The 54654-nt window shown below is 37.1% G+C and overlaps 2 protein-coding genes across 4 annotated transcripts; both read right to left on the bottom strand.

Annotated features, from left to right (window-relative positions):
• Positions 1–1858: 1858 nt before the first annotated feature.
• npdc1b (neural proliferation, differentiation and control, 1b) lies at positions 1859–25700 on the bottom strand. 3 transcript variants are annotated; one of them, XM_016244352.1, is made up of 9 exons: positions 25402–25700; positions 12177–12323; positions 6869–6961; positions 5255–5479; positions 5057–5123; positions 4870–4954; positions 4677–4753; positions 3625–3724; positions 1859–3416 (listed from the first exon to the last, which is right to left on the bottom strand). In XM_016244352.1, exons 1-9 carry the CDS (start codon positions 25484–25486, stop codon positions 3339–3341), a joined length of 957 nt encoding a protein of 318 aa, XP_016099838.1. In that variant the 5' UTR covers positions 25487–25700; the 3' UTR covers positions 1859–3338. The 3 variants fall into 3 exon arrangements, with proteins under 3 accessions (XP_016099838.1, XP_016099837.1, XP_016099839.1); XM_016244351.1 differs by having other exon boundaries at positions 6869–6964; XM_016244353.1 differs by lacking the exon at positions 6869–6961 and adding an exon at positions 7127–7222.
• Positions 25701–27505: 1805 nt separating this feature from the next.
• Positions 27506–53867, bottom strand: niban2b (niban apoptosis regulator 2b). The gene is made up of 14 exons (XM_016244354.1): positions 53439–53867; positions 44037–44167; positions 43517–43645; positions 43208–43313; positions 42504–42671; positions 33399–33514; positions 31946–32050; positions 31604–31766; positions 30710–30897; positions 30450–30605; positions 29538–29651; positions 29323–29430; positions 29126–29237; positions 27506–28683 (listed from the first exon to the last, which is right to left on the bottom strand). The coding sequence occupies exons 1-14, from the start codon at positions 53491–53493 to the stop codon at positions 27761–27763; spliced, it is 2574 nt and encodes an 857-aa protein (XP_016099840.1). The 5' UTR covers positions 53494–53867; the 3' UTR covers positions 27506–27760.
• Positions 53868–54654: the final 787 nt, after the last annotated feature.

Below are 54654 nucleotides of genomic sequence, written 5' to 3' on the forward strand. Positions count from 1 at the left end.
GACATCTTGGAATATCTGTCCATGTGCTACTGGTGTGCACCTGAATGTAATGAATTTTGTTTCTAGGTAATCATGAGAAAAGTTGCACATATACGTCACAAAAGTGTACATTTCTGCATTTTTTCATTCAGCAAAATCGGTTTACTTACCATTGTTTTCCAGATTGAGTTTGATAAATCATGGCCTGAATATGCATTGCGCATGCGTATAGAGCTCCGGATCTAAACTCCACCATTTTGGCAGGCAATCAGGAGAGCGCTAGAGCATTGGTATCGACAGTTGTACAACAATAATTTAAAACCACTTTTTAGACCTTACAAACCTTACTATTTCAACATGGTGGACAGCTGCTGTGCGCCAGGATGCCAGAACAGGCAGGGGAAAGCTAGGGTTGCCAACCGTCCTGTATTAGCCGGGACGTCCTGTATATTGGGCTTAATTTATGTGTCCCTTGGCCCGTTTCTTGCCCCCTCACACAGTATTTGTTAAGTAAATCAGAAAATCCTGAACATAACTGTTTGAGGAAGGCTGCAGAATCCTCTGCTGGCTGATCACTCCCGCTTTACAATTAACCGGCGCTCGAGCTAATGCCAATAGGCCCTTTTCACAATGACGTCAGCTAACTTCCGCTTTCCCGCAAAGCAGTGTATCTGTACTTCCGTTATACCTTTACACTGGAGACTTCTCGGGAAAATGTAGGAAAAACTTGAAATATGACAGGCGTTATTTAAGAGTTAAGACTAATAATGTTAATGTACTTACAGTCGGGTTCTTTTGCGAACGTTTTCTGCATCTGCTTTAGATGGGTGGCTTGCTTGCCGCAACTGCTTGCTTTCAGATTTGTATGACAACGATTATGTGTTCACAAAATACATACTTGAAATTCAACAATTTCTTCTCTTCCATGTCAGTTTTCTTCACGCATTCACGAGAGTACCACAACGCATGACGAAGACTGACACAGAAGAGAAGAAATTGTTGAATAAAGTCATTATTTTTGTTTTCTTTGCACACAAAATGTATTCTCGTAGCTTCATAAAATTACGATTGAACCACTGATGGCACATGGACTATTTTAATGATGTCCTTACTACAATTCTGGGAACATTTCAGTTGCATTGTTATTTATGCAGGATCAGAAATCTCTTCAGATTTCATCAAAAATATCTTAATTTGTGTTCCGAAGATGAACGAAGGTCTTATGGGTTTGGAACGACATGAGGGTGAATAATTAATGACAGAATTTAAATTTTTGGGTGAACTATCCCTTTAAATTTAATGTAAAATTCATAGAGCATATTCTACATTCACTTTGATTTGAAGTGAACTCTGTGATTTTCTTTCAGGTTAAACATCAAGCTGCTTTTGATGTAGATGAGGAAGGAATAGAAAGAGCAGACTTTGGGATAGATTTATCCAGGACAAAACTACCAGTTTACAGATTTGATCGTCCATTCATTATTTTTATTGTCGAACCGATGAATGACAACATACTTTTCATGGGAAAAATGGTCAATTCAATGGAAAAGCAGTGACGTGACATTCAAGATATCATAACTGACATTAAACGGCCATGATTTTGTATAAATGCAGTACATTTATACAGCTATTTCTTTAAACATTTTAAAGAAATGTTAGCATGTTACTGTCCACAAACGCATAGTCAGCATGTGTTATTAAATCATTTAATAAAGTCTCCTGCATCTGTGTGTACAGGTTGAACTTTATTATACTTAAATACCCTTTGGAAAAGGCACATAAAAAGACTCAAGTAAGCGTCTCATGTTGTTTAAATGTCTTCACACAAAACACCTGGTAGGTTTAATATCAAAGAAAACAGGACACTATTATTTGAGCTGATATAAATATTTATTCCCTCTTTTATATATTCCATCTTTACATGCATGTCAGGCAATCTCAGTAGCTGAAAAAGGTTTATTGGGCTCAACTAAAGACCATCGTGACTTATTTTGAAAAGTGCAGGGCATATCAGAGGTACCATCCCCACAATGACTGTCAAACAGAACAGAACAACTAGAGGATGTTTAAGGAGGCACATTTCAAATTTTAAGGGCTTCCCTTTGCCCCAATGCAACATCGAAAGACTGACGTCACTGTCACGGCTTTTGACTAAAAGATTCAAAGGTATAAGATCCAGAGGAACTTGAACAGATCCCCTGCAGGAATTACAGAAAATGCAGGAAATGCTGCACAGAAACCGGCTACTGTTGGCAGATTTCCTGAGAAACAGCAGTGAGCCACACTCGCTCCGGAATCAAACTATATCACGTTACCATTAGTGATCTAGCATAGAAGTCAACGCACATAGATCGGAGAATCCTGGCCTGTACACAATAGCTGCTATATACATGTTACGCTGCAAATCAGGTCTTTTTGATTTGACTGGGTTTGATACAAAAACTCCAATTTCATGTGTTTTTGCTCTATAAATGAACCAGAAATGCACACTGACTTTCTTCATTACACAGCTTCAAATCATGCATAGTAGGACCATTCTGATTATACAGAGGCTACATAATATCATTTAGGGGTATTTATGTGAGCACAATTATAAAAAAATATTAAAATCACCATTGGTATTTTAAAAAATACAGTCACAGACGAATTTGGTAAAAGAAACCATAAAATATGCTAATCGTATAATTTACGTTGCTCCTCAAGGGGAGTCAACTTCCACGTCCATTCTAAAGATGACTAGCGTTTGCAGGCAAGATATGTTCAAACAGATAATGCTATAAATAAGTTTCCTTTTCATTGCACAGTACTCACAATATACTACAGGAGACGTCATAACAGAACTCAGCAATGACCTGAAATTAAATGAGTCTTGAGCTGGTATCAAGAGCAGATCATGTTCAAGCTTTTCGAGGATGCCCAGTCTCTTACGTACAGTATGTTTATAACGGACATTACTATCAAACGGGTCCAGAAGACGAAAGGAAAGAGACAGGAACTCTGCGTGATTATACAGGATGTGTGCAATTCTTAGTCAGAAATCCATGCAATGTTTTTACACATCTGCCGTTAAACTGAAAGGTACTACAGCGCAGGGTCCTGGTCCGAAGGGGCTGGTCTTTAGAAAGGATGCTTGTGCATGTGTGAATCAACATGTTAACGAGGTGAATTATTTCTGTCTGTGTTGCAGTGCATTTAGTTTTCTGTTCATGGATGGAAGCTGCAACACCAGTGTCAACTTGTATTTAACAGCACAAAAGAAAAATGCTCTCAAATGCCCCCATGATGACCTTTGTGACCTTGCCTGAATGGATCAGATGAGGAAAGCACACCATTGTGATGCGTCCTCTGAGTACTCGTGTTTAGTTGTAACTTCTCTGCAGGGGAAGATGAAAGGTGGAGTCATCGAACAGTGGGTTCTTCACTTCCATTTCCCCGGTCTGGAAAGAGAATGATACTTTCAAACACAGCGGCACTACAGGAGACTTCAAACTGTAGCACAGTGGGTGACATATAATACCATCGATTACACCTGCAGGAGTCGTGATTTATGACAGCGATAAGTGAGATCTCTCTCATACGTGAACACAAAGACACAGACGTGATCCGCCACACTCAGAATTATGTATATAAACATATTGCTCTTACTGGGGCAAGTCCTGGGCACTCATACACAGTGAAGTCTCCGTCTTCATTTTCCTCATCCGAAGTGGCTCCCGACTCAGGAATCTTGGAATCATTTTGTTGCCTGCATAATAACAAAACACAGAAGGCATGCCACCGAGTTTTGAATAATAATGTAAATAATGTCAATGCATGAGTCAGTTTTGGTCAGAAAATAGGCTGATGTATTTAACCTGATGAATTATAGCCAAATGTTCACGGGACATCACATTATTTCATTTTAACCTACATATTTTAAAATATACACAAAAAAGAACAAATAAAATAAGACTTAGAGCTGTTTTATTAATGGTGTGCATACATTTTGTTTCTCTATTACCTAAGTTATATAAGTTGCTCATGAATAATTTCTAATATTCCAGTGTTCCATTATTCATTATAGGCCTACATGTTAAATTGTTAAATGACTGTGGGATAAGAAATATTGTTATCTGTTTTTAAAATTAAATGGAGTAGATGACATATTCAATACTATTCCAGAGTTTGGGATCTTTTTTTATTTATTTTTTATAAAGTCTCTTGCTAAGGCAGCAATTACGAGCTCAAAAATATAATAATAAATAAATAAATGTTATTACTATTTAAAATAACAATTTCTATTTGATTATTTAAAAAATAATAATTTATTCCTGTGATTGCAACACTGAATTTTCAGCAACCATTACTCTAGTCTTCAGTGTCACATGATCCATCAGAACCAAACCATTTTTGAACAAATTTGAAGAAACATTTCTCGTCAACATTATTAAATGGAAATTTCATTGGAAAAAATTGAGTAGAAATATAATATAAATAGAAAGTCCAAAAGAACAGCATTTAAATGATTTATTCTTTACTGTTATGTTTGACCAATTTCACACATTTTCTAAAAAAAAATTAAATCTTTCAAAAAATAAAACGAAGCATATCTAATATACTCTAATTATTCAAAATCCAGGCATGCAGGATAAGGGTTGCTGGGAAATGCGTTATATCCATGAAAGGCAGTTCATTCATTCTATTGGCCAATTACGTACTTGAGTGACATCATTTGCTGCTTCTGGAGCTGAAAGTGGTACATCTGGGCACTCTGTGCAAGTGTTTTATCACCAGTCTAATAACAGAGTAACAGACAAGTGCATCAGCACATCCAACATACAAGAACATACAAGCATCACGACACATGCAGGAATGATGCTTTGCTTTTTTATGTATGTATGCTCTACTCACCTTGCCACTATCATAAGAACTGGAACCTATTAACCCAAAAGCAGGATAATCAACCTTCTGAGCCAGACGACTGTCTCTCTGCATCCTGAGAAGAAAGCATCATCTTCAGCTTCAGTATCATTCATGTCTACTTATTCATGCAGGTATTTGAACCAACAAGGTTTGTCAAGATTATATAACATCTCACCTGACCCAACACACTCCAGTCAAGACCATGGCAACTGAGCCCACCATGAGAAACACACCCAAAAATACTAACAAAAGAAGATAAAAAAGATTGTCATGAAAAAGCTGAAGAAGCAAGAAGGAAAAGCACTGCAGTGACACAGTCCGCAAACTCATATACAATTATAAACATCAGCAAACAATACACAGTATAACGAACTGATGAAAGAGTGGTCCTCAGAGGGGTACTGGATGATAAAGGGGGCGCTGTGCAGAGCAGAGATAAAGGGAGTGTGTGAGGCTGGGCTGGTGCTAGAGGCGGTGGTGGTCAGGGCACTTGTCAGAGGCTGTTCTGATGTAGCAGCAGTAGGAGATGCCTCTGCTCTGTGCTGACTGCTTGGCCAGGATCCATCCTCAGGGACTTTGGAAGCAGCTGGAGAGGGGGCTGAAGAACATAAGAGATTGAAAAAAGAGTGAGAGAGACTGTCTTCTGAATAGAAAACACTGAATTTATAATGTTTTTTGGTTACACTTTACTTGAAGGGGTGTGCATAAGACTGACATGACGCCTTCATAATCATGACATGACACCTACATATGAAGGTTTTGTATGCATGTTTATGACAACACTCATTAAGTGTAATTTGCTCAGTTATGTAATTTTTAATGCAAAGATGACATTGTTTGAGATGTCTTTGTTATGGGCTATGGTTAGGGGTAAGGGTAGGGGTAGGGTTAGGTTAGGTCAAATAATGTCATATTTGCATTAAAAATGACATAACTGAGCGAATGACACTTAATGACAGTTGTCATAAACATGCATAAAACCTCCTTCATATTCATGACATGTGTCACACCCCTTCAAGTAAAGTGTTACCTGTTTTTTTATTTTATTAATTTTTTTAACAATGTGGAGTGGGTGGCAAATTATGGTAGCATAATTCATAAAAAACAAAACAAAAAAACAACAACTAATGCCTCATGTTCTTCTAAACTGTATGCTGTTACAAAAGGTGAAATAGTATGCACTCTTTTCCATTCAACTTTATAATTTCATTGTGTCCGAAGCTATCAATTGACTCTGCGCAGGGAGTTTGATTGACAGGCAATCTGACCAATTATAACGCTGAATCTGCCAATTTTCTCAAACAAACAAACCAGACAGGTTAGCAGATTAACTTTGGTGAACTCTAAAAAACGGCGTGCTGCATTGACGTCTTTCAGTGGTTGAAACAAGACCTTCTGATGTTCATTTATGTTTATTTTTCACGACACATCAAAGAGCCACAAAACGGTATTTATTGTTTGAAATAGTTAAAAAATGACAACAATTGAAAGTTAAGACTTTGTTTCATATCTAAAGTAACCTGCTCTGTCTTGTCTGTTGGTGTGTTGTCAGTTTTCGCGATATATTTTTGACTGTGTGAAAACAAGATATGAAGCGTGAGAGCGCCATGAGTTGTCGGGAATAGCTACAGTAACGAAGGGTTAATTGCTTTTTGTAGGAACACAGCTAAACTGAAGTCATTATCTACTCATAATCTTCCCCTGCTAGCTCACAAACCACATTCTCGCTCACGTTCAATTCAAATAGTGTCAGCCCTGTCATCAAACACTTCTCACATGAACAGTGTCAGTTTGAATATAAATATCGTATGGCTTCAGAAACCCTGAGTAGACTGCAGTGCACATTTAGTATGTACTTGATATGTTCACTGTTATTATATGGAAAACAGGAGCACAAAGACTTTATCCTTTTATGTCTTACAAAAGAAAGAAAGTTATAAAGGTTTGGAATGACATAAGGGTGAGCAGGCTTCCCATGCTACCTTACCTGAGTGTTTCAGCTCTGATTCTCTGTGTTTGCTGATGATGGAGGAGAGAATGTCTATCTCTTCATCCAGCTCTGCGAGATGGGTGACCTTGACTGCTAGGGCAAGAAAGTGGGACAGAGAAATAAAAGGAAAGAAAGGAAGGCATTATATGGAAAACAGGAGCACAAAGACTTTATCCTTTTATGTCTTACAAAAGAAAGAAAGTTATAAAGGTTTGGAATGACATAAGGGTGAGCAGGCTTCCCATGCTACCTTACCTGAGTGTTTCAGCTCTGATTCTCTGTGTTTGCTGATGATGGAGGAGAGAATGTCTATCTCATCATCCAGCTCTGCGAGATGGCTGACCTTGACTGCTAGGGCAAGAAAGTGGGACAGAGAAATAAAAGGAAAGAAAGGAAGGAGGAAGAGAGAGAATAAGTCAAAATCTGCAGTACTTACATTACTGTTCAAAAGTCTGGGGTCAATTTTTTTAAATTATTTGGCCGAGATACAACTATTTGAATATCTGGAATCTGAGGGTGCAAAAAAATCTAAATTTGGAAAAGTTGTCCAAATGAAGTTCTTAGCAATGCATATTACTAATCGAAAGAAAGGAAGGAGGAAGAGAGAGAATAAGTCAAAATCTGCAGTACTTACATTACTGTTCAAAAGTCTGGGGTCAATTTTTTTAAATTATTTGGCCGAGATACAACTATTTGAATATCTGGAATCTGAGGGTGCAAAAAAATCTAAATTTGGAAAAGTTGTCCAAATGAAGTTCTTAGCAATGCATATTACTAATCAAAAATTACGTTTTGATATATTTACTGTAGGAAATTTACAAAATATCTTCATGGAACATGATCTTTACTTAATATCCTTATGATTTTTGGAATTAAAGAAAAATCTATCATTTTGACCCATACAATGTATTTTTGGCTATTGCTACAAATATACCCGGGAGACTTATGACTGATTTTATGGTCCAGGGTCACATATTTGAAAGAAGTCCTTTATGCTCACCAAGGCTGATTTATTTCATTAAAATCACAGTAAAAACTGTACTACTGTGAAATATTATTACAATTTAAAAGATGTGTTTTCTGTTAGCGCCGATAGCCTTGTGTGAATGGTGCTGACATAACGCCATTGTGTTATAGGCATCCCGAGTTCGAATCCCAGCTCGAGGACCTTTCCTGGTCCTGCCCCCTCCCCCCCCCCCCCCCTTCCTTTCCCGCCTTTCCTCCCCCCCCCCACTTCGCTTCCTGTCTTCTCTACACTGTTCTGTTGTAATAAAGGCAAAATGCCAAAAAAATTATATATAAAAAAAATCAGTTTTATTATATATAAAAAAAATCAGTTTTCTTTTTATAATAAATTTTAAAATGAAGACAGGACATTCAGCTTTGTCATCATATAAATTACAGTGTCACATGATCCTTCAGAAATAATTCTAATATGTTGATGTGGTTCTCAAGAAACCTTTATGATTATTATCAATGTTTAAAACAAAATAGAAAGTTAAAAAGAACAGCATTTATTACCAACATCCCTTTACTGTCACTTTTGACCAATTTAATGCAAATTTGCTGAATAAAAGTGTTAGTTTCTTTCAAAAACAAACAAAAATCTTACTGACCCTGAATGTTTGACTGGTAGTGTATTTGCAAATCGTACTATATATGCACATGGAACTGCATCTTATCTTAGAGTTAAAGCTGTCACTGTCACAGGTCAGTTATTGAACTATGTTAAATAATAATGCACCAAGGAATATGACATATATCTTGGCATAGTTTGTATTGCATTGGGTAAAATGTGCATGCCATACTGCTATATTTATGAACATTTAAAATTATTAATCATGACATGCACCAAAAATTTGCGTGCTGAAGTTTTATGAGCTTATGCACTGCGGAATCCGTGAGTGTGTGTACTGCAGTGAGTGTAGGCGGATTTGGTCAGTCGGTTTGTTGTGTGGTGCTGCTATGCGTATGTGGGCAGTGGGGCAGGAAGAGGACGGGGGAGGGGCCTCTACAGATTCATGAATGAAACCCGTCACCACTGAGTAAGTGCCAAGAGCAAAAACTTCACGAGAGATAAGAAAAAAAGATGGAATGTTTGAGAGAGATAGACAGAAAGAAAGCGAGAGAAAGAGGGTGTGTGTATGTGTGTGTGAGAGAAACAGATGCTTCAGCCATTCAACCATGAAAGTTCTATTTTTACCAGCGTGAGCTCAATTTATTTAAAAGTGTCAGATTATTTATTTTCCACTCCAAATAATGTGGAAAACAGCTTTTGTTTGCTGTGGACTACACAGCTAAGGGATACAATTTTGTCTAGTGATCTAAACGTGTACAGACGTATTTGTGTGTAAAACCTGTTTGCTGACGATTTTACACAGGAATCATGATTCCTCAATAATTGCATAACTTATGAGAGTCCAAATGGGTCTCATTCACTAATAGTGTACAAGTGTTCTTGTGTGAAAAGGTTTTTCATGTCAAAATTTATGCCATGCTTTATTGTAATGCTGATGAATCCAGACTATTCTACTGTAAGTGAAGGAGCAATAACCCACAGTTAAGAATTTACATAATGCATGCCCTAGCCATCTCTAAATAAGGGCTTTCCACACAACCTCTCTCGTACAGCCATTCATCCCTCTCTGAAACACATTCTTGCACTCTTGCTCGAGATCAAAATCTTTAAAGCCAAGTGTGTCAATGTCAAAACTGGCTGTAACTGGCTATAAGCATCTTTTAAATAGGCCTTTACTGCATCAATCCCAGATCAAGCTACAATAGACATTATTTTGTTATTCTGAAATGAGAATCATCAATTACAGTAGCTATTCAATTTCTCATAAATCATAATAATATTTCTAAAAATTCACACAGACAATAATAAAAAATACATATTGCAAAAAAAACGTGCAGTTAGTAAATGAGAGCCAATAGATTTGGCACAAGCCAGAGAGCAACAAAATAGTAGGCAGGTTAAATTAGCCACCATAAACAACATACATACATGTCCAACTTTATATCAGTCTAACAAAAAGGCTGTGTGAAAAATGTGTGAGGCCTCTAAGGTCTCCTAAATGAACTGTAGAAAAGAAAGTGAGAGTTAAAAGAGGAAGAAGAAAAGGGCGCTGTTCATACTCCTGCCTGTTGAATAGTATCGATTAGATGTCGACAAAAGCACTGCCCTCCTAAGGCAGCACTGGAAAATTACCGAGCAATAATCTTCAAGGTTGTAGTCAAGATGAACATTTTTTTGGCTGAAAACAAAAATGAAATGCTTGAGGATATTTACATCTAACTGCTGCTTGCTTGTATGGTTAAAGCTAAGGCAGCATTAGTCAATCCCTACCACTGCAGTGTAGAAAGAGACCGCCTGAATTATTTCATTAGCCCCCCTCCTTCCTTTTGCATCTGCAGCAATGTGTGGGTGGAAGAGGGGGAGAGGGAAGCCAGACTGGAAGGTTGCGAGGAGTGAGAGGTCTTCCACTGCAGTCCAATGCATATGATGGGGAACCCTGAAAATGCTTCCTTACATTTTGAAATGCTATGTTTCAGATTAACGTGAAATTATCTGACAAAATCACTGTAAACTGTTTTCATTGCTGCTACAAAGACATTTGCCAAAACAAACCTGTAAAATGTGTGCACGACCAAAGATGGTACACCAAGATGGTTTCATAATATTACTATGAATGTGGAAAAAGTCCACTTTCTAATTAAAAGAGCTAATCACCAATTGGTAAAGCCATCGTGCCAATGCATTAGAAGCTCCAGTTCTCACAGAAAGTCAGCTTCCTGAGATGCATGCTTGGGATTATGAATGCGCATGGTTTTATTTTTTTCCAATTTCTATTTTGATTTTTCTGGATTCCATTTTCTTTTTTTTCTTTTTTTCCCCCAGACTCTGTTTTAATGGTTAAATTACATTTTTATTAATAAAAAAGCATGTCTAATGAATGAAATTGAAATCATGGAACAAACAATTTAACAGCAATTTATTGGAAGTATAACAAAAATTGGCCCTATGAAATATGTTTTGTTTTTTTCTCAAATTCAGTTTATTATTTTACCAAATGTGACCCTGGATGGTCATAAGGGTCCATTTTTCGAAATTGAGATTTATACATCACCTGAAAGCTGAATAAATAAGCGATGTATGGTTTGTTATGATAGGAAAATATTTGGCTGAGATCCAACTATTTGAAATCTGGAATCTGAGGGCGCAAAAAAATCAGAATATTGAGAAAATCGCCTTTAAAGTTGTTCAAATGAAGTTCTTAGCAATGCATATTACTAATCAAAAATTTAATTATATTTACAGTAGGACATTTACAAAATATCTTCATGGAACATGATCTTTACTTAATATCTTAATGATTTTTGGCATAAAAGAAAAATCAATCATTTTGACCCATACTATTTTTTTTTTGGCTATTGCTACAAATATAGCCCAGTGACTTAAGACCGGTTTTGTGGTCCAGGGTCACAAATACAGTTTTCTATTATTTTTCTGGCTTCCATTTTAATGGTTTCATTAAACTTTAATAATCAAAATCATCTCTAATTTATTTATTTTATAAATAAAAAATATAATTATTTTCTTTCTTTTTATTTGGAAATACTGTGTTGTGCTAAATACATTCTAGTAAATATTTCTTTCTGGTAAATCCTTAAAAATATATATTTTTTAATAATAATCATTATTAGTAGTAATACTATCATTACATTAAGTAATATATTTTCAGTTTCTGTCAAGACCTTTAAGTTTCTGATTGTATATGATATGGCTACAGTTTTTCTCAAAAGAAACCGTAAAATGCTCATGAAGTGACTCTCAAGAGTAGTTCTAGAAATGATGTTTATGTGTTCATGTACACATATATTGAGGCGGCAGAGGCTGAAAACATCGCGAATCACACATCTTCAGTACTGATAAATGAAACCGTGCATCTACGCCATTCATTTACACAGAGACATGCAGAACTTGCAGGATTCATATTTACATTTTGCGATCTGTTTTTGCGATATTAATATTCTATTAATTTTTAATGTTCACAGACACTAGTCCATATCGCGTTTTGATTTAACTGTACCAACCTACTCTTGATTTATCATGCTGCTGATTTGAAATATGAAATTGAGAAATGACTTGAAATAATAAGTTTTTCAGATTTCAGTTTTTCCCTATTCAATTAGATAGAAGTTGGTTTTGCATGTCTGAAATAGCTGCCCAGAGCTGTTGAAAATATGCCCGTCAAGTGACCAGACATTTCTGAAAGGCACTTTTGTAGGACTCAGTACTCACCAGGGTGATTTCGTCTCCTGATCACACACTTCCCTCGTTTGTTCTCCACAAATGGGTCTAGGCATGGGCCGCAGTGTGAAGAGCCAGGCTGGCAGAAGTGCCGTCGCTCCCGGGCACAGTCCAGACTCGGAGGACAATGTCCCACAACTAACAGAAAAGACAAAGACACTGATAATTGACCCACTTACACACTTTTCACTGAGGTTGTCTCATGTTAATGACCAATATTTTTCCAATTGTCAAAATGACCTGACTGCTGATATCTGAATCCGTGAATGCAAAATATAAATAACTCAAATAAATGAATTATTTCACCCTAAAATTATATTAAAAAGATGCAAGTGGATTAACAAAATTCTCTTGGTTCTCTCAGTCTAACTTGAGATGCCTCAGAGTGAGCGAGCTGCAGCTTGAGTGATCCTCACATAGTATTGTTTAGCTTCCACTTGTACAACAAGAACATGTCAGAATCATTCTAACCAACATTGTTGGTGGAGATTGTAAAGCTTATTGGTATTCAATAGGGAGATCTGAATAATAAATAATTATTATATACATCTTTACAAGATAAACTTCTTTTAATTTGAGTGCCTTGTGGCTGTTTTACACTTGAGGCGAAAGATGGAATGCAAAAATGTGTTCTATGTGAAAACAGGTTTCATGTGAAATAGAAAACTGGTTGAAAATATATACAGGGAAACATATCTTTTTCACAAGGTGGCAATTTCATATGAATTTATTTAATTTGAATTATACAAAAATGTTGTAGAAAAGAAAAGGGTTGTAGAAATTAGTAAGCATTAAGGTTCTTCCCCACCCCTAAACATACTGTAATTGTCACTGGGGGTTGAGAAAGTCGTAGGAAAACGTACAAAAGATATTGCATCTTAATTATCGTAATTTTGCCAAAATGCAAAAAGGTGACGAATTAAAAAACAGCTGAATATTGCTATCCTAACTATGCATGATTGCATGGTGATATGCATTTTTATTAGCATCTGAGAACTGGGGGTGGGCAATATACCGGTAGACATGATTGACTAGTAGAAATTTGTCAACTGGTAGAGATTATGGACTGTCGTCTCTCTTGCCGTTACACGGTCATGTGATGCTGCTGTGCTATGTTGTCATGAAAACATATTGTTTGCACACATTTTTAAGCATTGCGGTTTAGAAACAAATGTTTTTAAGCCGTTGAAATGCAATTAGCAGCGAAAAAGAAACTCATTTTACACATGCACATGAAGACGGTGCTCATAGAGCGCAGGAATATTGAGTTATTTTTGCCGCTTTATAGGCCTTGAACTGTTTCTTTGCAAGTATTCTCATAAACACAGTAGGTCTTAAGTGAAAGCCAACAGCTGAGCAAGAAAACACATGTGTAACAGTATATTGGATCCGGGTAGCTCTTAAAGTGACAGCAGTTAATATTCCTGCTGTCTGTCATTCATGTTACTCAGACTACAAAACAGAGAAAATCTCTCACTGCTCTTGAATAAATCTCTTTTGTAACTTTAATAATAAGAAACATATATTTAATTTACACACAGTGAAGAATATGCATTTTTATACATTTGATTACTTTATACAATATATATAGCATGTCTTATTTATTTGTTCTACTGTAGTAGTATTGCTTGTAATTAGTTTCTTATCCTTATTTAATCGCTGACTGTTGTCTTCAGTGTTTTTTTTTTTGTTTTTTTTTTTAAATTTAGGCTAGTATTCTGTGATATTGACACAGGTGACAAGAATTGTGAAATGTATATGGTCTCAAAAATGTTGATATCAAAAAGACCATATTTACAGAAAAAATTAAATTACTCGTATCGTGATATAAGATTTTGATCATATCGCCCACCCCTACTGAGAACTATATATCTTGTAAGAAGAATTGTTGTTCATAAATATATATATATAAAATATTATATTTTATATATTTTTATATTAATATATATAAGTGTCTTTGATCTTATTCCTTTTTCTTACCATTTTATAAATGCAATAATCCATTCAAAGCCATGTACTACAATGATTCTGACAAGCCTATGGGGTATTTTGGCACCTCATTGCACATTGTGCCTATAAGAACACCTCTTATGTATGGTAAAATAATCGTAATGCAAAGCCTTGAGTTCTACTTCTGAAAGACTCAGCCATTGAAACCTTGGCTCCTGTTTCCATAACAACTGCTATGGCAACTGAGTAGGTGTGACATCACCAGGTGTGAGTCACTGCCAATGCAGCAGCTGAAAAGGGGGCGGGGGATGAACTCTTCTGAACTACAGCCAGTCATGGGAGACAGTGAAGGAAATAAAACGCAACTGACAATATGTAATAAAAAATGGAATCGTTTCAAAAATAATTTATTGCAATGTGTGCAATATAAAAGAACTGTGCATCATGCCTAAATGTATTCATCCCATTTGTACCACATTGCCGTACAGATCTGTGTCACCTTATTAATTGCTATTGATTTCAATGCTCAAACCAACAATCATTGCCTTGCAATTTGCTTTTTACTGGAACTGCCCATCAAGTGCACAAATGTGAAGAAGTGACTCATTGAACCTACAATGCATCAGCAGTGATGGTTTTTACCAGAATCTCTCACTGTCACTGCACTGGAGGTGACTTTAAAGCACACGACGCTTTAAAGCCGAGCTGTTCTCCGTTGTCCATCAGTTTCAGATCTTAATTTCATTAAGAGAGGAACATTAGCCTTTTCTATGTGAAAGTCTCTCAATCACACATATAGGCACAATTATGTACACTGCTGCACAAACACACATTCATTTCCTGCCCTTTATCACTCTTAAAACACAACAATGTAAGAATCTCTTTCTACATCACTTCCTCACCACATATGGTGATGGCTATCACAAATGCATCTGCATGTGACCATCTTAATCAAACCATGTGAATGTAGATAATGTCAAGATACATAAAGATGTGTCAAGATAAATGTAATTTTTCTATTCCGTTTCATTTCATCCAGCTATGTTTGAACACACAACAAAAAAATGCTTTAAACCAGACAACTCAAATTCTACAGGGCTTTCGTAAGACCAATTAGCCGACTAGTCCTTCAGACATCCAGATGATTAGTTGATATTTTCAAATATGTAGATTTGCACATACTTAACCCAGACAAGAAGTTCTGTTGCAGTTTTGTAAGGCTTTGTAGTTAGAAGTGCAGGGAAATAGATCCACCGTAATCCGTGCTACATAGCAAATCTAATACCTACTTCCAAGCACATCACACACACACATCTCTGCTATGGAGCACCACTATCATCTCTCACTCCATCCTGCTCCTGCAAACTACCAACAAAGGCCAAAGCGGCTCTGCTGAGGGTGGAAAGTGTCGGCGTCTGGCCACGGTTCAGACATGCCTCAAGGTGACCCAGTCATGCTGTGCAGAGTAAAGATGACACTCATCTATGACAGACTGAAACAGGCCCCAAAACATTGCTGACAGAAGGACAATTTCTAGATTTGGCTAAAAGCAGAGCTGTTTTTTGGCATATTGTACTTTAAACACAGCAGGGATTTGTATAATTTACCATCACTCTAAAACAGGGATTCTTTGTCAGCTAAAATCATATAAACTAATGTATTGACTGTAATAAATAACAGCCTGGGATTTTAAGTTAATATTTCAATAATTTAACAGCACATTTGCATGTTCACAGTTCACTGATGATGGTTAATGGTCACATGACATGCAGGTAAAATATTTTGTTCATTAAATATAATATATATATACACACATATATATATATACCCAACCACAATTTTGGGAAAAGAGGTATATGTACTTTGAGAATGTCGGATAAAGGTCTGTCAAAAATGAACAATATATAATATAACAATATAAATACTACAATTAGGGCTGCACAATAAATCCAATTATATTGTGATTACGTTTAATTTTTATTTGGTATTTGCATTATCTTGCATTAGTAACAAGCCTTCACAAGCTTTCATGGTGGCAGTTGCCATATGTGTATACCAGAGAATTTTCTGTTCAGTGGTTTACTTAATCTTCCTAACCTGGCAACCATGCCCACATGCTCTCACTGCATTATGGAAAACACACTGATCATATGAAAACACTGCATCTCCACTGCAGTATTTTGTGTAATATAGTCACAGACCTGTGAGCAAATAATGCAAGTTGATGTGTACTTAAAAGTGCAAAGCTTCTGACAGAATGTAAAATAAATAAATAAATAACATACCAGACAAAAATCATGGTTAATAATCATCGTTATATTTCTTGAACAAAATAATTGTGATTAACTGTTTAAAGGGATAGCTCACCCAAAAATAAAAATTCTGTCATTAATTACTCACCCTCATGTCGTTCCAAACCCATAAGACCTCGTTCATCTTCGGAACACAAATTAAGATATTTTTGATGGAATCTGAGAGCTCTCTGACCCTGCATAGACAGCAAGGATATTACCACGATCAACGCACAGAAACATAGCAAGGACATCGGTAAAATAGTTCATGTGACATCAGGGGTCCAACTGTAATTTTATCGAGTTACTGTCTTCCAGCATTTTGGAGAGTACCCCAGAACGTAATCAATGTAATCAGCATTGTTTACGTTCAGCATGCGTGCGCTGTCCACTGAACGTAAACAACGCTAATTACATTGATTACGTACTGGGGTACTCTCCAAAATGGTAACTCGAGGAGAAGAATTGCTGAATAAATTGTTATTATTGTTTTCTTTGCGCACAAAAAGTGTTCTCATAGCTTCGTAAAATTACGGTTGAACCCCTAATGTCACATGGACTATTTTACCTTGCTACATTTCTGTGCGTTGATCGTGGTAATATCCTTGCTGTCCATGGGAGGGTGAGAGAGCTCTCAGATGCCATCAAAAATATCGTCATTTGTGTTCCGAAGATTAACGAAGGTCTTGCGGGTTTGGAACGAATTTTCATTTTTGGGTGAACTAATCCTTTAACCATTATTGTCAGCCCTAATTACAATATGCACAAATAAAATAAAATATTAAATCCTGTGATGGGCTGGCCTGCTTTGGCATTAGATGCAGGCACAGGCTCCAGCATCTCCACAACCCTACAGAGGATAAATGGTTTGGAGAATGGAAAATAAAATAAAATAATGAATAATAGCAGAGTGTTTTGTCAGCCTCTGCCAGTCACTTGTTATGTATATAGAACTCACTCTCTCTCTGGCTTCACAGAATAAATGGACATGCTGAATGAAGTTGCCATCAACCAGTGTTTTAGGGTAGGTTTGTTTTTTGACAAAGCCATGAAAGTTTATACAGGTGCAACATATCTACACCTCTTTTATATTGTCACTATGTTTCGCATGAACTTCAATTGGATGTCCTGTAACACTATTCAGTGAACACAACAGAAAAAGGAATGATGTTGTTATTCTTTGCTCCAGACTATGGCAGTCTTTCAGAACTCCCTGTACACTTGCTTCTCAATACCAAGTTTGAAAAACGCACTGAAGTAGTGTGGACTGCATGTTGTCACTCTCAAGGACTTTGTGCTCTATGTGACATGACAGGCTGACTGAGGAGGGCACAGAGCAGAGCACAGAGCTGCGGGTTTTTTCTTGTCTTTTGGAGGTGTTGAGCGCCTTGAATTCTCTCACTGTGAAATGTCAAAAAATATTATTTTTGAAATGTTAAAAATAACATTGCAGCAAGTCAATACAAATCCCCATTTAAAGCTGACTCATACTGTAAGAGCACAGAGCAAAATAAATGGCTAAAGTTTTGTCGCTTCTCATCATTGAAGTATGTTCCCTGTTTCCAGAGGTTTTATGCCAATCCTTTCCTTGTAAACTGCTAAAAAGTTTAATAGCATATTTTGCAGCTATGGGAAAAGTACCTTCAGAAAATATTTTAACATGCTAATATGGCGCTCTTCTTATTATCAATGTTGAAATCTTTGCTGTTTTGAATTTTTGTGGAAACCGTGATGCTTTTTAAAGCATACTCTTTTGTAATATTAAATGTCTTTATTATCACTTTTGATCAGTTTAATGCATCCTTGTTGATTAGACATTAATAAAAAATGAATAAAATACCGACCCCAAATAGTGTTAATTTTGGCAGCAATTTTTAATTTAGTCTTGGTCTTAGTCCTGTCTCAGATGTAAGTTTTAGTTATCATATTTAGTCAACCTTGTCCTGTTTTTGTTTAGTCAAGTTTGTCGACAAAATGCCTGAGCATTTTAGTCTAGTTTTAGTAAATGAAAACTTTCACATTTTCATCATGCTGTATAATGGTTAAACAAATTTAAAAAAACATTTCTGCTCAATTATAATCGTAATGATTGTTGTCATTTAAGAAATTTACTTTTGCATTTGCAATGTTGTTTTTATACTCAAAAAGCATAAAAAAAGCGTATTTTTCTCTTATTTTTCCACCGCAGTGACGCAATGACTTTACCAATCAGCGATTGGCTCTTTCATTTAGAAGGCAGGACTATTCAGCCATATTGCGTGTAGCAGTTTCTCCCATTCATAAGTACAAGAGTGAACTGTCTTTTTATTTCTATAGTCTTTGTTTGAACTTTTGATATCTGGCAACCACACACATGAAAGCTTGCGTAGTAGAGGCGTATACAGCAGCCTGCAATAATATTTTATCTCCTTTTTTTTGACGAAAATAAAGAATGATTTTGGTAAAGTTTTTATTTTTTTTAATACATTTTTGTCTCGTCTTTTATCGTCAATGAAATTGCATGTTGATGTAGTCATCATAGTTATCGTTTACTGACCTTGTTGTGGTTTTAATTAGGGATGCACGATATATCGGCCACCATATCGGTATCGGCCCATATCGGCTCATTTTTTCTGTTATCGGTATCGGCCAGATAAGAAAATTTGGCCGATATCTTAAAGCCGATAAATAATGCATTATTTCCTTCAGAGACACTTCAGATGCGCGCTGTTCGGAAATAAGCTCGTCAACGAACATTTTCGTCATAGTTTTTCGTTAACGAAATTAACACAAACCCCAAAATATTAAACAGTAGTGTATGTCCTCATAACCTTGATATAAAATGTTATGGTAAAATTTGAATGTTGACTGAATGATAAAAACAGAACAACAAAACTAAATACTGATTCAAATACATTTCAATGCTTCTAAAACAGGTAGCCATGCACATATTAACGTCATTGGTTGATCCAATGTTCTTAAGTCCGGCCCACTGTGATTGTTAAAAAAAAAACAGACTGCATTTCTATTTGGTGCTGCTAATGGCACAGAAATGACACCATCTTTAGTTTAACAGCTTTTTATTTAAAGGACTAGCAATATAATTTTAAAAGATAACCTCTTAAAGCAGTCACTTTACAATCTTAGCATCTTCCTGAAACATCACAGTTTGGTCAATACACATGTGGACAGAGAAACACATCCTCTGCTATAAATATATAACATTGATGCGATTAACATTATTATTGACCAACTCTGAACTCAATGAAACAGCCCATTTAGTGAGAGTGGAGTCCAGAAATAGTATTCTTTCATCAGCTGCTGTCACGATGAACTGTGAATAACATAAAAAATTAAACATCATCTTTTTTTAGCTACTTCACACTCTTACATGACGTCTATTTCCTGACCTCAGACTGGTGCTCATGTGTGAATACATTTTTCTTATTCAGGGCCAGTCTTCTTTCTAAATTAGTAATGAGCTGAAATCCATTGTGTCACTTAGAGGGGAAATGTAATTATCCAGTTAATCAACAATGTGCAGTAAAAACATGACATGCATCTATAATTGTCTCAATCTGACAATATGAGCACCAATATAACACTTAAAATATGAACATTTATGTGCAATGCAAAACAACTTCCTCTCTCACATATTCTGTCCTTGACTAAGCTTATCACAGAATATGCCACTTCAGGATAACACCTCTACCTCTAGATCTAAAAGCAATATGGACTGCAGAGAGATTGCTGGGCCACCATACTGTAGTTCAAACAAGGAGTGAGAGTATTCTCAGGTGAGCATGACCTTATCCGACACATGTGCAGCACTCCAGCCACTCTGCAGACACTGTATTGATCCTTCAAAAAGGAGCCAGAGAGATTTCACACATGCACTATATCAGTGTCAGGATATAAGAACATTTCTAAGGGTGTCAGATGGGTCTCATGTCACGGAGAACACCTTAGTTAAGCACAGAGAGAAAGATGCTTTTAATCCTGGCAATTTCAAAATGCAATAGAACTACATACACATGGGAAATTATTTTAATACATAATTAAACCTACATTAATCTGTGTTGATAACAATTTTCCTGGATGATTGATTACCACATTATGAGATGGAGAGTAAAGGATATATTTTATATAAGTAATAATTTTTTTGCCCTTAAAAGTGATTTAGCAATACAAAGGTTATAAAAATACTGTTACAGAAGATTTCTATTTAAAATAAATATACAGGTGCATCTCAATAAATTAGAATGTCGTGGAAAAGTTCATTTATTTCAGTAATTCAACTCAAATTGTGAAATTGTGTATTAAATAAATTCACTGCACACAGACTGAAGTAGTTTAAGTCTTTGGTTCTTTTAATTGGGATGATTTTGGCTCACATTTAACAAAAACCCACCAATTCACTATCTCAATGAAATGATTGTCTTCTGGACAACTGTCAGATCAGCAGTCTTCCCCATGATTGAGTAGCCTAGTGAACCAAACTGAGAGACCATTTTGAAGGCTCAGGAAACCTTTGCAGGTGTTTTGAGTTGATTAGCTGATTGGCATGTCACCATATTCTAATTTGTTGAGATAGTGAATTGGTGGGTTTTTGTTAAATGTGAGCCAAAATCATCAATTAAAAGAACCAAAGACTTAAACTACTTCAGTCTGTGTGCATTGAATTTATTTAATACACGAGTTTCACAATTTGAGTTGAATTACTGAAATAAATGAACTTTTCCACGACATTCTAATTTATTGAGATACACCTGTAGTTATTCTGAACTTTATATTCATCAAAGAATCCTGAAAAAAATACATCATGGTTTCCACAAAAATATTGTGGATTTCAATTTTCAGTTGAGATAATATTAATAATAAAATGTCTTGAGCAGTAAATCAGCAAATTAGACTGATTTCCGAAAGATCCTGTGACACTGAAGACTAGAGTAATGAAAATATAGCTTTGCCATCACAGGAACAAAATTCACAAATTAGGAATAGTAGATATATTTTAAAATATATTAAAATAAAAAAAGATATTTTAAATCGCAATATAATTTTACACAACATTGCTGTCTTGTGTTTTGATGCATGAAGAAACTTATTTTAAAAAATATTTAAAAATATTAAAAATCTTTTGAACAGTAGTGTATACAGGTATTTCGACTTTTTTGCCTTTTCCTTTCATAAGACAGACTTTTCAGTTGATACTTGTTTATGTTCATCTCATACTCCCTAACATTTCATGATCCTGAGATCATTTCCCTTTAAAAGACTTCCCTTTAAATGACCTCAGAATCCATATTTAGAGGTCTATAGCACAGGTGTTCTGAGCTGTACTTCTCTAAATTGCATTATGCTCTGCTGAAAATGGTTTGGAATATTTATCTTTGATCTATTAAATGTTGCATTTTTCTCTTATTTAATTTTTGCAACGTTGCCATTTTTTCAACTAATATATTTTAATAATAAAACAAATAATTAAGATTGTTCAATTTTATTCAATTGTGTCAATAGACAGTGACCATGTTGTGTGAATTTGGCATGCTGGGAGATTCCGACTGCAAATATTTTCCTGTCAAACATGTTGCTATGATACATGTCAATGTGTGAGCTGCTGTTAACACATATTTAGCGAAGAACCGGTGTTTAATTACTTAAACATGAAGCAATTTTTGCTGCAGTGGGTTTCTGAGGGTTAAAAGAGAGAGAACATGAAAAATGGAAAACAGATAAGCAAAAACAAATAATACAGAAAGCAGAATGCAAAAAATTAAGGCGAGAGGGGAAAGAACAGAGAAAGAAAAAAAGAGAATAATAGCTTAGAGTGAAAGAAAGCAGCATAAGAGACAGTTTGAGAACATTCATGATGAATGATTTCTATGGTGCCACTCTTGAGTGGCAGCTTTAACCTTTGTGTCTCAGTAACACATTTCTCTATTGTGTCCCATTCTTACAGCAAAAGAAAGCAGCAAAACTGAAACAACGAAGAGTGACAGAACAACTGAATTATACTTATTATACCAGACATCTCTCCTGCTGTTAAAATATACACAAAGATTATAGAGCATGAGAGAAAAACACTCAACTTGTCGGCAGATCTCTTCACTCTCAAAGTGGTGCGGTGCAAATTTTTGATTTAGGCTTCTACTTTGAAGCGAGATTAAAATGACAGAACAATCTAAAGTCTCACATGCACGAGCGCACGAGGATTACAGTCAACCCGACGGGCTGCTTAAAACATCTCACCCTCTTTCACGCCAGCTTAAGTCTGACGTGACTTCATGAAGTCACACAAACTCATGCACACATGCGAGATCACAACTCAAACACACAGGGAGCAGTTAGACACAGAGAAAAGGTGATAAAGAGACAGAGACAAACTGGAAATGAGAAAGACTTCCTGCACTCCAGGCATTAAATCAGAGCATCTCGTACAGGAGGCAACATCAGCAAAAGGCAAGCACCAGAAAGACAGACTCAGACAGATATTAACTGCATTAATCTCTTTAGATACACGAGCGCTTAAATAAAGGCCTTGAGCCACGTGCCTGGCATAATTCTAAACACATTTCATACACTGCAAAAAAATCTGTCTTTTTGTCAATTTGTTCTAATAATATATTTTATATATAAATAATTTTGACGCTTAAGAAAAACTATGTTAGTGGGGTAGGAAAAATAAACTTAGTTTATTGCAATTAATTCTCTACAACAGGTCTATCTTACGCAGCTTTTGCTTCACAAGATGTTAATTGATAGACTGGAGTTATGTGGATTGCTTGTGAATGAATGCAATATTTTTATCAGCTGTTTGGATTCTCAATGGTAGGATGAGGAGAATCCGCTGGTGAACAAACAAACTCATCTACATTTTGGGTAGCCTGAGGGTGAGTTTTTGGCTGAAGTGTTCCTTTAAGGATATTTTGTATGCATTTATCAGACGCTTTCATCCAAAGCGACTTACAGTGCATTCAGGCTATACATTTTTTATCAGTATGTGTGTTCCCTGCGAATTGAACCCACAACCTTTGCGGTGCTAATGCAATGCTCTACCACTGAGCCACAGGAACATATTTAGCTTAAATATTTACACTGGCAAAACAAGATAAACTGATTAAGACCTTTTATCCAGTGAATTATTCAGCTTATACTCTTTGGTGTAGACCTTGAAATCCTTATCCAGAACTGCCATTCACTTATTTCTGCCATGGTTTCTTCTTTTCATTCTGACAATAGCAACAACACCTACCTCTTCCCTCTGCATCTAAATTATCTATATTATATCTCTGTGGTTGCATAACTGCTTCTATACAAGTTCTCTGAAAGAAGAACCATTTAGAGCGCTCATTTTTGAAGGTTACTTAAATTGTCTTCTTTCTCATTAGATGGTCAATTATCAAGTTCACAGCTCCTCTACAGTGTGAGCAAAGCCCTGGCAACTCACAAGAGCCTAAATAAAATGTCTTTGCTTCTGGTTAAATATCATCTACCACGGTCACGGTCACTTCATGCAGCTTCAACTCATCTGTTTTTTTAAACTACTACAGCACAAAAATGATACGGTTATGACCGATAACGGCAAATAATACAATTCTGTACTATTTTTACTGTTTAAAGAAATTAAAGAATCCGTTTTTAAGAATTTTTTTAAACCATTTTTTTTGTATTGTTACAATGTTGATAGTGTAAAAAAAAAAGATCAATGTGTATTAATTTACCTTGTCATCCGCACCAAGATATGCCTGTTTATTTGTCACCAAAAAGTTTTGACCGCTCCAGGGCTTTTGTAAAAACTACATATAGCATTTTTGTAGCCCTACTCATGGAGAGTCAAATCAAACCCTGTGCATTATGGGTGTTGAGGTTTCCTATTTTTTCGACACAACCCTTTTTCTGTTTTCTCTAGTTGTGTAGCACCGACTAAAAAAATATAATAAAAAACTTCTTGTTGGCAGTGAATTACCTCTTAAAAAAATTTATCATTTCAAAATGTTACAAGGGGATTTATACACCCATATTAGTTCAAAACTATTCGGTAATACAGTGGTAGCCTACTTTGTGTATTCTGTAATAATTTATCCTTTCAGCTGCTGAAAATATACAACAAGAATTAAATAAATATCCTAGTAAGCATCAGATGTGAGTGCAAGGTCTTGCACAATAATAATAATTAAAAAAAAGTCCTTTGTGGTTCAGCTGTTCCCCTTGAGTTTCCAGACTGTCTTTGGTCTTGTGGTTTGAGGGACTCTAGTGGCCGTGGTGTTCTACATTCTTATTGTTCTTATTTATAGCCCAGACCTGAGTGGCAGGCGGAACGTGTCAGGGTCTGGAGTCCTCATTCCTGTCTGCTGATTGCCTGTTTCCATTACACAACACTGAGGGGTTAAAGAATAGGTGTGCTTGTTAATAATTGCTATGACGTTACCAGGACATTAACCGCATATCTTAAGTGCATAGTGGGAAACTCATGATGACATCAAAACAATGTGAATGCACCCATGAGTGCGCACATTTCCCAAAATGGACAAACATGTGGATAACAGGGGGTCCACATCTCTCCCACCTGCGTCACAGAGCATCTCTTCTCCCTGTACCAGAACATTTGATTACATCTCATATTGAGTTCAAATTGTATTTGTTTTTCAACAGCAGAATAACTGATTTAAATCAAAGACAATTCGAAGAATCCTGAATTCATTTAAAATAAAGAACCTTCAGTCATTGACTGTAAGCAAAACCATTCTACTACTATTAATTATTTAAAATAAGTCTGATATAAAGATACTTGAATAGTCTAATTATGATTTCTACACTTTCACACTTGCAGTGCACATGTGTACAGAGAACAAGCAAAATATACAAAACACATCCTCACTATGTGGCTGCACAAGATGTTTTAGGCTATATAAATAGCCAGACACTGTTTATTTAACCCCAGATACCAGTCTGGCATCACGTTACCCATAGATAAGTTTAATTAAGCGTCTTACCTGCCATTGCAGCGCTGACGGCGACTGTTGTGATGAGGAAAGCCTCGGTGAGTAGCGAGGCCCACGGTGGGCTCAGTGATCGCATCCTTACGAACAGTACAACGGCCCGGGGGATATCATTCCCCCGTCCCACAGTTGTTAAAAACCTTTGACTGTAATCTCTGTGCAATGACACTCAAGTGTGGAGTCGGTAAGATGTGATCAGATCACTCAGTGCGCGTCCACCGCCGATGCTGCTGCCGATACCTGTGCGCTGCTTGAGATGAGGATCTCTCTCGCTCTCGCTCTCTCTCTCTCTCTCTCTCTCTGAGAACGCGGGGAAAATACCCGAGGTGAGCTGGGCGCTCAGGCTACGTAAAACGATGTCGTCATCACGTCAGGATATTTTCGGTCCCTTCTAAAGTAAAGAAATATTATTTTAACAGGTGCATGTTGGGGATAATAATGCTGTGGGAGGATGACGCCAAATGCGGAGGTTAGAGTTGAAATATGTCGAACAATTAATGAGCAAAATGTTAAATTGTCACGTATATTGTATAATATATACAGTGTTGGGGGTAACGCATTACAAGTAACGCGAGTTACGTAATCAGATTACTTTTTCAAGTAACGCATTACAATTTTCTCAATATTTTGATTTATTTGCACCCTCAGATTTCAGATTCTCAAATAGTTGGATCTCAACCCAATATTATCCTATCCTAACAAACCATACATCATCTGAAAGCTGAATAAATAAGCTTTCTATTGATGTTATTATTCATATAACATTTTTCATATATACATATAAAATAAATCTCAACAATGGTGAACGAATTCAAAAGATTAGACTCACTGAATCAAAATCTGTGGTGACAGAACAAGCGTGAGGAACGTTTGCACTGCCGCCTGCTGGTGTGACAGATACACCAAGCCACGTTTTAGTTGTACTGTATCAAATACATCAGCTTAAATATGCAGTCTCTCAGTGATATTGATTTATTGTTCCAAAACATAATACAATAATAACACAAAAGGATTTGGGCAGGATACAATTAAAAAGATTAATGTATAGTACCAAGTGCTGTAACTAATAAATAAAAATATCCAATTACGTTAATTAAAAGTTGAAGTCGTTGTCATTTCATTGATAAAACTACTTTTAAAAAGTCAGAATAGAAGAAATTAGGAAGCTGTTGTGGTCATATACACGAGTTAGACTCTATTGATAACATTTTACACATTGATAATTTGCTTGTAATTTCAATTTGAGCAGTGGCGCTGTATTAATACGAATACCAATTGAATGACTCTCATCTGCTGGATTCCCCTTTACAAAAGCCACCTGCACTTAAATCAAAGCATCATAAGATGACACTTATTTCCACTAGGACCCACAACCGATAGAGCAGTATCCTCTGCATTAACTAAACCATACAGTGCATGTGCATCCCAGAAGATACTGATATCATAATGCAATTACCAAATGCAATAAAAAAAAATCCACAGATTGAACACTGAATAAGGAGGGAAAAAGCACCATATGAAAATGGCTTGCAGTCAGTTACACTTGTTTGACCTGGTCAACGAAAAATCTATGCAAGTCAATTCCGTAATCACAACAAGTGACGGCAGTGTTTAAGAAAATAATGCTTACTCAACCAGCTGCAGCAATGCAAGCAACACTCCAGTCTTAAACAAGCTTTCACTAGATGCAGCTTGTTTGGCATTCCAGGAAGTATTAGTTCACTAGCTAAATGTCTCCTGTGCAGGGAACTCAACAGACTTCCTTGTCAAAAAGATGCTTTGATTCACCATATCACTGATGCATAAAACAAACCTCTATTAAAAAGTTAAACAAAATTCAGTGTCTTAAGTGTGAATTCTGGCAAGGAAGTACTGTATCATTAACAATAAGCATCAGATACGACATGCAGATTTAAATAAGGCACCACATACTATCATCACGAGGCAAAATGTGACTGGTTTCCAACGCAAAGACATCATTCTTCTGCACCACGCACAAATTAAATGACACTAAACTAGGAATGGAGATCTCTAATAAAGGTGATAATAAAGATATCGTGAACAGAAAGGTGAAGACATTTTGACCTAGGATGTGTTCATATTCGAGCCCAGCTCTAACTAAGAGTGTTTTTTTTTTTAAGTGCAATAAAAAGTGCGAGAGTGTGCATGCAAAAAGATATAGACAATAATGTCTATACAGTCAGAGTAGTGAGAAAAGTGTTTTACGGGCAAAAACGCCACAAAAAAAGCTCCCGTCACTCAGTCAAAAGTCATTTTAGAGCAGTGGGTGATGCATTTACTCACTGTTTACAGGCATAAACACACAGTAAGTGAACACAGTTCATGAGATATTTCACTGGTGATCCATACTTTCTCCCTTCCCAGCGTCCTCTCCGGTTTCAGAGTCATTGCATTCCTCCTTTCCCGCCTTATGCTCCTCCTCTGCTGCTTCATTAGTGGGTGACTGGAATCCTCTGTCGTCGTGCTGTGATGGAGCGATGGGATTCTCCGTGTGGGAGTCTTGAGTGCTCGCCATAATGTGATTTTCCTGCTGGTCTGATGGTGTCACTGCTTCCACTTCCCTTACCGGCGAATCCGAAGGCTTCTCTGTGCTTGAAATTGTATCTTTGTTTGTGTCTGCTGGGTTCAGTCGCGCCCCTTCTTCACAATTTGAGATGGCTTTTACCTCCTCGGCTGCAGTTTCCTCTTTTGAGGATGACGACTCTGCAGTTTTCTGTGTCCTGACTTCATGTTCCTCTTCCTGTACTGCTTTCTCGATTTCTTGTATGGCACAGTCTATGGCTGACGTGCTGTCTGTGCCCTGTAGTGAACTTTCTTCTGTGCTTTCTTCCTCTTTTAGTATACTTCTGTTTGTTGGTGGTTTGTCATCAACCGCATTTTTGTTCACATCCTCTTTGGTTCCATTGGGCACTTGCTTCTCTGACTTTTGGGATAATGAGGTGTCTGAACGTACCGCCGTCTCCTCTTCTGGAATATTGTCTGCAGCGGGCACTTCCAGGCATGATTCATTGGGCAGCACAGGGGCATTGCCTTCTATCTGGATCATGGAGACCACCTGCTTCATCCTGCGCCGTTTTTGAACCTCCGGATCTCCTGTGTTCTCTCCATCCATCTCCTCTTGGCCTCCTCCATATTCCTCAGCCCAGTCGATGGGAGGATTCTCCCCCAGCAGGTGAAGGTTAGGGTCGCTGTTGGTCAAAACGATGCTGTCTCGATACAGGTTGTGTCTCCTCTGGACAGCTGCTTCCTTCACAGCTGGAACATTGAAGGAAAGTTGATAAGGGCACACTGTTAGTATGAAGGTATTTTGTAAAAGCTTGTGAGAATTTTGCTGAAAAACCTGTTGTACACAATCTACCACATGCCTTGTGTATTTTGATAACTCATACTTAAAAGTAAAAGTGCTTTTAAGAATGTGATGAATAACTTTTATATTATAACTAATATTTCCAAATTAATGTTTTCTGGACAGAAGCAACTTGAGTTTACTTTTATTAATACATAATTTTTTTAGGAAAATCAACCATAAGCTCCTATTCAGACCAAAGGATGGAACCAAGTACACTTCCAACATTTTTTCTTTTCCGATAATCTTTGTTTTACTTGGATGTACATCACAATACACAATTTGATCACTACTTCCAATAAATCACAACTTTAAATATTTTCATCTTCTTGGTTTGTAAAGAAGTCTTACCCATCATTATATCTTTCATGACGGTGTGCAGCACCACCTCCTCAGATATGTTTTCCACCAGAATGAAACGAGAGAAATCCTCAAAAATGAGCTCCTGGAAATGAGGGAGTTCCTGCAAAAACAATATAATAACAAATATTTTCAGAGTAGTTTTAGATTGGATAATGCATTATTGCTTTACCAGAGTCAAGACTTACAGCAGAGCATGATGGGGAGAGCTGTTTCAGCATGTAAGGGATGAAAATCTGCAGAAGAGCCTCTCTGAAGAACTTCTTACGAACTGTGCTGCTGTCGTAGTCAAATTTCTGGACATCAAAGTTTGAAAAACAGTACACATTTTATAAATATTAAACAAGAACCTACTGGTTCAAAAAGATATTATATGATAGAGCAGATGGACGTTCTGTTTCACCTTGATGACACGATCCTGGCAGCGCTGGATGGTTTTACAGAAATCCTCCTGTTCCTGGCCCTCCAAACTCTGGTGCAGGAGCTGCTCAAATGTGTACACCGCATCATCCATTTGCTGCATGAAACAGATGATATCCTTAAGGCAAGAATACACTACATAACTTTTGCCCAGATTTTTGCCTCAATGTGCAGGCTGGAGGAGTCAACGCTAGTTTTTTTTTAGGGTTAGCTTTTGGCCAAGTGGGACAGGATTCATGGAAAAGGAATAGACGACTGTGTCCACAACTTTGAATAATTCTTGCCACAAGGGGGCATATTTCATCACACAAAAAGGGTAGGACCTAGTGGAAGCAACATTATTTTGATAATTCACAATGCAAGTTCAGTCATGCTTCTCCACTCCCTGTGCTTTGAAAATCTGTCTCTGTTAGAAAAATTTATTTTATATAAAGTGCTAAAGCATGATTAGCACTTTATATAAAAGACACACCTTATTTCTTTCTTGGGCTCACAATCAGCAATCATATGCTAGTCTTAAAACTGTAGCTATGTAATTTAAGTGACCAAAATTAGGTTTAACATCTCTACCACAAAAGCACATACCTCCTCAGGGCATACAGTTTCATACACCCCAAAACCACAAACCAAACCCTAAGTGGCATATAGACAAACACAAACCGCTTGTTTTGCCCACAAAAGTGCAATACCCTGTTAACAGAGACATTTGTATACTTCTTCAAACCAGCTGCAGTTTAACGAACCATCTTGATCACAAACTTAAAAAAAGTAGCTCAGAAGTGTGGTACATATTTGTACTTTGTACTGTTTTAGAGTACTTGCCAGTACTCTGGTTTTTGTTTAAAATACAAATTCTTCAGAGTTTGCTGTTGTTTTTGGTTCAAAGATGACTGACCTCTCGCATTAGGATTTGGGCTCTTTGGACAAACACGGAGGGGCTGGAAACGTCAAAGCGCTGCTGAAGACCCTCTAAACTCAGAGTCTCCACCTTCTCATAGCAGCTCTGCATCTTTACAGGATGGAAGGCTAGCATGGAGATCTTCTCCATGTGCTGGACACCAAAGGCAAAAGGGTTTTAAGTCTATACCAAAGTCATGGCTCAAGCAGCCTATTAGCAATGAAAGTGTAACAAGATGTCATGAGGGGGACTGTTACCTCTCCAAGTTTTTCCTTGTTGCCGTCATTGAGGAGGTTCTTGCTCATGTCTACCAGCTCTCTGAAGAACAAGTCTCGCACCTCAAAGAAGCCTCTGCTGGTGGGCTCCATCAGCGCGTCCAGGATTGAGCTGATGTATGGCTGGATACTCACCTTCAGAAGCTTCTCTGCCTTGGGCAGCACAAGTGCTACAGACAAAAAGAAAAATGCATTCAGTTGTATAATGACAAAATGCTAGGGATGTACTGATATTAAAATTCTGGCAATAAGCCAATATTTATTTTCATGTTATGGATGATATAGTATTATAATTACTACACACTTAAAACTACTTTGTTAAAAAGAAACAAACAAAAAAATACAAATTGATAGATTAAAGAAGTAAATGGGTTAAAGTGATTTTAAGGATCACAACATTATAGTGCGACTGAAGTACAGCATAAAACTTAATAAATATAGAATAAATGTTATATTATGTTTTAAAAAATCTGACATCATTGCATGTGCACAGCCACTTTAAGACATTGTGCTCTTAAAGGGTTAAATCTTTGCCATAATATGTTAGTGCTAAATGATAACCTAAAAATTAGGAGAAACAATTAATATTGACAGGAAGGATAAGCAGCAAAACATGTGTCATGTGAGCACCTCTGAAATCACGGCATTCTCATTCATCAATATCACTTAAGGTAAGCTGTCAAAATGTGACATCTGTCATCTGCCTTCTTTCATAATTCCTTGTAAACAATCTTCCTTGGAAGTGGATCACCAGAAACATGATATGATCCAATGTCAGGTTTCCTCAGATAAATGTTTGGCCGTTTTAATTCCAGATAAGCTACTTGACACCTGTGCCACTTTTAAATGAAGGAACAAATTGGCAGTTAAAGTTACTTCTTATTTTGCTGGTCACATGTTCTTTGGAAGTGATGATCTGGTCCATGTCAGTGCGGATGGTGGTTTCCAGTGGGGGGCGACCTGCTTCACAGCTCTGCACTACTGCTTCATACTGCGCCTGTGTCTGGCTCTGAACCAGCCCGTACACTGCATCTGATATCTGGCCAAAAATGAAACGGAAGCCACTGTAATACATCCAGGTTATTTTAGAAACGCTTTTGGGTTACAGCTACAGCTGTATAGTAAAGCTCGGACCCACATATTATAATCTGTTGTAAAATAAAATAGTAAACAAACAAGGCAGATTCAATGCTAGTAAATCAAAAATTTGTGACATACCAGTATCCAATTCCTCTGTCTCTCATGCATCTTGCCCTTCAGTTTGGGGGCAATGAGGTCTCTCATCTCAGGGAGGAGGGTCTCCATGACAAGATTGGCAAGGATCTGGGAAGACAATCATAAAACTGAATGTGTGTGTGACGATAAAAAAAACTCCACTTTAACATGTGCCTTTATTATAATCAACATCAATTCTGAAAAATCAAAGTTCTAAAACACTGCATGTGTTTTAATGACATATCCGGATCATATAGACCCGGAGGGTATTTATTTAAGATATAACAGGAAACCTGGCTTGCCTTGAGCACATTACAATTTTACTATTGCCAGACTGGTTTGGACACTGATCATATATCATTAAACTAGTTAATGTGACATCCTTCCAAAACCTACAGGACTTTAAAAATTAAGAAAAATGAACTTGTGTAGGCTTAACCTCTATCATTCAACTAGAAATACTGCGAACATGGTTTTAAAGTCACAAGTTACAGGAGGACACACTCCTATGACTTTCACATGATGTCTCTCTTTGTATTTGTTTCACTCATTCCAGAGAGAAAACAATGGCATTAAAGAACTCAGCTAAGAAGGAAAATAATACTACTGTGATACTGGCAGGAGGACCACATGTTTTTACTTTATACTTCCAAAATACTTCTTTATCAGATTATCTGGTAAAGCTGGTTAATTAGCCACAGTATAACCATAGTATAAATGATTAAATTGTTACAGATTTCCACTTCACAATGACAAAAGATTTCCCTGTAAATCAAGGTCAGATTCCACTATATTATAGTTGTATGAATGGTAATCCAGCATAATCTACCTATTTTATTTGCAATGACTGAGCAATATTTTATGGAGTACAGCTGATGGATACCTATAAACCCCTACCCTACCAGGAATACCATCCTCTCTTTCTCCGACACCCACAACAACTTTTCTACAGGGACACTTTTTCTACAGATGATTTGAAACGGGTCACTTCCTGTGAATCAAATTTAACTCTGACCTTCATCTGTATTCTATTATAATCCAAACAATTACTGTGTGATTTCCTTTCACCTTCCTACGCAGTGCCTTTAAAAAAAAAAAAGATTTGCTGTATATTTATCGTATGTAGGGTCACTTGAGATGCAAACAGTTATCACAGGAGTTTTCTATAAACTGAATTGTTTTTTGAGCATTGCTTAACATGTGCCCTAAAAGGCTTGGTAAAAATCTGCATTTATTTGTGAAGAAAATAAATAAATAAATACATAAATTAATTAATAAATAAATAAAGTGTATGTTTTATATATTTATTTATATTTTAATAATTTTAAATATTGTAATAAATGCATTTCTTCTAAAAACATTACTTTTATTTTGATAACCTCAAAAGTGCTTAAGAACCTAACAAAAAGAATCTAACAAGAGCTTCCCAGGATGCATAAAAGTATGTGTGTTTTACCTGTGGAGGCGTCCCACACATCATCTCCCAGGTTCCATAGTGACCATGGGCCTGTCGATAGAGTCGCACTGCATCGGTGAACGCGGGGGTCTGAACTTTACATTCCTCAGGCAGTCCTGAGCAGGAGAACAGAACTTTATCATCATCATCATCATCATATTCAACATATGCAAGCAAGTAACAAACCTTTTTATTTTTAACAAATTATCAAGAATCAAACGCCATTAGTTATTAATTTCTAATGACATCATAACATGGCACAGTTCCTCTTGATTTAGAGAAGTGAAAAGACCAAGTGACAAAAAATGAAAGAGAGGATATCTTTATATATACATACACCCACAGGCACATCTCACAATCATATTTCCCCATCAAACCACAGCCAGACTTCAATTTGCTTTGGTCACCGTGGTAAACAAGAAGCATTGCCTCATCAGTTACCATGGTATTTCCCTAAACAATGCCATAGTTACCACAGTATACTGACGAGTCTTAGAGAAATGATGTATCTGATGTGTGAATCGAACACAACCTATCTCGAGTTCAGTGCTCTGACAATCGGTTTCATATCTATATGTCAGTTATGATGACACACTTCTTGTAAAAGCCTCCTGTACATACAGCATGTGTGCACGAGTGCTTGAACACTTACAAAGAGAGGAAGTTTGAGCAGGCTGGGTGTGGGGGGCTGGAGAAGAACAGGCAGGAAGTCCAGCACTCCACATCAGCACAGCTTGACGCTTTTGTGAGTGCATGCACACATGGGCAAGCATGTTTATGAACACGTGCAGAGAGAACCAGAGAGTGTTATGCGAAAACAAGAGTTATGGGTCGTTCATTCAGGCATAGTCAAATAAAGTAAAAGTCAAGTAAAATAATAAAATAAATGTAAAATAATGTATATTCATGAACACAAAAGAAGAACTGGTGAGGTGTTAACAAAAACAAGCGAACATATATTATGCGTCACTTATTCTGGCACAGAAATAAAAGGAAAGAAAAAGCTGATTTATGAACATCTGGGGATAACCAGAGAAGTGTTATGCAAAAACTAGAGACCAAGCGTAACGGGTCGCTTATTCTGGCGCGGTCACCGTAAAAACAACTGATCTTAAGTCAGTCCAAAAACACCAGATGATAAAAGTACAATGAGAGAAAAATGAAGATCTTTGGTTAAGAAAAAGAATCCTCTTTACACACCCTAATAACCCTATGACACTAATGAGCTGATAAATACCTTGCACAACATGAGACATAGGTTGGAAAACACTAGGCTAAGTTCAAGCTTTGAGGCATCACATTTTTATCCCTTTTAGTCGTAATGTAACTGTGCATAAATACTCATTGTACAGGAGGAATTCAAATTATTCTGACCGTTTACGCATATTTGTGTAGCTTTTGTCAGGTTGTCAATCTAAGGCCTTTAAAATGATATTCAATAGGCTTTCAAAGAGCAACTTTGTGTCTGGACACTGGAGAGGTTTCAAACCAGCTGGACTTAATTCATTAACATGCCTGTAAACCTGTTCAGCTGCCTAATAAAACCTTCTCCCAAGGCTGACATGCACCATATACATAATAAATCTCTGTAGGACTTGTTGAGACACAGTCTAGCAACTTTGTGTAGGCCATCTCATGACCATAAATAACAGAATTAAGTAAGGTTTGTGACATTCGCAGAAGCTGTTTTGCTCCTTTTTAGACATGAAAAGAATAAAAGAAAAAAGAAAACTTGCTGAAAATGTATCCAACCTCAGGCAATCCAAGACATAAATTATTTGGAGAAATTTAGCATTACATCACTAGCTCATCTATGTTTTCTCTGTAGTAAATGGGTGCCGTCAAAACAGCTAATAAAAACATCACAACTATCCACAAGCAGACTTCAGTCCATCAATTAACATCTAGAAAAGTTGCACGTTTGTAAGAAACAAATCCATCAAGGCATTTTGACTTTAAACGGTCACTTCTGGCCAAAATTCATAACATTTCCTCCAGTAAAAAAGTCCCTCCCCTGTTGTGCTGTCACATTCAAATCCACTGACATGTTTGTTTAGAACTGATTTTGCTTGTAAAAATGTGCTTGATCTGTAATGATTTCAGATGAGATAGAGAAAGCATTTTAGTCTGAAGCAAAGGTTTGAAGTTAAAAACATCTTAATAATGTATTTTCGGTAACACTTTACTTGAAGGGGTGTGCATAAGACTGACATGACACCTTCATAATCATGACATGACACATGTCATGAATATGAAGGAGGTTTTATGCATGTTTATGACAACTGTCATTAAGTGTCATTCGCTCAGTTATGTCATTTTTAATGCAAATATGACATTATTTGACCTAACCCTAACCTAACCCTACCCCTACCCTTACCCCTAACCATAGCCCATAACAAAGACATCTCAAACAATGTCATCTTTGCATTAAAAATTACATAACTGAGCGAATGACACTTAATGACAGTTGTCATAAACATGCATACAAAACCTTCATATTCATGACATGTGTCATGTCATGATTATGAAGGTGTCATGCCATGATTATGAAGGTGTCATGTCAGTCTTATGCACACCCCTTCAAGTAAAGTGTAACCGTATTTTCTTTTTACAAACACAAAGTTTTCACTCCATAAGACATTAACTGATGGACTTAATCATGTGAATTAGTTGTCTTTAATCAGCTCTCATTCTGACGGCACCCATTCACTGCAGAAGTCCAGAGAATCCAATGAAGAGATGTAATGCTACATTTCTCTAGATCGATTCCAAAAAAAAAGAAACAAACTCATCTACATCATGGATGGCCCGATGGTGAGTAAATTAATTCAAGCAAACTTAAATTTTTGGGTGAACTATTCCTTTTAAAGCCTCTCTCGCCCAAGCCAAAAATCACACAGGGAAAATCAGACGAACAAAACAACGGACAGCATGGTTAAATTGCCATTGCATTCCAGACTTTACTGGGCCACCAGTACAAACAGATTGCTCATGACAGCACGAGCCTGCAGAACTCAACAAGCCAGGATACTTAATGCAACATCTAGTATAGTACAGTAGAAATGGTTTCTCCAACAGCTTTATAATTAAGTGGTTTTAAACACTGTACATGTAAATGATGGACTTCCAAAAACATGCTGCGACTTGTCAGGATCCAGCCCTGATCTTACTCTGTTCATGCACGCTTGGGTTTACTCCTCTGGGCATCCAGTCACAGAATAACACCAACCTATTGGATCACTGCATGTTCCTAATGTCCTGACACGTTTTAGGACACCGATGAGCTGTTATAGGCAATATAATATATTAAGTTACACATCCCATTTAGCTCTTTATGGAGAAGTGGAATTTGAACCAACACAGTTCTGACACAATGCTCACCCACAACCATATCGAAGACATGTGCCTGGCTTATGTTTTCAATTTAGATGCTTTAATTCTCAGCAGATGTTGTGACAAATAAATTCACAGTGCCCAAGAAATAAAAAAAAACTTCTGTTAGAGTCATATAATATCAAATAAAGAAAGAGACATTAGCTACGGAGCCCTAAAGGGACATGGTGGTGGGGAAAAAATTAGAGTGAGTGAAAAAATCTGGGGTGGGAGGAAAAAATATTTTTTCAGATTTTTTGCGTTCTCTCGCAAAACTTTTGCGGTCCCTCGAGAAACTTTGCATTCCCTCGCAAAGATACTTGCGTTCCTTCACAAAACTTTTGCATTCTCTCGCAAAACCAGTTGAGTTCGGACAAACACTTCCTGTTTACTTTACAGATTGTAGTGGTTCATACAGCTCCATACGTTCACAATGGAGCGGTTCATAGAGTTTTATTTTGAACTTGGACGAAATAGTCAGTGCATGCTTATCAAGGCACAGTTTTGGGACATTCTAAAACGCTTAAAGGGGTCATACGACGTTGCTAAAAATTATTTTGTGTATTTGGTGTAATGCAATGCGTTTATGTGGTTTAAGGTTAAAAAAAAACATTACTTTCCACATAATGTACATCATTGTTGCTTCTCTATGCCCCGCCTTTCTGAAACACGTTGATTTTTACAAAGCTCATCGATCTGAAAAGCGAGGTGTGCTCTGATTGGCCAGCTATCCAGTGCGTTGCGATTGGCTGAATACCTCAAGCGTGTGACGGAAATGTTACGCCCCTTAACATACTGTGATGTCCTGTGTCTCGGCGTGACCAGACAAAACCAATAAAACCCATTACAAATTAGGCATTTGTTGCACCCAGTGGGGACATAATTACTGATTATAATGACTTACACAGTCTTTTTATGCATTGCGTATTGCGCTGCGTAAACACAAAACCATGTCTGCATTTGTGATCGGAGAAACAACAAACAACAAGCACTACTCTACACTGCTCAAAACTCGCGTTTGAATCGTCAGTGGCAAATTCTTTAAATATAAAAAACGTACTTACAGGCTGCGAGTCAGAAGCGCCAGACTGTCCTTGCAAAGTTGGAACTGCCCCAATTTATAGAAACAGACACTGGCATTTAGGGCTGGGCAAAAAAAATGATAGATTTTTCGATTAATAATTTTTTTAAATGACGTCGATTTGTTATCGATTCTCAAAAGCCGCGAATCGATCTTTTCTGGGATTTATTTCAGCACACATTTAAAACAAGATCTGATTAACGTGAATCTTATCATTAGTCTTCTCTACTAGATGTCACCCTTATTTACCTTGCGCGATGTTACAACAGAAAGCCTGTCATTCATTCAGCGCTTATCATGGCCATACGCGTGATTCGCAATGCTCAGGTGAAGTGCTATAGTAATACTATAAATCTGCGGAAGAATTTGATATTACGCATAAGGCGCCATGATTTCCGCAATGAATGAATGAATGGCAGATGGCGCGGCGCACTGTTTTGTGCACACTACACATACTAAAGTGCGGATGATGCTCGCGGTGTTTTCAGCTTCTGCCATCTCACTATATGATGATATGAACACGAATGTCATCTACAGCTGCTCTGAGAGCCTCATGCGCATATATTCATTGCAAACAGCACGGCCTGTTCATTATTAAAATAAAACATAGAATCATCAATACAGATAAAATGTTACACAGTCAATTTAAATAGTCTGTATTATAGTCTGTGCCTTACAGCGTGATCCACTCCAGTGTGGCACATTTTTGTTCATTATGATTTTTTTCCCCCGTCGATATTGGAATGTACAACTATAAGCAAAGCTGACTGTATTTGAACTTGAGTCTTAAGTTTAAAATAAAACTCTATTAACTGCTCCATTGTGAACATATGAGCTGTATGAACCACTAACTTACAAGCTGTAAAGTAAACAGGAAGTGTTTGTCCGAACTCAAAGTTTCTCGGGTGAATGCAAACGTTTTGCGAGAGAACGCAAGAGATTTTTTTTTCACCACCATGTCCCTTTAGGGGCTCCGTAATACGTCCACTTAACTACATTTAAATATTATATTGATGGTCAGGTTAAAAATAAAAAGTATCCTGGTTTGACTAGGAAATTATTTTGTTTACACAAATTTGTTTTAAACCATTATATTATATTTCACATGTAATGTCTATTAAAATCTAATACATTTTTAAATGTATATATTTTACATCATGGTGTCATATGCTTAATCAGTACTGATTTAGGCTTTAAATACTCAACATCAAATCTACTTTACTTTGCGACAGAAATCACTGATATTAATAAGTTCAGTAAGTAAATTCATTCGGTGGATTTTTCAGATGAAACCAGTAACTAATGAGTTTTGAACCATTAAAAGAACTGGCTCAGAGTCATTTGTCCATGAATCAGACCACACTGGCTGAATTTTGTGTTTCTGATTTACTAAAAAGAACTGGCTCAAATTAAATTTTTGTTGCGAGTTGTGAATCAAAGACATGACTTCTTGTCATCAGCTTTTCACATTAAATTTGAACTGCAAACTTATTTACACAACTTGGATTTAATAAGATTATTTTTGGTGTGGAGAAGTAGATTTAACAGCAGCAATGCTAAAAGTGTTGCAGGAAACACTGCTATTCACAAGCTCACAAAATTATGACTCCGTACCAGTACAGTACTTAACATAATAACAGTACTTACATAATGAACGTGTGATTTTGACAGGTTAAAGGGAAGGGTAATCACATCAGTGGTCAAATTATGAATAACAGCCATTTACGAATTACTTAAACCTACACTCCTTCTGCAGCGCTTGCCTTAAACTGCCATGGTGACCAGGTACATACTCACAGAAACAACATCTTTTCAACCAATGAATCAGACCAAAGTTACATAACACTACAAAGAGTGTTTGTTCTGCTGTTAAAAGCAATCAGTACAGATACTGAACTGAGCACGGCGTTTAGATAAATTCCAGAAATTAAGCACTACAGTTTACTGCATGCTTCACCCATCACCTATCCACTCCTATTAGTGTCTGTGATAAACAGAGAGAAAATTTTTTTTTTTTCTTTGTAATGTCAAAATGGTCACGGTCACCTCTCTAGAAGTGCAGTCTCCACTAACATCTAATCTTCTTATTAAACAGTGAGAATGGAAAACGACAGTCTAACGTATTTTAAATATGTCACGGAACATCTTAAACAGACTAATGAATAGCAAAGAACTTAACCAGAACTGAACCATCCCTTATTTGGGAAAAAGGCTCTGCAAATATGCTTGCATTCAGAACATACTACACGCAGCAGGGATTTGGCTCACACACACACACACACACACGTTTTCAGATGGCCGCCTTAATACCCCAGGGGACATTACTGCCCTCGCCACAAGTGTGCATTCCCTCTTGGCAGCCTCCCATCCAAACTGAATTATGGGTTGACAGCCCCAGCTGTGACCACTCTGGAATCTGGACTACAGCGGAGAGAAAACAGCTGTGGAAGCCATCATAAGATGTCTATGAGACATAGAGATCCACCTCACACCCAACAACTACAGTACAATACCTTAAGTATAATTAGACTGAATGCTACAGTAAAAAACAGCCAACTTTAAATACCATATTCAGCAAAAAACTCCAAATGGTTTAACAATCAAATTATATGTACTTTTACGGTAAACTACTTTTTTATTGTTTGTGGAAGTAAAAACTAAGAATTACAGTGAAACAGTGAAAATGACCATATTCAGTAAAAAACTCCAAATGGTTTAACAATCCCATTATATGTACTTTTACTGTATATTACAGTTTATTTTATTGTTTACTCAGCCCGCCGTGTGTGACGCTGACTAGAAATCAGTGGTTAAGTTGCATTTACAACACTGTTCCAGAACACTTCAACCCAAATATTCAGATGTGTGCAGCACATTTTATGAAGGACTGTTTCCTGATCCTGGTAGAGTAGACTACAATGCCGGCTGTTCTGACTCGTTGCTCCGGCCGGACAGGGCATCACAAACAATATGGTAAGGGGCGTAACATTTCCATCACACGCTTGAGGTATTCAGCCAATCACAATGCACTGGATAGCTGGCCAATCAGAGCACACCTCGCTTTTCAGACCGATGAGCTTTGTAAAAATCGACGCGTTTCAGAAAGGTGGGGCATAGAGGAGCAACAATAATGTACAGTATGTGGAAAATAATGTGTTTTTTTAACCTTAAACCGCATAAACATTTCATTACACCAAATAATGTTCTTTTTAGCAAAGCATATGACCCCTTTAACATTACTTAAATAAATCAATGTACTGTAAAATACACTGTACAGGCACCAGTGCCGTCCCACAATGGCGAAAACATTGGCACAGTTTTTTTTTTTTCTTTTTGAGTTAACTTCTAGTAATCTAATGCAATTTTTTAACAATACATTTAACATTTTTCAACTGTGTATAGTAACAGGTGACAAAACCATAATAAGTTGGGACAATCTTAACACACATTTCAATAGACAAGTATACTCTTGTTTGAGTGGCCTGACAAACAGCATATCAAATAATCTAACAATGACATCACTGTGAAAGAGCGAAACTCACAGTAACAATGAACTTTCTGATAGCCCTAGGCATGGTGTAACTATTTTTACATGAGCAAATACTTGACTAAGATTTGTAAACTTAAATCCAAGCATATCGTCAAGAAATACAACCAAGATTTTTGCGCAACACATATGCGTCCAGCCTGGGAATTGACTTCGACTAGAATTATGCAACAAATAAAGGTCTGCTCAAAGCACATTTTATTTAATGGGCATAAACAAAACACAGAAAGTGACATTTATAGTGAAATACTATAATTTCTGCTAATTATATAAAGTTACAGAAGCTCTACAGAATAAACAGTCATAGAGCTCACACACAGAGAATGAATTTCCAGCTTTCCTATGATCTCATCTGACTCTTTTTACAGCCTTGAGCTGCAAAATTCTTTCTATTATCAAACAGGCCAAATGAATACCATCAACCGTGCCAAACGTTCCGCTCGAGTTTCCTTTTTGATAAAGTGATGTCTAAAAGAGCTGATTTATGAAATAGATCAGTTAATCTAACAGAATAACAATCACTGTAATGAAAGCCGAGTCATGCCTTAAATGTGTGTCTGGGTGTTAAAGAGACAGGGGAACGTGGACACTAGCCCGGCTGTTTTTAAGAACAGGGTTAATACCAAAGACTATAGAATACCCAAGACGTGTCACTCGTATAGTTTTGAATGAGGAAAAATGCAATGCTCAATATGACCGCTCAATCGCAGGAAGCCCCGCCTTCTGAATGAAAGAGCCAATCGCTAATCGGTAAAGTCAGAGCGTCACTGCAGCTGCTGTTAGAAGTCCCGGTTGCTATAGAAATAGTCAGCGTTCTGAGACGTGCGCTTAGGACTGCGCATGTGCACTGGCTGATCTAGCCTGAAAAATAAGCTTTTTATAATGCTATTTGAGCAAAAGTAACAACATTTATGACACAGTTGTTTTCAGATTTCACCTGTGATTTCAAATATGAAATTTAATTGTAAGCTTAGTGAACAGTTTTGGAGAATTTGATGTTTCCCCATTCAAAGAGATAGGAGTTGCACTTGCATGCCCAAGAGGCGTTTCAAAGATGGCCGCCGAGTGACATGACTTGTCTTAAAAGAACTTTGCTAATACTCACCATTGTTGGTGTGCCTGACACAGTCTTGAAAGACAGCGTTCCACTTTTGCTGCTCCTTCTCCGTCACCACACAGAAATAGTAGTGACGAGCATAAGGATGCCAGAGAATGAGGGGAAACTGCGTCGCACATTTCAGGAATGGAGAACTGCCAACTTTAGCTTTTACACCTGCAAAACGCATGTTACATGATTCAATATTCTATTAAAAGCGGCCTTATGAGAAGATCTCCATAGTCATACAGCTGCACAACATACAAATATCACAGCCCATCACTTTACATTCCATTTCATAATTTCTTATCTAGACTCTGGCTCAACTGTACTCTACATTTATTTAAAAGGAAGGCTGCAAGTTCAACACACACAAAAAAAAATTTTTTTTATTATAGCAAGGCACTTACAGTGGGAGTACACGGGTAATAAATATTTGGTTTTAAATGTCACAACCACATGAATTAAACATTCTACATGTTCACATGAGTCTTGTGTGATAGAGTCGTTTACTGACCTTGACTGTAAAGTTATCTAATCTTTCAACTTCTCTGCCATGACAACATGACGCTAGTAAAAGCCAGGTAACCAGTAACTTTTGCTTAGTTTTATAGAGTATAGTTTTCCTTTGGGAAAATTCCTTAAGAACTCTCTTCCTCCCTGAGGTTTTCCCATCTTTCTTTTTCATTGTCCTCTCACTCTTTCAGACTGACCTGGTAGGCTGGTGTTAAGGAGCTCGAGATATTCTTCCATAGAGGTCAGGACCCTGTAGCCAGCACAGATAATGGTGCCTTTAGGATGCAGCCCTCTGTCATAAGCCTAAATGAAAAGAAACATAAAAGAAAGCTGTTTTATTTCAAATGAATAAATGACTAAAAAATATATATATATTTAAAAAAAAAAATTTAAACCTATTTATTCATTTAAACTTCTGGAATCATCAAATGGTTAATGGTGCCTTTAGGATGGACGATTATCAGTCAATTCCAATTTTTTGCATTTTGTTTTATTACACTCATTACCTGTTTGTTTTCATAAAAGTTGATGTTGTAGGAGTCAGGAATAAAGAGAAAACGATTCCTCCATTTTTTGTTCTCTTCTAGATACTGGAACAAAGCACCTGAGAAGATGGACTTATTCTTTAGAGGCACCTAAGAAACACAAGAATTGAAATGTGGTTCAAATAAGGTATGGTTTAAGCAGAGAGACAGTGAGAAAGAGACAGTTGTCTCTCTATTTTCAGTAAGGACCCAGCACCTAATTATACATTATGTAGAGAGATGTTAAGACTGGGAGTACTTAATTTGTGTTTACTTTGCCCACCCAGTGTGTCTGTACTGTGATAACACTAAATAAACAAATCTATGCGTTTTCAAACATAGCAATTTTTTCCCCAATTCCAATCTGGTTCGACATCACAGACCACCAGGCCTATGAGAAATAACCCTGATTTAATTAGTTTCACTTGCACCTTTAAAAAAAAAAAAAGAAAAAAAGAAGAGACAAATAGGGCTGAAAAAGAGGAATAGAAAAGGGCTTTACCTTCCTATGCAGGAGCTGATTCTGAGGTCCTCCTCCACCCTCAATGTCAAAGCGCATCTTGTTAAAGAGAGCAACTGCATACTGCTGCTCATATAGCCGACCAAACTCTCCCATCAGCTCCCCTGTCCGTGCTAAGAGACACACACACACACACAATTAATGATTATACATAGAACTCAAACCACCAGCATGATTATTATACATTACAAACAGTATTATATTATAGATAAGTTTTAAATTAAAAAGTAAGTTATAAATGTCTAACGTAAAAAGAATGTTTTCATATTCCAAACAATAATCTCAATCGGTCCATTAGTTCGCAAAAATACACTTCACCAAAAAGAAAAAAACATATCTTTAAATACACCTACAGTTAAAGGAAGAACTGGTAATGTATAAAATATGCACATACCAAATATGATCAAAACCCTTGTGAAATATATATTAGCATGACAATCGCTTAACCAGCCTTTTTATCTAAACCTCTGATATTCCCTTCCAAGTCATATCATGCATTCCTGGTAGGTTTCCATAGTAAGTGTACTACTATAGCCAAATAACTTAACTCAAATAAAATACTATATTATACATTCTGTATAATAATAATAATAATAAACACTGATAAAAAGTTATGCAAACACAGCAATAAAAAAAATTACAATTAAATAATAATAATAATAATATTATATATATATATATTATTATTTTTTTTATTATGTGAAAGGCAGTTCCATTAAGATTTTACATATTGTATGCCAATGCAGGCCTACAACAGATAGTTACGGTACAATGAATCAATGGGCATTAAACATTAACAACAATTCACGCCAAGCTCCATGTATCTGATCAGAAGAGGAGATTACAATGTTTGAGCTTCACTGCTTTGTCCTTCACATGCATGTATAAGCAGATCAACGCTGCAGTTGGCACAACAACAAAGACAGCTCCATTATTGACTGCTTTCTGGCGGGATGTTGTCCAAATGACTATGTAGGGCTTGTTGTAAAACTTTGGAGGCATTCAGTCTCTTGGAAAGACTGAGGGAAATGGAACAAAAAAACCAAAACAAAAACATTCCTGTCCGTTTGCTTACAAAGCGAAGATGCCATTAAATTAGAGAGGGGAATGGAATATAAATCACTTAGTAATGATCAAAGAAAGACGATAAACGTAAAACTTAGTTATCTAATTGCCTTTGAATGTCCATTGTGATTAGACTTAAAGGGTTAGTTCACCCAAAAATAAAAATTAGCCCATAAATTACTCACCCTCAAGTCATCCTAGGTGTATATGACTTTCTTCTTTCAGACGAATCCAGTCGGAGTTATATAAAAAATTGTCTTTGATCTTTCAAGCTGTGTAATGCCACTCAGTGGGTGTTGCATGCATGCAGTCCAAAAAAAGTTAAATAAAAAGCGCCCATCCATAAAAAAATGGTCTCACATGGCTCCGGGGGGTGAACAAAGGCCTCCTGTAGTGAATCTATGCGTTTTTGTAAGAAAAATATCCATATTCAAAACGTAATAATCACTTGAATCTAGCTTGCGCTCACTGTTGTACACGGAAGCAGCTCCAGGAGCATGATGTAAGACATTGGCTTTGCGCATGCGCCGCTCAGAAGTGACGAACGCGGAAGCGCAGGGGAGAGATCCAAACAAAACAACGGTCACTTATTAGAAGTACAAAACAAGGATTTGTAGAAGAATGTCGGAGGATTTCGATATAAGCCAAGAGGAGACTGGTTTTCCTTTGCTAAAGTAAGGAAAATTTGCTTCCTTTGATCCTGTAAACAAACGTTGGTTTTCACAAGACTCACAAGCGCAACGCCGACCTCATACGTCATCCGCTCGGAGCTGCTTCCGTGTAGGACTGTTGGCGAAAGCTACATTAAAGTGATTATTACGTTTTGAATATGGATATTTTTCTTACAAAAATGCATAGATTCACTACAGGAGGGCTTTGTTCACCCCCCGGAGCCGTGTGAGACAATTTTTTATGGATGGGCGCTTTTTATTTAACTTCTTTTGGACTGATGCATGCAACACCCGCTGAGTGGCATTAAACAGCTTGAAAGATCAAAGACAATTTGTAATAACTCAGACTGGATTCGTCTGAAAGAAGAAAATCATATACACCTAGGATGACTTGAGGGTGAGTAATTTATGGGCTAATTTTCATTTTTGGGTGAACTAACCCTTTAAGTGAAATCACCTGCAAATTAAAAATAGCTCCAGTTCCTAAAATAAACATACAACTGGAATAACAGTAGGGGATATTTCAAGGTTATATATGATTGCTATGACTGATAAAAATTAAGTTTCATACAGGGTGAGACTCAAACAAATCAGATCATACAGTTAAATGCTCAAGTTCAAACATCAAAGCAAATTATAAACAGGCCTGACGTATAGCATTTACATACTTCAGTCTGCCAAGTCAAATGCACACATGTAGGATCACCCTAAACGTTTCCCTCTCTGCATGCGTATGGTCTACACTGCAGAAATTAAAAGTCTGTGGAGCTCTGCTTATGATTTCTCCTGACCAACTCTCAATCTATCATATTTGGCACATAAAGCCAGAATATGTAATTAAATGAACTGCTAAAGCCATTAGGCAGTTGTGCAGCCAGCACTTAACAGAAGGGAATGTGAAAAAGGAGACAGAGGCTCAGAATAAGGTCAACCTGACCATCTGCATTGTTTTAAAAAGTACCATATTAGAAGCGATGGGAAATACGTGATTAAATGAGAAAGTAGCCAATTTAAAATGTATTAAATAATATAGTCTATAAACAATTATTTGCATGTGTTGTTTATTTGCATTGTTTTAGCACCTGATGAATCACAAAACTACAAACTTTGTTTTGAAACAAAAACTAATTTCTATAATAGCAACTTATATGAATATAAATATATCTGAATATTAAAGGTGCAGTAGGAGATCTTGGAAAATGCTAACTTTAGCCTGATAGCACTGAAAGCGAACGTCCCACCCTCCCTGCAAATCGCTGTCCAAAGCCACGCCCCCTGAACGCATAAATGAGAACAGACCAGACTACCAGAGACAACATTACTACAATACATCATATGTCATTCACTGGTGAGAAAACGTTATAGTACAGTTAGTAAAAGTATTACAATACGAAGGAAGATCAGGTTGTTGATGTTTGCCTGCCATTATCGCTCTGTCTGCACATCGTACGTGAACGCGCTGATGACGACGTATCCTGTCTGTGCGAACCGGGTGCTCAGAGGTATGCAAATACATATGTTGACAGGCAGGTAGGAAAGCCAATCAAAATGGTCAGAACGAGTGTTTTGATTGGACAAACATTTCTTGGTCCTACACCTTCCACAGAATATATAAATACACAAATACATTTAGACAACTTAACTTAATGATTGCTATCGGGATGTGAAGAGACTTTCAGCCAGCATAACAAAAAATGTTTCTAAAGACAATCACCTATACTGCACCTTTAAAGATACTGCCCATTTCAGGATTATGGGTAGTGTAGTTATACACGTACAGACAGTGATGGTGGGAACAGAGCTGACTGTAAGGGCGGTGCAGTTGTTGCTGCACCATTGTTTGCACACCGATCAGGCATCAGTCTTTTACAAACACCCTTAGGCAGATACCCAATGATCTGCTGCCATGCCAAATCATTCCAGACACAAAATTTCACAATCCCCATCTCATCACAAATCCAACGAACGAAGCTTGCTTTTCTTAGTAACTGATTTCGACACTAAAACAAACATCTCAGTACTGTGCATGAAGCTGAAGGTGGGAAAGAAATCTATCCAAGCTCTGCTTTGGTAATGTGGAGGTTGGGAGACAGACACTTAAAGAGCAGTTCCACTAGTGAGGATAATTACAATACCATCATGCCGACCACACAGGGGGCAGCTGGCCTTCAGGGGGGTGGGGAAAGAGGAAAAGGAAGTTTCTTTGGAATGTGTCCATGTCAGAGCAGACGAAGTGAAAGCTCTTGAGAGGGAAATCTGGGAGCTCAGATCCTGGTACTGACAACAAGAATATGCTATGGAAGTTCTGGGAAGGAAAAAGGTAACATGACCAAATAATCTCTCCAGGCCTGGAAATGTCAAGTTGTTAATGACCATAGGAGACTTGCAGCATATACGATGCATGGAAATACTTCACACATTACTATACATGTCAGAATGCATTTAAAATAAAAAAGGGTGCTAACAGAAGACATTTCTTTGAGAGGTTGAATGAAAACAATGGTTATGAATTAGGCCCCGGGTTGGGACGAAACCACAAGATAGAGGGCATGTGCATGTTCATGTGAATCTATCTAAGGCTGAGAGCATTTGTGTATGTGTGTGTGTGCTCTGTTTGTTTATGAGTCACTCAATGAATGAGTCTCATGTGATACTTGGTGCCATGCCTTGTTCCTTTTTAATTTCATTACAAGCTCAAGAACAAATCAAGTTAGCATTACCGCTTAACAGCCACTTCAAAGAGAGACTCCGAAGCCTCACGCTGAAGATACTGCTTGCACTTCATTAGCCAATGAAACAAACTATAACCTTAGAGCAACTCAATTACACTTAAACAGTGCAATCAGAAAAGTCTTTGTAAGGACTAAGACTGCATCTTTCCTTTGTTTGTTACATTCATACAAACATAGTAAGCGTGTCTGCTGGAGTCATTCAGGCTTGTCTAGTTGAGCTCACAGCAGGAAATCCCAAAACACTTGGATCATGGTCCTCTTTGATTCCTTCAAGAAGAGCATGATCATGGATCATCCTGAGTACTACCTGAATTCTTGATTTTGATAGGTTGACACACTTCCCAAGGGTAATTTTCTATAATTGCACAGAAATAATGCTGACAGCATTATAGTTACATATCACAATGTTCTTCTTTGAACACTTCTCAAGTAGTAATGGCAGCTTGGGCTGTGCCTAAGCTGCCTGGTTTGTACATATTTTTAATTGACCAACAGTTCCATTGGCCCTGCCACAAATTTGATAAATTTGTATTTTATTGTGTCAGGAAAAAAAATAACAGTTTATTTTAACATTTAAAATAACCCTTTTCTATTAATATATTTTAAAAGTTCATTTATTTCTATGATGGCAAAGGAGAATTTTCAGCAGCCATAATTACAGAACATAACTTCAGTGTCACATGATCCTTCAGATATCATTCTAATGATTTTGCGGATGACAAAAACAGCATTTGTTTGAAACCGAACTCTTGTTATATTTTAAATATATTTGTTGTATAATATTTTTTACTTCATTTCCAAAAATATCTTACTAACCCCAAAACTTTGATCATTAATGTATGATATTTTTCACTCAGCATTACATTTGCTTTGGTATATGTGGAATAGCTGATTGCAGACTGCTGAATTATTGAAATTTTAATGCACACCCCTCTTCGTGGCATGGCCAAATTAGCATCTCGGGTGCATTTCAACATGATGTGCTCCTCATCTAGTTTATAAAACATTCCATTAACATTTCTAACAAATGGGTTTTGAATTTGAATTTGACCGCACAAACGGTTTAGATCAATTATATTGCCTGATTATATAGTACTGGTTGAGAACTGAGCTTTTGAATTCCTGGAATTTATGGAAATACTCTCAGGGATTAGTAACAGTGCAGATAAAATGGGAATTTGGAAATTGTTAGATGCTTTGTTTAAGGACAAAGTGGCAATGCTGTACATCTCCTTTTTAATTTTTTTTAAAATAAATTCAAGCACAATACTTTAGCAGTGGTTTTTGATGATCTGTTGCTATACAGTAAGTGAAGCATCCATGTGATTTATGAACATGCTGTGTTCATCGTTTGTTTTAATTGTCCCGAGAGCCTCATTGGTGCTGAGTCCAACATTGAGCAAGCCTGATGTTCATCATGGAAAATTCCCATTTAAACCTACAACATAAGAAGCAAAATTTGTGTTTCTTGTTTTCCCCACAGTGACACTGCCATTCCAGCCAGATGATTTTTCAGACTAACTTCCCACTCACTTCCATGTTTGCTTAAATTCCAGTAAGTTTGGTGTATGACTAAGAATTGTTCACTTGAGAAGAGGATCAGTTAGCATTAGCAATATGATAGGGGCTACATACACGCTATTGGAAGTTGAATGGATTGTTTTTAGAAAATTTCCACTGTGTGTTCTACAACTTCCCAAGAAACACCCTTCCATGAACACTAAATTAAAGCATTTCCTGCAAGAGCCCCCTCGTCCCCCCCATCTACTCAAAACAGTGGTGTGGGGGTGTCATTTACTTCCCAAACGTCACCATCTCTTCAGCATGGAAGACCTGACCCAAAAACCATGCTTCAACAAACATAAAAATACCATAAATTTAGAATGTAAAATAAACATTTGCAGCTACTAAATCTGTCAAACATTTTAAACTCAAAGATATGAGACAGGAAGTGCCGAGGTCATTTTATTCCCCACCCACTATTTTGAGAAGATGACTTCATTCATTCTAGACTACAGGAAGGCAGCAGGAAGTTCGGGGAGGAGTTATATGAAACGTAGTTTGCGGACCAGTGTTGGCAAATCCGCGATTGCCGCCGGTTGTTTTTTATGTCAGCAGGTTGAAGCGACCCCAATAATGTGATATTTAGGCCCTGGAATGTGAATTGTACCAGGAGAACACCGCCAAAAAAAATGATTCCCCCCCCGAATGCGATTTTTACTGGGGGACCCCCTCGAAAGCATTTGGGCTATTTTCAGGCTAGTTTTGAGTAGTAATTGGGCGGGTTTTGTAGCGAAAACCTGGCAACCCTGCACCAGACAGAGCTGTCGGCGATTCTTCCTATTGTAAAGTCATGCAGTGTGTAACCTCCTGTCATCGTTCCATCGCGCAGTGTGAACACAGCAACAACTGAATGCTACCCCAGATAGTCGTTCAGTGTGAAACCAACAGTGATGCGACGTCTTTGAAAATCGTGCAGCGTGAACTCGCCATTACTTGGACACTTTTCAGACTGGGGGACTCCCTCTTTACTGACAAGAGAAAGGTGAGGTCATACAGTCAACAACAAACAATAGCCCACTGTAGATGTTTCATATTGTCTGACAAGCTGACTGCATATAGAGAGATTCTACTACAGTTCCACACATTTTTATAGAATCTGAAAAATTAAGTCAGTCACACCCCCTATGAATTAGCTTATGAGAGTAAGCATACACGGCCTGCTGAACAAAGGTTATCTAAATGTTGAGTATGACAGATCATCCAGGCAGCCTCCTTAATGCTGTTAGGCTCTGCATGCATTCCTGAGATTCCTTATCTGATGTGCTTTCTCTTAAAATGTGCAAAAGGAGAGAAAATGGAAAGTTAACAGTTCTTTCTTGCATTTCTCTAATCAATCTCAGTATCAATTTTATCTTACAATGATTCAAAATTATAAGCAGCAAAAACTGTGCTTTTTATTTTCCCACAGCGACACCCCAGCCAGATAATGTTTCCAGACTAAATCAACAAATAAAAGATTTACATTATCCTTTGAGTTTAGTTAAGGTTTTTAAATACAAAATTTCTCCAGTAGTTAAAGGGGTCATATGATGCTATTTTAAAAGATCATTATTTGGTGTATTTAGTGTAACAGAATATGTTGACATGCTTTAATGTTCAAAAAACACATTCTTTTTCAAATACTGTACATTATTGTAGGTCCTCTATGTCATTTTCAACAAAGCCCCCTCCTTTGACAAACGCAGTCTGCGCTGATTGGCCAGCTGACCCAGTGCATTGTGATTGGCCGAACACCACAAGCACACGTCGGAAATGTAACTCCCCTTACCATAATCGCGAGCTTCAGCTTTCAAAGTAAATATCAAGACAGTTAATAATGTCATTAGTTTTACCATCAGTTCAAGCCCGAAAGACAGACACAGTGATGATGCAGTACACAAGCCGCAGTTAAGACAGCTGACGTGCTATGATTTCTAAGATTTGAGACTTTAGTCTTTGCAACTTTACATATCTTTATGCACCAAGCGCTTGTAACACTCCAAAGAGAAAGGAAAACTTGAACTCGCACGATATGACCCCTTTAAAAGTAACAAAGTAGTTAAAAGGGTCAGAAATTAACCAAGACTCATGCAAAATTGCACAATCACCCAAAAACAACAACAACAAAAAAACCTCAGATGATATATATATATTTTTTTTTCACTTTTAATAAATTTAATAGCTTTTTATTGTAGACCTGGATTCTATTATAGGATTGTATTATTTGGGTTTAGTGTCTCTACAGACACCTGTAGCCGTTAAATATCTGTATTTACTGCATTATAAAATAAGGTTGCACAAATGGAATGGTTTTGATTGAAAACAACAACAAAACAACTGAAATCAGCCTTGAAATACTGAACGCTGAAGCAAAATCTCCAACAGCCCATGGAACAGATTACATCTCAACCTATTCTGACCATATTGCTATTTGATGCCGATAGGACTTCACAGGTAATAATACCCACAACTATTCAAACTGACCATTTAAGTCAGTTAAATGACTTGTTTGCACATAAATGTACTATATGTTGTGATTTAACTTTTGTATTTGTTCCTAAATACAAAAGTTATCTTCTGGCACTGGTAGGTAATCTTCTGCTATAGTATCCACAGTGAATGTCAGCATTTACTCAAACCACACCTGACCACAAAGCTCTGCAGAGATGCAGGCCACCTGGTCACCCACACGAATTTATTTACAATTCATTTGATTTTTTTCATGATTTATTTAAGATATCTACAATAGTGTGTGTTTTTGTTTGTTTGTTTGTTTATTTCTTAACGCCAATCCAGCATCTATGGCTATATTCACGGCGAGAAGCAGTTAATCCATACACAAGTCTGGTCTTTACACACAGGTCCGGGGACAATTTAGCATGTTCAATTAACCTAACCTGCATGTCTCTGGGCTGTGGGAGGAAACCGGAGCACCCAGCGTAAACCCATGCAGACTGCACACAGAAAGGCCTCCTGTCCGTGCCGGGGCTCGAACCGGGGACCTTCTCGATCAACAATAGTGCAACTCACATTTATCTTGTACATCCTAATGGAGCAGCATTATGAGTTTAATCCTCTTTCTATCTTTTTTTCGATTTTTACTAATCATACAGTGATTATTTATGCACCGTGTTATTTAAAACTTATAAAAATAACATGAAATACTGTGCCACGTCGCAACAAACTTTCTCTTTAGTGCGGGAACGGCACAAAGTTCATTATCCCACGTTTACTTTTTGGGGTAGAATGTAAACCCTTTCACCCAAAACCCAAGCACTGGCCGCAACACCATATTTTGCATACCAAGAGTATCTATCACGTCTTGCAACTAATAAAGCATCGCGGTTAGCAGACAAGTCCATCAGAGCGCTTACCTGTTATAATCTCCCGTTTAGCCTCGTCCAGATGAGTTGAGATCAAATCCCCCATCGCGCCGCTGATAGTAGGCAAATACAGCTGGATCGGTCAAATTCGTCTCTGAGGAGCAGCTCTGTAGTAGCAGCAGGGCGCTGGTTTCTTATGATAATATATGAACTGAAGTTGATTTTAGCGGCTCCTCCCTCTTTTTACTCAAGTAGTTTGAACGCAGGAAGAGTAGCTGGAGTTACACATAGAGTTGACAGGCACCGCGCTGGATTAAAGAAGGTTTAGTTTTCCATAACTCTTAGTGTAATGCTTCTTTAGTCCTGTGCTGAGTGTGCTCGGTTTCTGCGTCAAAAACACACGCTTCTTCAGGAGACTCGTGAGCGTGCTGAAGGCAGGGTTGCAGGATTCTGAATTCACCTCCAATTAGAGGCGGGGCTGTGCGTGCATTCTAAGCGTTATGACTCTAAGAGCGAATCAAGGGGTTTGAACAAATCTGTGAAATAATCCTTCCCATGTACTGACTCAAGTTGTTCACTTTTGGAAGGGCATTTCCTGACTTCAAGGACTGACTATAGTATGAGAAAATAAAGGTCACAAATAGCACATCAACAAATTTAGGCTAATCAACGAGGCATCTCGTTATGAATGTGGGCAAATTACTTTAAAATTATGGACTAACTAGTATTATACACAAAAAGGGGGTATAACGACGTAATTGAAACTCCTAATTAAGTCTATTGTCATTGATTTTTTTTTCAATAGCTTAAAGTCAAGCCTAAAATCTTCCGAAAGATTCAAAAGAATCACTTAGATGAATCAAATTTCTCACCACTATATGCAGAGCTTGATTTTTTTAGGCATACAAGAAAATGTATGCAATGTTCCGAAAATACTATAAATAAAGCATACGATTGAATTTAACTTTACTTAACTTTTTTTTGTTATTGTCTGCGATACTTTGCTGTAGGAAAGATAAATGCAAAACAGCCCTGCTTTATGTTTTTTTTTCATGCATGAAATAATAAGCTAAAAATATCATTTGATAGGGAGATTTAAAGAATTTTAAAATAAATGAGTGAAGCATTTCTCTGAAGCGGCCACTTGCATTGGGCAGAATAAAAAGACGATGTCGCCCTCTAGCGGGCGCTAGTGCTCTCTTCTGGTATCCTTTCTTACAGAAGCACAACTACAGTAAATGCATTGTAACGCAATTATTGCGCAAAC

The sequence above is a fragment of the Sinocyclocheilus grahami genome, unplaced genomic scaffold, assembly GCF_001515645.1.
Source record: "Sinocyclocheilus grahami isolate Dianchi unplaced genomic scaffold, SAMN03320097.WGS_v1.1 scaffold715.1, whole genome shotgun sequence".
Classification (NCBI taxonomy): Eukaryota; Metazoa; Chordata; class Actinopteri; order Cypriniformes; family Cyprinidae; genus Sinocyclocheilus; species Sinocyclocheilus grahami.

Bases quoted from the DNA above. Each gene is read 5' to 3' on its own strand.
- niban2b (XM_016244354.1), bottom strand. From the start codon at position 53,493: ATGGGGGATTTGATCTCAACTCATCTGGACGAGGCTAAACGGGAGATT. The intron at 43,646-44,036 runs GTAAAGCCCTTT...TGTGTTTCTTAG, and splicing joins ATCAGCTCCTGCATAGGAAG to GTGCCTCTAAAGAATAAGTC. The intron at 29,652-30,449 runs GTCAGTCATCTT...TGTTTCATGCAG, and splicing joins CCCAAATCCTAATGCGAGAG to CAAATGGATGATGCGGTGTA.
- npdc1b (XM_016244351.1), bottom strand. From the start codon at position 25,486: ATGCGATCACTGAGCCCACCGTGGGCCTCGCTACTCACCGAGGCTTTC. The intron at 5,480-6,868 runs GTAAGGTAGCAT...TATGTTCTTCAG, and splicing joins ATCAGAGCTGAAACACTCAG to CCCCCTCTCCAGCTGCTTCC. The intron at 4,754-4,869 runs GTGAGTAGAGCA...CTCTGTTATTAG, and splicing joins GTTCTTATGATAGTGGCAAG to ACTGGTGATAAAACACTTGC.